This window comes from Bacillus rossius, chromosome 5 (assembly GCF_032445375.1).
Source record: "Bacillus rossius redtenbacheri isolate Brsri chromosome 5, Brsri_v3, whole genome shotgun sequence".
Taxonomy (NCBI): domain Eukaryota; kingdom Metazoa; phylum Arthropoda; class Insecta; order Phasmatodea; family Bacillidae; genus Bacillus; species Bacillus rossius.
In genome coordinates, this window is record NC_086333.1 from 19863232 (window position 1) to 19935320 (window position 72089).

A 72089-nucleotide genomic window follows, 5' to 3' on the forward strand; every position below is an offset into this window, starting at 1 on the left:
AAAGGCTTTGCTAATTTGTCAGTGTTTTTTTGTACTTGTAGTAGTGTATTGAATTTATGTAATAAATTTTTTTTAATAAATTTTTTTTAAAAGAACTTGTGGTGTTTTTATTTTCTCAAACCTAACACTTTTTTAGTATTTTTTTAATAAAAGTTGTTTTGTATCGGCTAGGGATCGAACCAAGGACCTTAGTCGATCCAATCAATCATTATATGGATTACAAATTTATTTAATGAATTTTGGATTTTTTCCCGAATTTCTAGCATTAAAATTATGAATTACCAATATGTTGGTCTTGATGTCTGATAGGATGATGGTTGTAGAGGATTTAGAGTCTCTTTACGTATGTTGAACATGGTTTATTGAAATTATTATTTTTTACATAATATTAAACATTATTGCATCGATCGGGTATCGAACTGAGGACAGGAATCGATCGAATCAATATGTAAGTTAATGAGTGATTTATTTAATGAATTTTGGATTTTTTCCCGCTTTTCTAGCTACATTATTACATGATTTCAAGATGGTGGCCGTATTTCAAGATGGCGGGGGGCACCTCTATAATAAATATTACTGCACTGTAGCGGGTTAGAATAAAATTATCCAGATGGAAATGTACTCTATAATACAAGTACACACACACAATATGGCGTACTCCAGCAGGTGGTAGCTCCTGGTAGCATGTACTGAACATAAAATGTCGAATCCATGATGGTCGACAAGGACAAAGTCAAATTTCAGGGTCAAAGTCAAATATCCAGGTCAAGGTCAAATTTCAAGGTCAAGGTAAAATTTCAAGGACAAGGTCAAAGGTCAAGGTAAAATATCAAGGTCAAGGTCAAAGTTCACGGTCAAGGTCAAATTTCAAGGTCAAGGTTAAAGGTGTGGTGACCGGTTAAGTATACTAACATGGTATCAGCACACTCTAGCGGATGAAAACAAGATGGTGACCTCCAGTTTCTTGATTAAATGATGGTGGCCGTTACGAAAAGTGCAACGGTGGTTATAAGGATTTTTTTATTATTTAATTCGATTAGTTAATTTTTTTAATGATTTTTAAATTTTTCCCGAATCTCTAGCATTAAAATTATGGATTTTCAAGATGGCGGACATGACGTCATACCAACTGACGATATATATGCTTTGAAAAAAAGTGGTAGGAGTCAGTCTGCCTGCATCCACCATTGAGGAAGGAGCCTGTCGCCATTTTTAGTTTTTTTTGCACTCACCGGGTTCGAACCGAGGACGGTAATCGATATAATCAATCAGAATTCGAATAAGTTAATTTTTTGATGAATTTTGGAATTTTTTTTCATTAAAATCGGATAATTATTAAAGATTTTCAAGATGGCGTCCAAATTTAAAGATGGCGACCATAACGATACTTGCAACGGTGACGTCTTTATTCAAAATGACATATTCCATGATGACGTCAGAGGCTTATCAGAGGCTGTAGACATGGATGCTTAAGCCTCTTTAAGTAATTTGGGTTCTTTCTAAGGCAAAACGACTTTTGAGGATTTTCGAAATCCTAATTTTTGAATTGTGGAATTTTTTGAGATTTTTTGGCGGAAGTTTTTTCCATAGAAATGTAAATTTTGACGAATTTTGAGGAATTTTGGGCAATTTTTGCCCAATTTTGGCGAATTTTGAGGGGCAAAGGTCAAGGTCAAACTTGTCCCGTTACGCTATGTCCCGTTACACTCCTCCAAGTTGGCCGCCGTGACGTCACAATCAAATATGGCGGACACCGGCTCCGGCTCCACACCCAGAACCCAGTTTCCGGACGCCCATTCCTATACTACTCTAGACAGCTCATGCATTAGACCGCGCAGTGACAAGAGACAAGTGACAAGTGACACATGCAGTGACAAGAGGACTGCTTACACAAACAGTATCCTTACTAAATATAAAAAATGCAAATATTTAATTAGCAAGCAAACTTATTAACCTACACGCAGCTAGGCCTATACCGAACAAGATTTATACCAAACTTAAAGACGCGGAAGCTACAGAGAAATGAATCAAAATTGTTTACAATAATTAACATCACGTGCCTATGTACAGAAGAGTCGCAAGCGAGAATGAAAACTAATACAGAAGAGTCACGAATTCAAGACACTATATAATGTGTCACAACTCTACAAAAGACAGACATGACTAAAGGCAATCTCGTAACAAGTGCATTAAATAGCAATGGAAAAAGAAAGTACAATTCAGTAGGTACACAAAAACCCAAGCCATTGGCAAAGGCCATTTCGAAACACACTAGTTTCTTCGGTGAACACGTCTGCCATAGAACCATGACCCTTATAGAACGAACGCTGTACAAAGCTGAAGAAATGAAAGAAGTATAAGAAAGAGGCCTCGGGCGCAGAAATATATATAATGAACAGGGCCGCCCACAGACATTTTGTGGGCTGGTACAGAGTTTTGGTTTTTGGCCCCCTCCTCTAAAAAATAGTTTTTGTACGCATCGGCCCAAATTTGCTAATTACACTGTGTTCACCTGAAACTGAAGAAGAGAATCCTGGGACCTTGTTTCTAACTCTCTCTATAGGACTCTACCACCAGAAATGTATGTTGAGTTTAGAAAAAAATATTGGAATTATTATGGTAATTGTTTCAGGACGAATACAAAAAAAAAATTGCCAGTGTTTAAAAAAAATATTTAATAGCACTTACAATTAAAACAATTATTTTAAACTAATCAAATATATTCAAATTGTTGATTGATAGCTCTTAAAATTAAATTATAGTTTAACACAATAATACTATTATATACTAACACTTAACTTTGTCATCAAATTATGTTAAACATTATTTATTCCTTAAGAAATTAAACTTAAATAAACACATACGACACATTTTAGGTTACACACACAAGTAAATTGAAACCTTTTTCTCCTGGCCTTCATTTCAGCAAAGTAATTTATAATCTTGTGAAAATACAGCTTGTCTGCAAGCTCATGATCGATACTTAATAACAGTTTGTGATTGAGTCTATCTTTAGTTCTGGTTGATCGTAAAATGATTTTAATCAATGACAGTTAATTAAAAGCTCTCTCACCAGATACAACGGTTACTGGAGCCACTAAGAGAAGGCGAAGAATCGTACAGACTTCAGGAAAAACAAACTGCAATATTTTTTGTAAATCATGATAAGAATGTCTAGAGCAGATGAAATATGGCCAATCACACAGTTTTGATTCTTTTAGATTTTTGTAAAAAAAAAATCAAATTCATCTTTTAGGTAACCTTTTTAAAAATCTTAAGAATAAGCCATTAAAAGTCAAGCTTGTTCATGGATTTTCTTTTCACTGAAAACATTTTCTGTTGGTGTGTTAGGATTATTATCTTATTTTTGTGCTTGGACAGTACTATAGTGCTTTAATAAATGATATAGTAAGTATTGTTGAAAAAAATTTTGAAAGATTTGACATTATTTCAGCAGAATCATTTAGTTTTGTTAGTAGAATATCCTGCGCTGGGTTGAAAACCTGCACTTGAAGTCTCTCTTCAGGTGACTTGAAAATGTACTCTACAACACCTGTTTCGTCATGAAAACTTATTTTTCCTTTGGAGCATGGTCACTTTTAAATGGAGATCTATTTAAAGTTCCATAGGTTAATTAATGATTCTTTAAGATGCTTAATCCATGAATCTCTTATGAAATGAATGTCGAACGTATGTTCTTTTATGTAGGCCTATTAAATTTTTCAGGAAAGCAAAGCTTAGGACTTTGTAAAATTGGTATTCTGATGCCGATACCATACTGAGTTAAAATTAACAAATTTATAAGAGTTAATCAATTTAAATCAGCTTTACCATCAGCTGGTAGGTCAAGATCTTCTAATGGATTAAGTGCTGACAATACATTGTTATAGTTATTTCTTAGAGGACTCAATGTTTCCAATCTCGTTCTCCATCGTGTTTTTGAAGTTAACGAAGAGAAATTCCAGCTTCGCCTTGAAGAATATTGCATTTTCAGGGCTTGCTTATAATATGTTAAACAGATTTTGAACGTTGGATTTGATCTCAGTACGTGTTTCTTTTGCATCCATTTCACATAGATTTAAGGTATGGATAGAGCAAGGTGTGATAAGCTTGTGTATTTTCTTCCAAAATCCTCATATGGACGCCTTTTAATTTTCCTGAAATGTCAGAAGCGTAGTCATAGTCCTGGCCCTTTACACAAACACAAATCCAACTGAAATTCGCTATACAACTTTTACTACATCCGTTATTTCTGCTCCTGTTTTCTTTTCAAAGTCAGAAAATTTTATAAATATTTCATAAACTTCCCACTTTTCATATAAACACAGGACAAATCGAATGGCAAATGCTAATTGTTGTTTATGAGACACGTCTGATGTCCCATCTATGATTATGCTGTAGTATTGTGCTGATTTTATTTCCTATAATATTAATTTCGTTACTTCATTTGCACACACTTTCGAGAACTCATTCTGGGTTCGCTAAGGAAGATAATGAGCCTGAAGGTTTTTGTCAGATTCTCTGATTTCACTGATATTTTGAAGGTGATGACCATCATAAACATTGTATCTTATAATTAACTACAGGGTCGCTAGGAAAACGTCACTGCCATAATAGTCAATAATTGTGGAATGGGTTCATCTGAATGGCAAATTTATTTTGGCTAAAAAATGCACCACACCAACGACAGTTTTAAATTCTACTTCATGTTTACTGTTCCTGCATAATGATTTGCTGTAAACCATAGTTAATCCCTCCCAGGTCTTGAAATGATAATTATAAACGAAGGTATTTCCAATTGATGTAGTTTTTCAAATAACAAGCATTCGATTCATGGCTATTAATTTTCTCATACAAGTTTTACATTCATCGTTAACACCAGGCTTAGATAAATGTGATGGTAATTTTGTCGATTAAACTAGATCATAAAATTCAAAAAGTGTAAATAGAAAAAAAAAGAAAAAAGACAAGCTTCTTCTTCGCTCCAAATAAGCCAATCCCTTCTTACACTCTCACCGTTAGTCTGACGTTTAAAAAAGATTCCTTTAGGAAAAAGCCTACCTGACTTATCTCGTGCCAAGTTCTCAGGAGTATAATCTGGTACTTTTAAAACAATTAAGTATCGTTGATTTTTATCCAGAGATTTATATTTTTCTGTGTCATTAGATATGATGTTCAAAAAACTTTCATAATTTTCTTCATTTAAACTAATATTATTAAAATTTACACTAATGCTTTCAAAATCATACTTGGAAGTAATTCGTGGGGACACTGATAAAACAACCTCATATTTTTAATCACATTTTTGCCATAGTTCGTACCATCTTTATCAGGAACTTTGAGTTGAATATTCCGCACAGTAGGATCATTTTTACTTTCAATAGATAGTTAACATTCATTAAAATGGTCCATACTATCATCTACGGGTATTTATATTTCTTTTACTGGGGTTTTGATTTCACTATTCAAGTTTCTTAGAAACTCAGATTGTCTTTTAGAAAGTCATGAAGGGTAATTTTCCCTCTTTACTCAACCATTAATTTTTTTCCCCTCTTTCTTTCTGCTGCCTCAGATTCAAACGATCGCTTCATTTTTATATTATATTTTGTTTACCTGAAAACAGCACAAAACCTTTTAAAACCAGTGTAGGTGCCCCGACCCAGGAGGGAGGAATGGGGCTTCTCCTGTCGTCAGGATTAGAACAACTATTGACACTTAAAAAAAAAAAAAAAACAACATAAAATCACACAAAATTTTGGATTTTAAAATAAAAGACAAAACTATTTGATATATTTTGTTACATACAATAAGGTAATTCAATACTCTAGCATCGTAATATTGGGTCTTGCTTTCGTTATACTGTTTTAAATTTAGGCGTACCATATATTACGCCAACCTTCACTAAATTAACGTGTTTTTTTTTTTGTTATTTTGAAAGGTTTTAAATTGTATTTTTTTATAAGTCAACAAAAACTTCAACTGAATGATATTTTAACCTATGCTAGTTAAAGTTTTCCCATGTTTATGAATATTAAGGCATTGACTGTTCAAAAATAATATATTAGCTCAGCACAGTATGGGGAAGAGGAATTCGGTAATAACTAACAAGTAAAAATATCACAAAATATCATATATTTATTATATTTAATAACATATAATTAAACATTTTAATCTGTCTACTCATAGTTATAAAAGTAAAACCATAAATCCACATGTAAACCTACCATAGAATACTTAAGTGAATATCAGAGATTATAACTCTTAAGATTATTTTAAAGTTCAGGGTTCCCAAATTAAAACCGTGTGGTTTTACGCACTTCCCTGTTGTCAAATATTGTCTCGGTCTATTTCAATGAGAGAATGATATTATAGAGAAACTCGTCTTTATTTTTCACAAACAAAGTATAGCAATGCTATGCCGTATATTACTGTACAGCAGTAAACACCGTAATGGCACCTACAATTATAGACTTTGTAGGAGTAGCGGTAGGGTGGAAGGGTGAACGAGGGAATAAGGGTACAGTCCCGCAACAAACCAATAAAGCCTCAACTGCTCTGCTATCATGCCATGGATTTACAGGGACCGGGCTATACCGTACAGTCCAATCTAAGCTTCCCTCTTCCCTCCCAATGGCAAGCCGCTCATACCCTTACAGGCTAGAGATTAAGATTGGTGGTCGCTGGAATGGGCAGTACCTAGGAAATCCTATGAACAAACATTTTTAATAATTTTAACCAACAACTCCATTTTTATGTAGACGAATCCCCGTTACGCAATGTTTAAAAAATTTTAGTTCTATAATCTGTTAGTTTCAGTTACTCAACAGTTTGTCTTTTTTTTACTCTTTAGATGTGACCTCCTTCACAGTAGAGTATTTTGTGGCCCGAGTCAATCTGCCCCTTCTAACTCCACCCGGCCCTTTTGCTGCTCTGATAACGAAAGTGACCACTGGTTGCGCATGCGCGGTGACTCAAGAAAGGGAAAAGTCTCTACAGAACAAATAAAAATCGTGATGTGTGCACGGGCGGGTAGGAGTTGGGAAGGAATGAGATTGGCGTGCCCCCTCAGACTTGGAATACAGAAATCGCTGCTACTCCTAAGGGGTGAAAAACAGGAATGTATATTTTAATTAATAATTGCATATCCTAAATAATCAAGCATGAGAGATGATATTGGTTAAAAATAATAAAAATATGAAATTTATAAACCACTTCGCTTATATTTTTAAAAATTAAACCCCTAAAAATGAAAAAGATACGAGTACTTTTTTAAGAATAATAGTTATATACATGAATTTAATTAAATATATTAAATCATTTTGGTTGCCAATTAAAACATAATAAATTTAACCAACACAAATTTATATTTTCAAAAAATCATCCCTTAAGTGTTAAGAAAGTGGTAAGTATGTTCTTGAGAATACTATTTTAATAAAAGGGAAAAATGTTATTGGGTAGGTACCATATAAATATATGAAAACTACATACAGCAATTTTTTTATTCTGCGAAATTCATTACTTAAGGGGAGAAAAAGTGGGAGAAATCTTTTAAGATTAGCCTAATGTTTAAAGATCCGAATATCATTAAGAGTAGTTAATGATTTTGGGAACCGTTAATAACAAATTAAAAACTAACAACATTTAATTTTTTATTTTGCGAAATTCAACCCCTGAGAGGTGAAAACGTGTTATGAATTTTTTAAAGAAAAATAATTATACAGCTGAATTTATTTATTCATAATATATTATATTGGTACAATTGTAAACCAACAAAAACTACCAAAAACTATTTTGTAATTTTCCTAAATTCCAACACTAGTGGGTGAATAACTGGTAAGGGTGTTTATAAAATTAATAATTATTCTTCCAAATTTAATAAATGTAGAGGAACTTCGGGTATTGTGGACCCATCGGTTAAAGTGGACCCACACTGTCAAACTTGGTGTATGTGCTGCAACCTAGGAAGAATCACAATAAGCAATCTGCCACAGAAGCTCAGTTGCTTAGACTGTTGAAAACGTGCGCGCATATCGATCTCCGCAGGTTACGTTACGATGACGAAAAACCAAGATATAAAAGTTTTTGCAGGTATGTATGTCTTTGTAACGTGTTGAAATACTTAAGGTAAATAAATTATGTATAATATTTAAAAGTAACGATAAAGGAGTCTGTATTAATGGTAGGTGTTGGAAATGGTCAGCACGTAAGTAGTTTCGATCATAATTCCATTCGAATAACAATGGCATAGGTCGGCTAAAGTGGACCTACGAGGTGCGGGTAAAGTGGTACCGGTCCACTTTACCCGCCAAATTTTACGTAACATAGAGATTTTTTTTAAATTAATTTTTTACTTTAGGTAGGATTCACGACACTTCAAATTTCGCTTAGAGTAGCGGCGGAAGTTAGTAAAAGCCAATCAGTGAGAAGCTTTTATTTAAATGCCACTCGCTGATTGGTTAATTTAAAATTCAACGCAACGCTATGTGAAAATTCGCTGTATAGTGAATACCACTTTTTTTTATAACGTATGTAGAAAAGTTTTTTTGGTTTGTTGCAGATGTCAACACAGGCAGAAAAAGTGGGTGTGTCAAGAAATATCAGAATCATGGAGTCAACAGTCCACGATTTCTGCTGTTCATGCTGTTCGTAAAAAAAAGATATGGGCTTGAATAAAGCGCAAAAAATGTTCAATGTGCCTAAAACATCTTTAAGAAGATATGTCAATATGATTGCCAAATCACCTGAAGAATCCATTCTTACAACATCAGGTAGGAAACCAATATTTAGTCCCAGAATGGAACAACAGTTAGTTGAGGATTTGTTGTTTATGGAAGCTAAATTATTAGGTTTAACTATGCAAGACGTAAGGAGGCTTGCCTACCAGTTAGCGGAAAAAAAATAATATTGAACACAGGTTTTCTGAACTCAGGGAGGCTGCTGTAAAGGACTGGTTATGTGGATTTCTAAGGCGACATAAAAATATTATCGTATTGCGAACTCCTTCAGGAACATCAATAGCCAGAGCCAAGGGGTTCAATAAAACTAGTGTTGCAAACCTTTTTTGATATTTTGGAAAGCGAATAAGACAAAACGAACTTCCCTCCAACTAGAATCTACAATGTAGATGAAAGTGGATTGTCTGTGCTATCCAGCAAAATACCTAAAGTGATTTCTTTAAAAGGTAAACGCCAGATTGGATCAATTTCATCAGCCGAACGAGGTTCACTTATCACTGTGATAGTATACATGAGTGCTGGTGGGAGTTATGTACCACCTATGTTAGTGTTCCCAAGAAAAATCTTCAGTCAACATCTTACAAAAGGTGCTCCTCCAGGTTGTGTATTTACCTGCCACCCTTCTGGATGAATCAACAGTGACATTTTCAGTGAATGGTTTGATCACTTTGTGTATAGTACCAAACCTACATGCTCTGATCCTGTTCTCATTTTGGACGGACATTTCAGCCATACCAGGAATCTAGAAGTTATGGACAAAGCCAGAAAGATTTCGCTTCTTCGGAATATTGGGATTACATGGCGGTTCAAGAAGGTACAGTTACAGCGACCCCAAAAAAATCAGGGGGTAATCAGTCACCTTTACGAGATGTAGCAGACACATCTTCATCTGAAGCTCAGAATATACAACCAAACACATCTTCTGCTGCCAATGAAGCTTTTCCACTACTTCGAAATGTCAGCAACACTTCTTCAGTCATAGAAGAGTCTTCAACACTTCTTCAGTGTCCGCGTCCCAAATCTCTACCGGGAGGAACTGCATTTTCAGTAGGCCCTAGTGACATTTCGCCATCTCCAGTAATCGCTAAAGCAGCAACAACAAGAGGTAGGGCAAGAGGAGCGGCATGTGTTGTTGCATCATCTCCTTTCAAAAACAGCCTTCAAGAAAGTCGTAAACGAGCTGCCAAAAAAATCCTGCCTGTTCAGCCTACTGGAAATAGAAGAATAACATAAATTAACAGCTATCTGGGAAGACTATGGATACAAAGCAATCAGTTGAGCGTAATACATTTGACGAAACTGATGCTACTTGTATCTATTGCTCTGGAAAGTTTTCTGATGACAGAGCTGGGGAAAATTGGGTTCAGTGTTTGGAGTGTTTGGACTGGAGTCACGAAGAATGTGCTGACAATGAAACTGCGCATTTCGTATGTGATATTTGCAAAACCTAATTCACCACTTTAGTACATATATATATCTACTGACATAGGGCTACACGTATGTGGTTAGTGCATCCTTATTACTATCATGTAGTCTAGAATGTTTTCAGTGTGCAAATAAGACATTTAGAATAATTTAGTAAATATGTGCACTATTATTCTGCTAAACTTCACTATTAATAACTTTTTGTCTCCGAAACGTCTATCCATTGTATACTTATACAAATTAAAATGCAATCTTTGTTTAAAACTTTTAATAATTTGGGATGGGTAAAGTGGACCCATGGTTCCACTTTACCCACACTGTTCGGGTAAAGTGGACCTTTGCATACTTTTTTATATATCACTATACAAAGCCAACATCCTGAGTGAAATAAGTAGGTTCCATATTTTCGTTACCCTTACATACCAAGCTGTCATATTGAACAGACAGATGTAATTATCTTATACAGATACTGAAATACAACAAAAAAACAAAAGGAGGGTCCACAATACCCGAAGTTCCTCTACTTAATTATATTAGGTACAAATAATAAACACATAAAAAATTACCAAACATAATTTTTAAATTTTGAGAAATGCAATCAGTAAGACGTGAACAATACCAAAATGGTTTGAATATTAGCCTAATAAATATGACTCTGAATAAAAATAAACAGAATTATTTATTTTGATACCAATTATAAACATAAGAAAACTACCAACCACAATTATACGTTTTTTTGTGAAATTCAACCCGTAAGTGGTAAAAAAGTGGTAAAAATGCACTGAAGATAATAATATAATCCCTTAGCTAAACAAGCATCACAAAAGACACAAGGAACCAATAATAAGCATACTAAATCTACAAATAACAATTTTACGATTTTGCGAAATGCAATCACTAAGGGGTGGAAACAGGTAGTAAATATTAATGTTAATAATTATATTTCAAAATAAATTAGGCATAATAAATTATTTCGGGGACCAATAGTAATGATATGAAAATTATCAACTACAATTTTACAAGTTTGTGAAATTGAAATCCTAAGGTTTATAAAAAGGGTAGTTGAGTTTTTAAAATAAAATACTAACACTTAAAATTCAATGCAAAAAGAAGTTTGATACTATAAAAAATTTAATGTAGAATTAAATATAGTGTAATTTTGGCGTTTATTTAATTTCGGCTAAGTCGAATCACTGAAACAAATTATCAGTCGGTAAGTTATGTGGTATTATTTAAAAACTTGCTAAATTTCACTTTATATTTTTAATTCATTAATTTAAAAAAATTAATGGTAAAAGTTTTAAATATAAATTTAACTTAATAAATTAAATTGAATCATCTCATCTAATCACACATTTCTTAAGATATGATAAATTATAAATTAACATATGATCATTTAGCTACCTTCTGTTTTACAACGTTCTCAGACATATGTCCTGTTATTTTTCAGACTGTTAATATTATTCAAAAAGTTATTTTATTCATTAAATCAGATTTAGCAAGATATATTTAAACTAATATAAAAATATATTTTATTTTTAAATTCACATTTACTTTAGAAAGAATGAAAAAATCGTGGTCAATTTAGTTTTTTGGTTAATGGATTTTGCAAAATTTTCTTTATTCTGATATTTTAACATTGGCATTCGTGTGAAAAAAGAGTTGAGGGGTAAAACTTTCAGGGATTTTATTTAAGTAATACTGAGCAAACTTTGAATCATCTATTACGTTGGATAGTAAAATTTATATATGTTCTTTTTACTTCAAATAAATTTGTGATTATATTCCTTAAATAACGGGAGGAATTTTTAATGATGTGGATTTTTTAAAATTTTTCTATGTAAAGCTTTAACCGTAGGAATTAAAAATATTTTTGTATGCGATGGCCTGAATATAGTTAAAATTAAATAATTGCGTTGTTAAAAAAATTATTTACCAGGCAGTGTGAGTTTATCAAGGTAAAATACATACTCTACCACACTAAAACCGAAGTTTTAAAACCAGATAATTGATCTATAGAGAAAATTAAAAATACCTTCGTACATAAAATTAAAAAAATTATTCATAAATGGTTTTGTTATAAAATAAATATTTTATTAACCTGAAAAATTTATTGTTTTTATTATTTTTTAAAAATATTTGTAATTAGTTACATACTTTTCTTTATCGAGTATGGTTTAAGCATTACTCTTTAATAGCGCGAGCGAAACGCGTTTTCAAGTAGGTATTTATATAATACCTTATTTAATTCTTAGTCTGGTAAATGTCACAAATGCATATGTTTTCTATACGTGTGTGTCAAGCTATCATAGTTAAAATCACCGTAAATATAATTTATTTTGTATAAAATATTAATTTGATATATCTAAAAGGGTCATAACAACACTGGTAGGTAATCTAACATTACCTTACCTGTATGAGACCGAGTGTAGTTGGCGCACTCTTGGAACAAACAGCGGAAACAAAGATGACGAACATTACATCATCCAAAATGGTGATATCCACAAAAAAAAACAAAGGTGACAACCGCCAGCAGACGCAAACAATACGGCTGGCGTGAAGTTATAATTTAACATCACGTAATCCAAGATGGCAAAAATTTCTAGAAAACAAAATGGGGGAAACCAAGATGTTGGAATCAAAGGGTGTCAAGGTCAAACCAAAATGTTTGCTTTGATGTCAAAATCGAAATATCAGACGTTACCTGGCCACTTAACAATGAAGCAGGTGCCGGATGTACTGTTATATACTACTTTCAATATTAATTAATTGTTGCATGATGTGTATAACCATGTCATATATCTAATATTAATATCTAAATTATTATTTGATTATGTATGTCGCATATGATCTTGTATTGATTATTGTTATTATCGTTGTATTTTTTTTAACTACATAACCGTGTGGCTACCATTATTTTTTCTGACATTAATTTGATTTTCATACTGCAAATTAAAACAGATAGTGCTAATAGATATTTAAGGTGACTTCTCTATGTTGCATAGTAGAGCGGATCCGTATGGCCAGTTTCCTTCTTGCGTCCTTTCCCCATCCATAGGCGCATGGGGAAGCATACTATATCCATGTGATGCATTTACCGTCTTTTCGATTTAAAGCATGACAACGACACTGTATTGCAGATGGCCAACAATTAGGGCAACGCGAGGTAAAAGCACACGTGTGAAATAACAATTGCACGATTCTATCTCCAGGTAAGTAAACTGAAAATATATTTGGCCAATACATGTTGAAAATAGTAAGGAACATCATGTTTAGTGGCAATCACTCTTGTCTACAGAAAATCGTTACACTAATGTTTGAAAAGGTGAGGGGGGGATAATTCAAGAGTTCTCCGAGCAGGTAACCAGGAAATACGGCGGAAGGTTTCCCGGGCAGCTCCCGGGCGAGCAGTAGCGGCGGGACGCGAGTAATCCCCCTAATGTCTGGTCCAGGGACACGTGGCACAGGCGGACCCAGGGGGACTGGGAGGGCGCCGGTCAGAGGGGCCGAGTGGGCTGGTCCGTGGGTCGGGAGCGCTCTCGACCCACGGGAGAGGATGGGCTCATGCTTTATTCATGAGCGTCCCTCTTGCGAGCCGGCCGCGGCCAAATTTGCCACTCGATCGACTTATTAGGCCCGATGTTAGTCGCTTATAAGTTTGCGACTCGTAGTCTCGAAGTCGGGAAGAGGAGTGACTTTGAACTTGAATGGCAGAACACAGCATTTCTCAGTAGAAACTATTCACCCTTAGAATATATACCTATCTTAGCCTTCTCAGCTTGATATGTTGGAATATAGAATCATGTCAGTGAATGCTGTTAAAATAAGTTTGATCTAAGCTATGTGTTTAGCTAATGAAGTTCACATTCCATTTTTTTTTTACTTTTATAACTTTAAAAAAATCAATTACCTGGGGTTTACTTCTGTTAATTTTCTCCCAAATTATTGTTATGAGGATGCAACTAAATATTACAAACCTGTTCATAGCGCAAAATTCAGTGAATTGGTTGTCCGTCGTACCTTATGTAAGTAACAAGTACGACGTGAATGCAAAACCTATTTAATTTATTTTATCATGATAATTCACGCACAAAGAGTACTGCATTCTATGATTTGTGTGGGGAAAATATATGTCATTCTTGAAAAGTCTTGAAGTTTTTTAGTAGATGGAAATAGCCAGTTCTGGGACAGGCGCAGGATCCAGGATTCATCTAATCCGTATGCTAATCCATGCTAATCCGTATGCTAAAATATGCTAATCCATGCCAATCTATGCAAATCCGTATGCCAATCTATGCTAATCCATGCCAATCTATGCTAATCTGTATGCCAATCTATGCTTATTCGTATGCCAATCTATGCTAATTCGTATGCCAATATATGCTAATCCATATGCCAATCTATGCTAATCCATATGTTAATCCATGCTAATCCATGCTAATCCATCCGCCATTTTGTATTTCTAGAAATTTCCACCAACTTCGAATCGTGACGTCACCGTTGCACTTTTCGTCACGGCCGCCATCTTGGATTCGAATTATTTTTTTTTTCGAACTTCAACTTTTCGAAATTCGATGTAATCAGCCGCCATCTTGTTTCGTCTGCTGGTGGCCGCCATCTTGTTTTAGTCTGCTGGAGGCAGCCATCTTGTGACGTCATATAGTTCTGTTGGTCGCCACCAGATAGCAGCAGGTATTATTTTATTTTTTTCTTTAACTAAAAGATTTTCAGTGCCGAGGCTGGGATTCGATCCATGGGACGTGAAAACGTCCAGGATGTCGTGGTTACGAGGCGGACGCCTTGACCACTAGACCACGAGACCAGTTGGGATATAATGGAATAAATAATCTATATATGCTACGTATTGACGGCAAGTTTATGATAAATGGGGGGGAGGGTGTTTTAGCCTTCCTTAATGCATACCTAAGGCGCCACATTTGAAATTATAATTATCATACAGCCACCATCTTTATTTCCAGCACAGACTACCAGATGGCGCTAAATTCAAAAATTAGTTGCCAGAGGCACCGCCATCTTGGTTCTCAAGTTGGCTGGTAGATGTCGCTAGTATCGCGTGCCAAATTCAAAAATTAGTTGTCAGAGGTGCCGCCATCTTAGTTCTCAAGTTGGCTGGTAGATGTCGCTAGTATCGCGCGCCAAATTCAAAATTAGTTGCCAGAGGTGCCGCCATCTTGGTTCTCAAGTTGGCTGGTAGATGTCGCTAGTATCGCGCGCCAAATTCAAAATTAGTTGCCAGAGGCGCCGCCATCTTGGTTCTCAAGTTGGCTGGTAGATGCCGCTAGTATCGCGCGCCAAATTCAAAATTAGTTGCCAGAGGCGCCGCCATCTTGGTTCTCAAGTTGGCTGGTAGATGGCGCCACCGTCGCCATATTTTAGTTCATATAATCGATACCAGATGACGCCACCATCGCCATCTTTAGTTCCTAGTGTTGCTACCAGAGTGTGCCACCGTCGCCATATTTTAGTTCATATAATCGATACCAGATGACGCCACCGTCGCCATCTTTAGTTCCTAGTGTTGCTACCAGAGTGTGCCACCGTCACCATCTTTAATTATTAAAGTTACCGCCGGAGCGCGCCACCGTCGCCATCTTTAATTCTTAAATTTACTGCCGGATGGCGCCAAGTGTTATGTAGTCAGTCGAGACAGGTCGGGAACGAGTCGAGACAAGTCTAGACAGTCGAGACAAGTCGGGGGACAAGACGAGACAAGTCGGTAGCCTGTATTCACCAAGTTCTCCGTTGCCGTCACAGCCACCCGGGTATCCGACGAGACCTAATTAATATACTCGTACACATCCTACCTCTATGACTTCTACAAACAGACTGACCATACTGCTCCAAAAGGACATGTATATATATTACACCCACATACATACAAAAATAAATTAACCATCGCTGTAAGATACTGTATTTCGTCTATAATTTTATAAATTATGATAGAGTATTTAAAAAATATTGGTGTTGTGTAGAGTCTCTCTCTCTTCTTCTCGTAGTGGTGGAAGACATCTCGAAGGTAGTGTTAGAATTTATGTATTAAAGCAATCACTCTAGCTGAGGAGGTTAATAACTTATAGTTACAAGTTTTTAAAATACTCTGAATTTAAAATAATTTTTAATAAGAGGGACCATTAAACAGTTTGAAATTAAAGCAAACAACTTAAATGTTAAACATATTTATTTAAATCTTATTACAAACAGCAAGGGATAAGAAAAAAAATCACTGATTTAAAAGAATTAAATAATGAGTAATAAAAGTACATAATATTCACACACTGCACATCATAGTGACAAAGTCAACATAACCTATTTACATAAACCAGAGACCCAATTATACATAGTAGTATGGGTGTTCGAATAGCCAGAATTTAAGTAGCTGAATATTACAATGGGCGCAATGGAATTTGCCATACAATTTTATACATTTATTCAGTCGGTTTCCATAAGTCTTTAAAAGTTTGTTGAAGCTAGGACAGTTCCTTTCATTATGTAAATCAACAATGTTGGCACTGCACAGTTCACTAAAGATACTTTTTTTTTGTTTGTCTCCTAGGACGTACACTACATCTCCTTCTTCAGGGTTGACGATGTCACATAACACTGATGAGATTTGGTCTAAGCTCACTTCACCTTCGTTCCACGAGAGTCCATGCACTTCATAAGTCAGTTTACGATTCTCGCTTTGCGACTGTCTGTCTAGTTCGGACCAGTCACATGGCGGTTTGAATATGTATTCGTAGGTCCTCAATACATCACCATCCTCGATAAACATTGCTGCAAGTTGCTTAACCACATACCCCTTTTGTGATGTGAGGCACTGAATGTTGCAGAGAAATAATGACATTTTTTTTTGCCAGTAACCACGATAACTGATGTGTGAAGCTGTGCGTAGTTGATATGGAGAGCTGCCGAGTGCTAGCTCTGCAAGGCTGATGCTAGTTCCACAGGTATGACTGCAAGGCTGTAGTGCTGATGTTGTCTCTAGGATGCTGAATGTCAGACTGGTTGTAACAACCCTTGGTGTCGTAGTACACACAAATTTATTATTCGTCATCATCATCACTATTCCCCAAGCCACTGTCCATTCCTTCATCCACATCTTCGTTTGCCTCTTGCGCCTCCTTTGCGGCCTCGATGCAGGTCATAACAGCCTGATATATATAGGTAATAAATTCCTCTTCCTCAGGGAACTCAGCAAGAATGTTGAGGGCGGAGGATGTAAGGTGGTAATGTATATCATTAAAGTCCATACCTATGTAGCGACGTACTACCTCCATTACAAATTCCCGAACATTGTCCATCGTTACACTGTTTAAATTACAATCGCAAACACTCTCCGCGCAAACACTGGTGGAAGCCATGATGATAGGAGCGCGGTTAGAAGCAGACTACCACGTTAGCGGAGCGAGGCTGTGAGGCCCTAGAACTCAACCTTCAATGCATTCCCGAAAGTTAACAACAGCCTCAACGAACCATTACACATTCCAAACCTTCCCCCCCCTCTCTCAAGAAGCAGACAAAACAGACGTACGCCACAGGAGCTAGAACAACTGAATAGCCAAATATATATTTAGACTGCCCAACTTCATAAATGACATGAGATAATTCCTGTGCGATAATCATACTTTAAATAATGCAATGTATGTATAAACATTAATCATTCCGAAGTACTTGAAATAAAAATGTAAGTGAGGTGTTATTCACCTTTAGCGCTTCTCGATTTCTGTATCTGCTACCCACGAATTAAATTGAGATGGGAAACCCCACCATTTCACAAAAGACCGGCCATTTCTTCGTTTGAGAACTTTCTCCACCAAATATGTGTCCGGATACATCGTAGGCTGGATCTCTTCAGCATAGAAGCCACCACGAATAGGCTTGTGGTCCAAGTCTTCGAGGTAGTAGGTCCTGGGTTCCGATTTACGAACGAGTGTCACACGGAAAAGTTTAGAACTCCAATTCGCCGTGAAACCTTTCTCAAAGACACCTTTCTGCTTGGAGATTCTCACAATGTCACCAACATTAGCTTTATGCTTGCGTGTATCTTTCTTCTTCGTGTTGGTGAATACAGTCCCAAGTAGACGATCATCCTTTACATCTTTAGGCTTCATTTTCGTGGTAGAATGCACTGTGGAATTATATTCACTTATAAGTTTCGGCAAAAGATCCAACCATTTGTAATTACCATTAACTGTGAACTGACGCCACATCCTGGTGCGCAATGTTCTGTTAAACCTTTCTACTACAGAAGCTTTAACATTACTAAATGTGGAGTAGTGATTGATAGCATTCTTTTTCATCAAAGCCTTGAAGGCTGCATTGTAAAATTCCTTGCCAAGATCTGTCTGTAGGTGTGACGGTATGCACCCATCACGTAGAATGTCTGCCATAGCCTTGGTTACATCAGCTGCATTCTTCGATTGTACAGGTCTAGCCCAGGCAAACTTGCTATACACATCGATGACTGTAAGCATGTACTTGAAGCCCTTGTTTATTCGTGAATATGGAATCATCTCAACAAGGTCTGCCTGAAATAAATCATTAAGACCATACACTATAACCTTACGACGTTTGTAGTTCCGTCTTGCAGGAGCATGAAGCTCTCGGGCAATCCCGGCTTTACTCATGATATGTAACCTGCTTCACGCAGTTCTTCCAGAATAGTCAGTATTTCGTTATTGTGGCCAGTATGTCCAGCTGATTGCGAAGCCAGTAACAAGCGAAGTCAAGTAACTAATTTATTAGGATCATCCCAGTAAATATAATCCTTTTTGCGCTTCAAATCAAATGTTTTTTGCACTAGTCCACTACCTTTCTGCTGCGGTCCGATACCTCCAAACATGTGATATATAATGCCGAATTTTGGATGTTCCAATGTCTTATACTGTCCAGTAAAAGCATTATTATTTTTTAAAATATCCATTCGTGATTTCAAGTAAATATCTATACTGTTTTAAAGCCATTTCGGAGTATACAGATGGATCTCGTGTGAATAGTAGTTCGTATAAGCCAGGTGCAGCCCGAACAACTTCATCATTCACACGCACCTCACTTTTGGGGAGAAAGAATATTTCTGAATTTCCTATAAACCATCTGTTTTTGCGACGATATACTTCATATATGACATCATTTACTCTAGGGTTAAAATTACTTAGATATGTTTGTGCTTCGTCGGTATTGGATTCATCTGATGTAGTAGGTTCTGAATTCTGATGTTTCCTATACCATAGATTCAGTGGTAAATCATCATCGCTGCTACTAGATGTAGCCTTAGGTTGAGGGTTTTTAAAAGTAGATTGTAAGGGTTCTTGTTTCACAATGGGCGCAGGTGCTACCTTTTCAAGTCGGGAAGTAATTGGTTGAAAAATAGCTTCATTGATTTCATTACGCTCTTAGCGAGCCCGTTTCGCTAATAAATATTTAGCACGTACATTCTTAATGACGTGGTCTAGCTTATCTGCCTCGAGCGACATAACTGAAGACAAACAAGATAACTGAAGTCTTATATAGCTCTAAACCTGAACAGATAAATGTTAGATCGATCGCACTTGTGTACCCAGATTTACATCCTACGATGTCTAAGGCCTAGTACGGGGAACTATTGGTTTAGGAGTCGCAGGTTTCGGTAGAGATATTGGTTTAGGAGCAGCAGGCTTCGAACCTGTATTGATGAGAGAAAGTAATTTATGGATATCATTCTTCATACTATCGATAGTGCGAACCATTTGTGTAAACCTCTGAGTGTTGCCTGTGCTACTTACACTTATTGACTGCAAAGAATCTGTTAAGTTTGATGTTAGAATATCTTTAACCCCAGTCAAAATCGATTCACGCAACTTTCCTTCAAATTAAGAGAGCTTATTTTCCAACAACGAAGTAAACATGTCACTTAATTTTATTAGCATTTCAGAAAGATTTTTATTCAGTTGATCCACCGAGTGCTGCTTATTCGTTTCCATAGTATGCAAGTAGTTGGTAAGCTCTAATTGTACACTTCTCATGTCAGTGAGTGAGCTATTGAGTGCAGTAAACCGTTGCTTCAACTCATCCGAAATGGTTCTTAAGGCATGAGTTATCAATCCGGAAATACTGTCAACATAGTTTTTATTAAGAGCATCATCAGGATCTCTAGGTATGGCCACACATTTCAAACGTTTACCACCCGCACTACAGTGTCCATCATATGTAGGAATCAAACACGACTCATACTGATGTTTAAGACTTCCACCACCAAACTTGGAGACGCTATAGTTCATTCTTCAATGATGCACAACTATGAAATGGTCGAAACCGCGGCGATACCTGCCTTTTTGTAAAGGAAAATCCTTTACAATGACGAGAAATCCGTGCTTAATGCTCCAGCATAAGGAGCACATATCTTTAAATTTCTGAAATGGCATGTCTGTGTTTACATGATCATCATAAGCGTGACGTAAATTAAGTTTGTCCATGCGGAAAAGTACTATAAAATTCGCGTTATCGTGGAGCAAATGTTTGGGTATACGGCTATATGTCTGACACAGGTATATGCAGTCTACCTTGGCATGTCTGCCCATGGAAAAGTACGCTTTAATTATGCCTTGCTTCTCGCACGCAACATCGTCGAAAATAATCACCGAATTGGCCCTTGCATTGTCAGGAGACACGACATCTGTATTATCGCTAAATGGAAAATACTCCAGTCCATCCACAGATTGTAGAATCGTAGCCAGTCGCTGGTACTTTGGTTGTTGTAGTGATTTCGAGTATAGGTACACGTTTTCGAACCGAAGACTGTTTGGTTCCTCTAGTAAACTCAGTAGTACACACGTTTTTCCACAGTTGGATGGGCCTGCGATTATGCATCGAACAGTTGAGGGTAATAAAGACCCATGTCGCGAGTCACAAGCATCGACTTCATCATCATTAGTGATACGCACTGGTAACGACTCGCTCTGTGCTATGAGCTCCATGACACTAAGTGGGAACCTATAAAACAGACATACTTATAAGGAATACTATCAGTTCGTTGTTATGGCTCGAGCAAGAAGGAAGGTACAGAAAGGCAGAGGGTTAATAAATTCTGTTATTAACAAGCTACTAATTGAACTACACCTGCCAGGATATCAATACTGTGGACCAGGGACGAAATTATCGAAACGACTAGCACGTGGTGACCCAGGCATAAATTCTCTCGACAAAGCTTGCAAGCAGCATGATATTAGCTATTCACAAAGCAATAATCCAAGTGATAGGCACCTAGCCGATGGTATATTAGCAGACACAGCTGCGCAAATTGCAAAGAATTCAGGGACAAAATTTGGGGAGAAAGTTGCGGCTTGGGGTGTAAATAAAATCATGCGTGTTAAACGTAAACTCGGATCGGGTATAAGGCACAAACCCATGAAGAAAAAACAGAATAGGAAAGCCCACACAAAGAAGGGTGGACTGTTGCCCTTTATTTTCCCAGCGCTGGCTGCGCTAGGTAGTTTTATTGGTGGAGCTGCAGGTATAGCCAAGTCTGTTAACACCGCTAAGAACCAGGTGAAATTGCTAAGTCAAAATGCTCAGCATAATGCTACAATGCAGGCACTAGCACGCAATTCAAAAAACGGGTCCGGACTCTTCTTGCAGCCTTACCCAGTTATGGGAGGAGGGGGAAGGCAGGAACCCAGAAGCAAGAAGAAGGGATACCAGAAACAATAATAAATAACTTACCGAAACATCCTCTTACCAATGTAGACTTAAAGGTAGCAATAAAAAAATTAAAAATTCCATACTTTAGAAATGTGTTTATGAGGAACAACTTGCCAAGAAAACCATGGCATAATGAATGTGCTATAATTAATTTAGATTCCTCGGAAGGGCCTGGAAGTCATTGGGTTTCATTTAGCAAGAGGGGACTGAATGTTACATATAACGATAGTTTCGGAGATTTGCCTCCACCATTAGAACTGCTACGATATTTGAAACAATCTAAAATAACCTACAACTATACTAGACAGCAGAGGATAAACTCATGGAACTGTGGTCATTTATGCATAAAGTTTCTGCTCTCTGTATATAAGAAACACAAGTAAGAGTTTAGGCTCACAGTTCAAAAACGAGGGAAAGTTGCACCACGTAGAGAGACGTAATCGTATAACCTGAAATGTCGATCACGTTAATACGAACAGGAAACAGTTCGGAACTATGTTCCACACACTTTCCTCCCCTAGAACTTAGTGGAGGGGAGTGGGAAATGGCTCTTGTTGACTTCCACAGCTATAATAGCATTCCTAATGTTCATGAAACAAACAATATATTTCGATATATCCTAAAGGGTGACGAGCAGCCACGTGAACTGGTTCTACCAACAGGCAGTTATGAAATTGCAGACATTGAGATGTATGTGAAACAAATGCTACCTACTGATATCTCCTTCACATTAAGAGGCAACCCCAACACACTACAGTGTGCAATGTATAGTGATGTAGCAATAGATTTCCATGCTAACGATACTCTACGAAGCATGCTTGGCTTTGAAGCTGGAATCTACAAGGAAGGAATAATACATGAATCAACACTGGCTGTGAATATCCTTCCAGTGAACGTCATACGTATTACAACCAATATCGTCGGCAACAGTTTTCTCAACGGAAAGATAAACAGCACGCTACATGAGTTTGCTCCACTTGTACCACCCGGATATAAAATAACGGAACTACCAAAAAGTCTCATTTATACTCCAGTCACCGTCAAGAGAATACAGGAACTGATTGTGCGGGTTGTTGACCAGGACGGTTACCTAATTAACTTTCGAAACGAACAAATCACTTTACGTCTACATCTGAGGAAATATGGGCGTGAAATACTTTAATCTGTATAAAGGTAGGGGAGTGACGAAACCTAGAGTCAGTAGATCAAGAAACCTCAAGCGACTAACACGTGTAAACCTACGCTTACTTAAGAATTTGGGGTATAAAGTTAATCAAAATGGCCGATAGTATTTTAGAAATTGAACAGCCGATACAATACGATGATGACATTACCAAAAGTGAATACCATTCTTATAGGCCATTCCTACATGGTCCCTATGAAGCAAGCTCTGAGGTAAGAATTTCAATACAAAATGCTGATATCTACACTCTAATCTCCAAGAGCATGCTATGCATACGTGGCACTTTCACCAAGGCAGATGGTACAGCACCGGATAATGCAAAAATTATAAACAATGGAATAATGCACATGATGAGTCGGATAGCATATGAGCTGAATGGTGTTCAGATTGATGAGTGTCGAGATGTGGGGACTGTATCTACCGTGAAAAACTACTTGTCACGCACAATTGATGAAAATGGACTTAGTGAAATGTCAGGGTGGAGTCTCGAAGACAACTACAGCCTTCCTGTTACTGCAGCTGGACAGTTTGAGATTTGTGTGCCACTAAACCATATGCTCGGATTCGCAGAAGACTATAAGCATATTATCATAAATGCAAAGCAAGAGCTAGTGATAGTATTGGCAAATACATTTACTAATGCCATTGTAGATGTAAGTGTCCAAACACAACAAGTGTCACTTACTCTAAATAGCTTCGAATGGCTTGTTCCACAGATCACTGTTTCACCATCCCAAAGAACACGGCTTCTTCGACTGGTGGAGAAGGGAAAAAATATCGACCTAGCTTTTAGATCGTGGAGCATAGAATCATATCCTAGTTTACCACATGCTCAAACAATTTCTTGGAATGTGAAATCGAGTTTTTCCACAGAGAAGCCACGGTATATAATCGTAGCATTTCAAACCGCTAGACATAACACCATTAATGCTGATAAATTGAGATTTGACCACTGCGATGTAAAGAATATCAAAGTATACCTCCCCTACATTGATTTAGAAAACAATTTCACTAATGGATATTACTTACTTGCATATAACATGTATGCAAACTTCCAGTCGAGTTTCTATGGACGGCAATGTGCACCGCTTTTGACTCCTCAAAGTTTCAAAGACAGAGCAACTCTGTTTATGTTTGATGTATCTCGCCAGGATGAAAGGATTGCTTCAAATGTAATAGATTGCAAAATTGAAGTTACAACTTCAAGAAACATCCCTGCTTTAGCTCAAGCCTTTGCGATTATACTACATGATAGACTTGTATCGTATAACCCAAGAGACAAAACTGTTAAAATACTATCCTAGAAAGGATATTGGCTTAGTCTCGTCTCGACCACCATGACGAAATGTGTAAACCTCCAAGGCTTCTCTAGTCAGTATGGGTTTATTATCAAGGAACTTAGCATTGCAGATGAAGAAGGAAATGTAATAACACGTAACTTTCAACCTCCATTTGAATGGCGATATCTCACCAGAAAGCATCAAAAAACAAATGCTTGGCTCACTAGAAATTTTCATGGTTTACATTGGGAACACGGACTCTTTCCTGATGCTTCAATACCCAACATATTGGCAAGTCATCTGACCGGACCTGTATTGGTTGTAGGAATAGAGCAGAAACGGTGGCTAACTAACTATTGTAAGCATCATGTGCTAATATTAAATGTACAAGCAGAATATGACTGTCCATCATTGAAAGAATTAAATAAATTGTACACGTGCAATAATACATGTCCAGGTTCGATCTCAAGACACAATGCGAGCATGCTTAGGGCTTGGATGGTTGATCACCGCGTTGGAATGTTGGAGGCCGTCAGCAAGGCGGTGGGGACAACAACGGAAGCAACGGTACATGTGACTGGACTGTAGGGGGGTCCTAACGGTATAAATTGACGTCAACACCCTAGACACAGCAGTCAACTCATAGTCGAGTAGGTATAGTGCTGCTGCTACAAATTCAAGCAAATGTCGTTCGACCCGTCTGCAAAGAACGCGGAAGTAACGCCGGGATTCCGCTGTGTGAACTACATCACCGAGGATGGATACTTTCAACTAGAGGTCTGCAACTTCGGTCATCACTGGACCAGTGATTGTGACGAAGAGGCTCCGGACATCATCGAGACATCCTGCAACAAGGTAGATTGTGTCGTCCATTATCTAAGACCTGACAGTACATTCCCTACAACATTAGAAGCGCTTAAGGCTGCATCAGCGACTGAAACTATAAGTTCGGAACCAGACTATTCCTCAGTAAGGTGCGAGTTGCGGCGCAACACCGATCCGGAGGCAGTTATTAGTTGGAAGGAACAGTGTGACGGGTTTATTCACAACACCACCTACGTTAACCATCATTGGTACACATCCTGCTGCTTTCTACTGTGTAGACTCTACCGCTTCTTTCCCCACAGTTAAATTTGTAAGCTAAGAAGAAATTTGAAGCTTTGTGCGGTTGTTATTATGTCTTCACGCCATGACATTGATTTCAACAGCTTGTGGTGGAATACGTGTGAATGTATTAGGACCATACCCTTAGAGGACATACCAAGTGAAGCAGAGGATGAGGAAACATTTCTACACAATTGGTTTGAAATCGAGTACTGCAGACAACGTGGGCGACGGTGGTCACGTGAAGAGCCGTGGGGACGATCCCCTGAGCTTGATCGTTCACCAATAGAGTCATCACGTCAAGTTTTTGGAGATGTAACCTCAAATCATCCTGCTCGTGAACCAATGTTACCACCAACCATCGTTAGTAACGATGCTGTCGAACCACTGCCAATTGCATCTCGTCAATCACCTCCTACATCAATCACAGAGAGACCGTCACCTCCATCAATTGTGGGGAGACCAGCACGGACATCGCATCTCATGCTAGGAGCGAATCTTACATCTAACTGTATGAACGAGGGTGAATTAACATCTCATAGAGTATAACATACAACTGAAAATAATTTTAACAATGGACTGTTCTAATAAATGCTCTACTCTATGGAATTGTATAACAGACATATTTATCCAAGTGATACATATATTTTTAAATACGACCCTCGACTCGTGCGATGGCAGTCGAGCTGAAACTGTGGTGGTGTAAGGACCTACAGCAGAAGTAGTTAACCAAGATGTCTAACTTTCAACCGAACAGGATATACTCCAGTGTAACACCTGGGCTAGGCACTGTCGATTATAGTGAGTCTATCGACGGGGTTTTAAAAGATTTTTCGGAGAGTTGTGACGCTGTGTTTCACGTAAAACAGGTTTTAAACCCAGGACCTCAAGATACACCTCTAGAAGTTATCAACTGTCTGGGCTATGGACATTGTTGTGTGAATATGATGAGAGACGATACAGTTCTCCCTGCAATGCCTGAAGAGGTTTTCGCACATGCATTCAACCTACCAACTATTCAGTCACCGCCAGCATCTGCATGTGGTCAGACTTCGTCAGTCCAGACATCATCTAGCTGTACCCAGATGAGTCCCACATCGCCAGCACCTACTACATCAGTAGCAGTCCAGCCTAAACGCCGGCGTCAGCTTCGCCTTCCTACATCTCGCAAGAGTCGAACCCGAGATCTCAGTCATCTAGGTCCGATCAGTGAAGACACCACTCAAGTATGTTCCACAGAAAACACTACTGATGAAAGAACTGTTGAAATTGCTCGTGTAGCAGTGCTTTCATTACTTCTGGAACTATTGAGCAAAGTATAATGTTATTTATATCAATTTTCTCTTCATTATGTATTTCAGAGTATATTTTTACTCTATGTACCTTGTATTTATGATAAAATTTATGTATTGGGTCTCTGGTTTATGTAAATAGGTTATGTTGACTTTGTTACTATGATGTGCAGTGTGTGAATATTATGTACTTTTATTACTCATTATTTAATTCTTTTAAATCAGTGATTTTTTTTCTTATCCCTTGCTGTTTGTAATAAGATTTAAATAAATATGTGTTTAACATTTAAGTTGTTTGCTTTAATTTCAAACTGTTTAATGGTCCCTCTTATTAAAAAATGTTTTAAATTCAGAGTATTTTTAAAAAGTTGTAACTATAAGTTTTTAACCTCCTCAGCTACAGTGATTGCTTTAATACATAAATTCTAACACTACCTTCGAGATGTCTTCCGCCACTACGAGAAGAAGAGAGAGAGACTCTACACAACACCAATATTTTTTAAATACTCTATCATAATTTATAAAATTATAGACGAAATACAGTATCTTACAGCGATGGTTAATTTATTTTTGTATGTTGGTGTAATATATATACATGTCCTTTTGGAGTAGGTATGGTCAGTCTGTTTGTAGAAGTCATAGAGGCAGGATGTGTACGAGTATATTAATTAGGACTCGTCAGATACCCGGGTGGCTGTGACGGCAACGGAGAACTTGGTGAATACAGGCTACCGACTTGTCTCGTCTTGTCCCCCGACTTGTCTCGACTGTCTAGACTTGTCTCGACTCGTTCCCGACCTGTCTCGACTGACTTCATAACACTTGGCGCCATCCGGCAGTAAATTTAAGAATTAAAGATGGCGACGGTGGTGCGCTCCGGTGGTAACTTTAAGAATTAAAGATGGTGACGGTGGCACACTCTGGTAGCAACACTAGGAACTAAAGATGGCGACGGTGGCATCATCTGGAATCGATTATATGAACTAAAATATGGCGACGGTGGCACACTTTGGTAGCAACACTAGGAACTAAAGATGGCGACGGTTGCATCATCTGGTATCGATTATATGAACCAAAATATGGCGACGGTGGCGCCATCTACCAGCCAACTTGAGAACCAAGATGGCGGCGCCTCTGGCAACTAATTTTGAATTTGGCGCGCGATACTAGCGGCATCTACCAGCCAACTTGAGAACCAAGATGGCGGCACCTCTGGCAACTAATTTTGAATTTGGCGCGCGATACTAGCGACATCTACCAGCTAACTTGAGAACCAAGATGGCGGCACCTCTGACAACTAATTTTTGAATTTGGTGCGCGATACTAGCGACATCTACTAGCCAACTTGAGAACCAAGATGGCGGCACCTCTGGTAACTAATTTTTGAATTTAGCGCCATCTGGTAGTCTGTGCTGGAAATAAAGTTGGCGGCTGTATAATAATTATAATTTCAAATGTGGCGCCTTAGGTATGCGTTAAGGAAGGCAAAAACACCCTCCCCCCTATTTATCATAAACTTGCCGTCAATACATAGCATATATAGATTATTTATTCCACTATATCCCAACTGGTCTCGTGGTCTAGTGGTCAAGGCGTCCGCCTCGTAACCACGACATCCTGGACGTTTTCACGTCCCATGGATCGAATCCCAGCCTCGGCACTGATAATATTTTAGTTAAAGAAAAAAAAATAAAATAATACCTGCTGCTATCTGGTGGCGACCAACAGAACTATATGACGTCACAAGATGGCTGCCTCCAGCAGACGAAAACAAGATGGCGGCCACCAGCAGACGAAACAAGAAGGCGGCTGATTAAATCGCATTTCGAAAAGTTGAAGTTCGAAAAAAAAAATATTCGAATCCAAGATGGCGGCCGTGACGAAAAGTGCAACGGTGACGTCACGATTCGAAGTTGGTGGAAATTTCTAGAAATACAAAATGGCGGATGGATTGCCATGGATTAGCATGGATTAACATATGGATTAGCATAGATTGGCATATGGATTAGCATAGATTGGCATATTAATTAGCATAGATTGGCATACAGATTAGCATAGATTGGCATACGGATTAGCATAGATTGGCATGGATTAGCATAGATTGGCATACGGATTAGCATAGATTGGCATGGATTAGCATAGATTAGCATACGGATTAGCATGGATTAGCATACGGATTAGATGGATCCTGGATCCTGCGCCTGTCCCAGAACCGGCTATTTCCATCTACTGTTTTTTTTTAAGTTCAAAATCTTTGCTGAGGGGGTAACCAATTTTTTAGCGTTATGAAGATTCCGAACGCATGAGGAGAAAATGAGAGCTATGTGGTGGAGAAACAGGCAGAGAAGCCGGCACAGTACCTGAGCACACATTGCATACACTTTTGCACACACTTGCACATACTTTTGCACACAAATTTATGCACACACTTGCATACTTTTTGCACACTTTTCCACACACTTTTGCACACACATGCAAACACTTTTGTACACTTGAATTCACTTGCATAAATATTTTTACATTTTTGCAGACATTTAAACAAACACGGACAAACGTTTTCACTCTTTCGCACACACTTACACGCACCTATTACACACTCGCACACAATTATTCACATGTGCTTACACTTGCACACACTTACACACACTTTTGCACACACACTCGCACACACTTTTGCACACAGTTCCACACACTTTTTCACACACTTTCACACACTTTTGCAATCACTTCACACACTTGAGCACACACTTGAGCACAAACATTTGCACTCACTGCACACACTTGACCACACTTGCACACACTTGCACCCACAATTTGCACTCACTGCACACACTTTAAAACACTTGCACCCACATTTGCACAAACTCTCACATAATTTTGCACACAATTTCACACACTTTTGCACATACATGTACGCACTTGCACGCTTTGGCAATCTTTTGCATATGGCACAATTTGCATACTTGCACACGTTTTCACACTTGCAAACTAATGCACTCTTGCCAACTTTCCACTCTTGCACACGTTTGCACACATGCACTGAACCGGATCATTTTACTATGCCTCGCTACGTTATGGGAGCGCCAGTCATCCTTTCTTTCTCACACATCCCACATACCCTCACTTCCCCTGCGATTATTTTTTTCCCCTCTCGCGCTGTCCGCAGATGCGAGGGCGCCACTGATGCCAATATAAGGCCTGAGCAAAGATCCCTCCTTCTTATTTAGCTTCATTCCTTTCATCCAAACAGGAATAACTTTGTGATAGTGGTTACTTGAATAAAACTATATTGAATGCAGTTGGCAGGGTCGTCTCAACTTGGTTGTTCCGGTGGGCACACGTCCGAGAGGCGTGGTTGAGGTCCGTAGGTACGGTGATTGTGTTGTGTGGCTGAGTAGTAGCCGCGCCAGGAACTTTTAACTTTGCAGTTAAAGTTAATTAAATTCGAACGTTTCGGCTAGCCACTTCAAATTTTTCGTTGTGTTTTCTTGTAATGTTTGTATGGCGGAAATGGCAAATCACCGAGCTTACGTTTGTCATTGTGCGCTCCGGCGTGATGCGGCTGCGTGAATGCTTGAAGTGTATTTATCATTCTGCACTTCAGTAATTATGTTTACCGTTCTGTTATTTGCCATGATCCCTGCCTGAAGCAGAGTCGAGTTTAAAGGGTTCTGTTTGACCCGCGTAGGGTGCATATCTAGCGAGTCGTATGCTCTTGCATTGCTCAGCCCGCATGAAACATTCCCCGGGATCGTCCGTGGGCGTTTGCATTGCTACGACTTATGTTGTGGGGACAACTGGGTTCGTAAAGGACAGCCAAATTAATTTTTATTTAACAGTTTTATTTATTACTAATATTTATATAAATTATAAATAATCTTAAATAAAAATGCTTGATAACGAATTACACGCACTTAAAAACTGTTTATTCTCAGCTCACTCTATGTCTGTCAAGTTCCACAGTGCGTACTCCTCACTAAAGCTAGGCTCAAAAGTCGTTTGCCCCTTACCAGGCACCTGACCACACACACAGTCTCGCACCACTCAGTCGCACACTCGATCCCGTCACTCCACGTCGCACCACTCTTACGGGAGGGGTGGTGGAAGGGGGGGGGTCTGTCACCCTCTTCCCCTCACTTACCAAACTCTCTGAACTCCGGAAATGTCAGGAAACTCGCTCGGAATCAGCTCGGAACTGTCACGAAACTCGCTCGGAATCCGCTCGGAACTGTCACAGAACCCGTCGCGGAACTCTCACCACACTGCTCGCGAGATTCTTGCCACACACCTCGTGAAACTTACGATGGAACTAACGCGTTACACCCCGCAAAACTATGTTGCAAAGCTCCGTCGCAGAACTCTCGCCGCATTCACGGCACTCACTGGGTCTCACAGGTCCTCACCGTCGCGAGCCTCTGTCACCCGCAAAAAATATCTCTCGCGGAGGCTAGCGTACCTGCTTAAGTAGTCTCTGGTGCCTTTCTGTAACTGGCGAGAGAAGCTGTGCTGAGTTGCGTCGACCCGACACCCAAAGCGTCGCGAATAGCGTCACACGGTCACGCCACGGCCCACGGAATTCCCAATGCCACTCAGCGATAGGTTACGACGCTGAGGCATGATGATACGTGTGCCACGCAGTGATGAGGGGGTAGCGACGACCCTTGTAATCTGGAAACGCGCGCGTGACATGCCTTACGACAGTGGAGGCCACGTGTCCGTGCAGGGCCGCCAACCAGCTCCGAACCTGTCACCGCAGTCTTGTCTCTCGCGTTCATAAAAGTATTATATTTTTTAATGTGTATTTTTGGGATTGATTATGGCTATGTCTTAGGTTAAATTTTGTATCGTCTAGCCTTGTATTTCATACTTATGATAAAATAATATTGCGGGACAATAGTGGTTTGTTATATATTTATTGTAATTGTGTAACGTCTATTGAGAGAGTTTATTCGTCTTGTATTCTGTTTATGTAAAGATGTTGTTGACGTACTTCGCTCAAGAACTATTCGCGATTTTTGCCTTTTCCTTAAATTCGGATTAGTCTGGGATGATTCCTGTTAAATTAGATGTTTTGAACTTTTCTATAATCTTTACACTGTAGTGAACGAGATTCACGCCCTTGCTTGGAATGTGTTATATTTTTTTCTTAAAATTACTCGTATAAAATTCTTGTTAACCATCTACGGATTTCAAAGCATTATTGTTATCTACTGTAAAATTTGGTTTGTGATGAAATGATATGAATAAATTGGTTACTTTTTTTCCTTTACACTTTGCAGACCTGTGTTACCGATACCGGAATTGGCCCACGCTTCTATCACTGTCAAAGCGCATGTTTGAACACTATCAGCTGCCAGTCCAAGCAGTGATTGATTTCAGCACACTTTTGCGAAAGTTTGCACACTTACACATTTTTTCATATTCGTACTCATTTGAACACTTGCACATACTTATGCACAATTTGACATTTTTGCACACTTGCGCACTTTTGCACACTTTCACACTATTTTACATTTTCACACTTTAGTACTTTTTACACATTTACACACTTTTGCACACATGGATATTCTTCACACTCGTGCACACTTTATAAAGTTTTAAACAGTATTGCATGAACTTGCACACTTGCAAATTGCACACTTGCAAATCGCACACTTGCAAATTGCACACTTGCGCCCTTGTGACCTCGGGCACTCACGCACTTTCGCTTTTGCTCACTTGCGCATAAGATCATTTGTGCCATGGCGTTCTTGCGCACTTGCAAATGCACAGTTGTTTCTTAGGGTGGCGCGTTGAACTATCCCCACTCCGGAGACGTTGGTGTGATCGGTGATCTCTGAAGCAGCCCTGAACGGGATCCATGTGGTGGCGTGCGGCTGTAGACAATGGCTAGTCGCGGTGGTATTTATCCGCCATTACCCGACGCCACTCCGACATAAGGGAGTACTTGGTTAGAGTGAAACACACATGGGTTTGAGCTTATTGTTGTACAGATCATATCTGCATCCTTACTTTTCTCAAATATAATCTTTTTTTTTCAATTAAAATATACTGATAATTGACCTATATCTTTAACTAATAAGCAATATGTTTTACTCCTGTCGCGCGTGGACTCTACGCAAATATTTTTTCATATACGCACATATCAACTACCTATAAAATTATTCAAACATATATTTTCATCGCTTATGCCTGAAAATTAAAATGCTCTTAATTATTAGAGTAAAATCGAAGCATACGCTTTATTTAATTATTAAACTGACAAGCATTCAAAATTGATAATATTACAGATCATAATGTAGTTTCAGGAACAACAGTCTCTGAACTTGAAACTAACCAATGGTTCAATGACAAAAAATGATCTACAAACCATATGATAATGTTTTACATTTTTCATTAACCTTACTGTGATAAATTATTTTGGAAGTAACTGCTGATTACACCTCAAGAGACGCAGAACAATAAATATTTCAAATTTTGGGAAAAGTAAGAAATTCTTAAATGCTAAACATAAATAAAAATTACTAAAATACTTTAATGTTTCCCAGAACTTACATTTATGTCTTTAAAGAAATTACACATACACAATAACCCAAAGTTCTTTCCTAATTTGGTGCACCACGATATGAGTGAAACTACTATCAAGGTTAACATCGTAGTAGAAAAATTATACGCATGTTTTTTCACAACTGTTTGCATGCGTCTTACGTTTAACAAAGCACACAAAGAATTAAAGACGTATTCATAAAATAAAAACATTAAATACGTACGTCTATGAATTTTTCTATATACTTTTAACAACCAAATCATGACTCGGCAGACTCAAAACAATTTTTTATTCAATTTCTCTCTTGCGTGAATTAAATTATGGTTTAAAAAGAAGCTAGACCGTCAATAAAAATTACAGTAAAAATAACAACAATAAATCACTCGGAAAATGAGTTCCTAAATCGTTACAGGGTAAACGGAGCAGGTGCCACTGGGTTTATAATTTCTGCAGCCTAAAATCCGTATTTAAGCAGTTCAGTCCAGCAAGTTGCACCCAGCTGAGGAGGGATTCACAGCAAAGAGTTCTCTCTTACTCCAATACTGCACCAAGCGCAACAGTATATTTTGCAGAAAATGACTTCTTTTTCCTACTGCTGTACATTTAACACACGAAAAATAGCAATCACAATTTTATGCCAGGTCACGAAAGCAAATGGTTAAATGGTAATGCATCATAGACTGGCAAGTGAAAAACATAGTGTATGAAAACTTAATTTATATGTACGAAGTTTCAGCAGTTTTAAAGATGCACATAAAAGAAGTCGAAAAATAGGCTTTGTCCATGCTAGAACAGTTTTAAAGCGATTTAAATACAGAGAGTTGGTAACGATACGTAAAGGTTAGTAATACAAGTCTCATTCCAACTTTTTGGTTTGTCAGTGTACATCCATAATGCAGAATAGTCAAGTGTACTGGGTCACGTATGTGTGACCACGGCACATGCCGGCCTCGTGCGCGCCTTGTCGCTAGGTCTACTCTTCGCCCGTGTCGCCACACGGAAGCCACAGCTGGACTGTGGCCGGCGTTAGGCTGCTCGGGGTGGCACATGCGGCCCGGCTGGGCTTACGGGCGCTGCAATTACCGTCGCCGGTGCGCGGGTTTACGACCTTCTCGCCCGTCTTTAGAGGCTCCGTGGCCAGCGCCGAGGTTACGACCCCCAGCGCCTCCCTGCGAGGACACTAGCCGGGTTACACCCCGCGCGTCGTTATCGAATAAACCCGCTGCTTCTGCCACTATGAGCGACATCGCGCAGCACTTCATCGCCGGTGGAGGTGGGCTTGTGTTCGATCGTTTGCACCTTACTTTAGTAACAGAGAGTTATGCATATATGAGCGCAAAAGAACAGAAACGACTCTGCAAGGTAACAAGTTATTTAGTGATTTATTGGAAAAGTTCACTTTTATATGCGATTGAGGGATTGCAGAAAGACAAGGAAAATAAAACACATCTAAAGATTGGTTAAACATGAACATATAGTTGCTTTTAAGGTATTAAATATAAAAAAAAATGTATAAGGTATAGTACTGCCCACTGGTTCAAACCCCGAATCATAATATTTAGCCACCCCCCCCCCCCCCCCCCCCCCCCGTCAGCAACATTTATTTTCAAACATATAATCTTATAGCCTTGTTTTTGACTAATTTTTGTGTTAAATTATATTCTGAGAGAAGAAACAAGCAAATATTTAAAATTAACCTATAATACATCCTTCAATTTAAATACAAAATATAAATAAAAAGAGAAAATCTAGATACGTCTTCTAAAAGTAAAAAAAATTACAAGTTAAATATTTTAAACATACGTAAAAAGGATATAAAATGAATAACGAATAAATGTTAAAGTTTAAAAAAATGCATAAGGTTTACGCCACAGGAACACAATTCAAATGTGTCATAAAATCAACGTATTAACTTGACCCACGGTTTGCTCGTATATATAAGAGACGCAAGCTGTTTAAAGTCACCTCGATATATTAGCCTAGAAAAATTCTAACCGACTGTAAAACTTACAAATTCTAAAGCTTGACCACATTATTACCCAAAGAGCTACATATCAAAAATAGACCATTTGGGCCAAAGGCACACTTAAAGGTTAAAATAAACATACTCTTCTTCACAACTCTGCAACTAAGGCCGTGTAACCAGAAAAAAATATTTTATTAAGCATGATAAACATGTATTACAAGTAAAATCAAATGATGCGCAATGGCTAACAAGAAGTCGTAATGCTACATCCTTCACCTTATTATTTAACGTGCTGAGATCGATGGAGTATTTGCTCTAATTCTGATCTGAGCCTCCATCATCATAAACCGGGCTCTTTAGAGCAATCAGGAAATGTATACGCCATTTCAAAGCAACCCGGAAGTGTTTGGAGAGGAGCTACAGTGAAAGGCTGAGGTAACCCATCATAGCATTACCGCCACCATTCCCCTTTAACAAATAGGATAATCTATGTTTGACTTAAGGAATGCCCTGTTCCAAGGGCATTTCCCTCAGACAACCCAGAGAGACTGTGGTCCGGCCAAAGTGCATCCAACTTGTATTCGCTTCTCAGGCTAGCACCGGTGTTGTTTCGACATAAAATTCACCTGCTCTTCACAGAACCAGTTCCTTCTCAAAAACTTGCTTCAACTGAAAATATCACCACTTCCAAGTACAGAACCAACACCATTATGATCCTGAGTCGATTAAGAAAATCTTAGAGGGGATCCATTCACATCAAGGATCATACCACACTACTACCAATTTTTAGTGTCACTTTAAAGTTTCAGACTGTTCGTTTCGGTTAGTACTTACTGTCAGTGGCATTGTCAGATACGCTGTAGTACATGAGCATGTCCAGTATCCCACCCCGACCCCTTGTACCTTGGCCCAAATGGTTAGCAGCATATTGAGGCCCCGGTATCCCTGACCTCGCAAACGGTGTTCGCAGTCCTCTCATTTCCTCACTAGACTTAAGCTCTTCAAAGCAAGACAGGCCTTTGGGTCCCAAAGGCCTACAGGGCTCAGTAGTCTAACCCCTCCCCCAAAAATGTTTCAATAGAATTAGCTGTTGCCCACCGATTCAGCCAACCCACAATCTCTGTTGCCTAATGAAGCAAATAAGGATGCCTTAGGTAATGTTTCCCCTGGCTTATTGCTCTTTGGTAAATACCATAGGTGCCAGGAGGGGGCAGATAATCTCCATGAGTGTCGAGAGGATTAAAATTATCATCATACATCCTTTTCGAGAAAATGTTGAATCGTGTCTCGGAAAAGTAGAGACAGCAACTCCTCCGAAACATAGAGAGAATATCACCTTCCCTCGCCGGTGTCTGTACAGAAGGAAATCTTATTGTGTATACAGTCTCAGCAAGGTAAATATCGCTGAATCCTGTCACTAATTTTGAAGGTAATAGTCCAGCAACCCCTGCTGCCAGTTTAAACCCCCAGGCTCAAAGCCCTTAATAGGGTCATCAACATAATGTTCTTGTTAGATTGCATAAACGATTCGGTGGTGTCATTTTATTCTCCATGGATTGCACCTCCTTCTTTGAGTTCAATGTCAAAGCTAGCTTAGCCACAGTGAAGTAGTTGCAATGTAGTAGCAAAGTAGCAGAAATTTTCTGGCATAATACTGACAGGAATGACGAGATGAAACAGAGCCAGAAGACTTGACGAGTGGACTCAGATTCGCAATATGAAAGATCATTTACATATGCGATACAGGACAGTACAACGCACAAAAAAAATCAAACCTACCAGTCATACCTCGACATCCAGGCCACTAATTTATGGGAACCAGACGACGAGTCTTTTAAATGAAGGCCCCTCAATATGCTAGCTGATTTAGTGAGGGGAGTCGGCAGCAAATGTTGAAGGAGTTGGGCAAGGTCTACTCTCGAAGAAACAGCTCCCAGGATGATCATAAAATCGTCCTATTCTGCCTCAGATAATCCACCCAGCTTAGACGAGAGCCATGCAAGGTATATTTCAATAAGGACAACAGTAAGGTATCAGGGAAGGAAAACTATAGCAAAGGGCAAAAAGGAGGTTCTCAACTCAAAAATTTTTAACTGTTTTGCTGGCACTATAAAGAATACAACATATTACTTAACTAAGGACATGCCAAAATAACTTTATAGGGCCCCAAAATTTATCTATTAAAACATGACCAATGATTATGATTGTAAAATTTCAGCCTATGTTAACTGTGGCTGCAGGCAAAACCAAATTTCTACTTATACCTATTCCCCCATGTGGAAGGATTGTTTAACACGCGTAATGTCGTGAAATTTCGTAAAAAAACATCTTGCGCTTTCTTAAAATTTAGAACTATCTCCTGACACAAGGCCTCACTAGAGATTTTCAAATAAAGGTAGTGTGACGAGATACTCCACTGGTTCAACAAGGGGCAGGTTACGTTCCTACCCAGGAAGAGGATAGATGGGGAAAGCCAGTGGTGCTATGCTCATTGTTTTTAAAAACTTATTGTATGAGTTCCATGTCCAAGTCTCACATTGGATATTCTCGATTTAATATTTTGGTGATGCACGACATCAAATTAAAACTTAACCTCTCCATATTATTTTCTATATATTTATAATTTACTCAAAACACATTTGTCGATACGCTGAGTATTGAAATAAACTCGCACTGCTAGGGACGAGGAGTAAGGAATCACCAAAAATCTTTCTCTCATTGTTTGAAAAAGCTTTAACAATTGAAGTACTGTTTATGTTATCAACTGCAAATTAAAAACCAAATTCTAGACACCATCTAAGGCAATAAATGTGAAAGCATTGTCCTCAAAAATTGCATAACATTAGGATCAATTAATTTATATATTCACGGTGGACCAGTGGGCTTCGGAAAAATCTCTCGCATAAAGACACAAACTGCCATGACGGGGTGGCTTGCTCAGCAAGGACAGAGCACAATGACTTTAATATATTTTTACATATACATAAAATTTGGGCAGGCAAAGAAAGCAAATATTTTTTCTTTTATAATTTGGGAATACACAGGTGACACAAACAGTTGGGTACAAGAAACTTTCTGTCTCTGTTTTTTTTTCTGTAGCAAAATAACTTATAATGCTTGCAGAAGGGGACGTCTCTACCCAGATTTACATTACCTTTACAGCAATGCAAAATGGATAATTGGAATTGGAACTTTTAAGATTTTCAAAGACACCAGGATAAAACTCTTTAGCAAGTATGTCAGATTTCGAATATTTACAGCAGTTATTGCAAGGTATTTATCTCAATGAATCATAGGCATAAGTTGTCCGCAACACTATTCCAATTCCCTGCAATGAATGTACATAGAAACGGAAATGGGTGAGCTGCAACACACATTGACCAAACTGGTGGGGGGTTTTAAGAGTCATGTGTTTGAGTTAAGGTTTTAAGGATCCAACTCCGTGTAATAAACCTGTGTTCCTGTAAATATGGTAAATAAAAAAAAAGCTAGAAACGTACGGGCTATGGCATACATCAAGAAGACATTAGAACAGTGAACAGAGGCAGAACACAGATAATAAACAAAGAATTATTTTGTGTTAACACCCCAAATGGTTGGTGGGTGTTAAGGTGGATCGTAATATAAAGAAAAATAAATAAAACACTGAAATCTGGTTACTTCTAGATTATTTTAATAGTTAACATATTTTATTTTGGTAAAGCCAGATTTATCATACTGTGGTAGTTAATACTTTTGGTCACCACTTTGATGACTTACAAACTAATGACAATTAATAGTTTTAAGATAATTGACAGTTTCAGTAAAATCAAAATTTAGTACATTAAATTATAATTGAAATGAGTTATAATACACGCAGGCTGGCTGCGGATACTTTATTAATTACTTTACAGATTACCTTTATATTAAAGCAAGTTGCACAAACAAGGTTTCAGAGTATTAAAATAAAAAAAAACCACTTTCCATTATTTTAATTCACAAGTAATATTCATTACTATATTTCATTTTTTTTCTTTAAATTGTAGTTTAATAGTTCGCAGACTGTTCGTAGAGAATTTGAAACTTTAAGATTTATTACATTGTGTCTTCCAAACATAGACTTAACTGCATGCGAAGGGCTGACATCCCAACGGCGAGGCGTGATGGGGCGGATAGCGGACTAAAGTTGACGACACGATGCCGGGAATTCAGATGGCCGAAATCAGGAACTCAGTGCGAATAGATGTGGTTGTCTACCCATCACTGGGAATGGAAAACCCCACTGTCAAAACAAAAGATCGCACAGTGTTATCATGTGGTTATGGCCAGCGTAAAGGTTCTCGGCCACAAAGGGCTCAAGAAAACAGGAAATAAAAAAGGGCACTAAAATATATATTCACCAAAATGTGGGGTAGGTCGGTGTTACTATCTATCCATGTGATGGTAGACCACCACTAGCGCGGTTGCTCGCACTTAATTCACGAGAAAATGGTAACACTTATATAATGTAGTCTAAACTTTAAAATTGTATCGGGATTTTCCTCTGGTCGTCGCGACTACATCCTACAATCTTTAATGTCCGGCTTCTCAGGAGGAGAGACGCGGTCGCGGTAGAAGTAGCGCGGCAGCTGTAGGATGCTCCCTGTACCACAGTTGATTTACGACTCTCTCTACTTGAGAGAGTCCCTTAGTTGCTGCATGGGCTCAAAACCGAAAAGGGGGGAGGGAAGAAGAGAGAAACAGAGTGGGCGGAGCTAAGAGGGCCATGGGAGGAAAAGGCATGAGGATTGGTCTGGGCTTGTGGGTGTCATAGCACCACAAGAAAAAATCTAAAACTCTATATGGCAGCACCATCTTTAGTTTGCACGGGCGCCATGAGATAGCGCACCGAGTGGTGGTGTTGCTGAATGCGTCTAAGGCAAAGAGGGATTGGATGGTGGTGCTCACTGGCGGGAGAAAGTGACATTAGCGTTCTTAGTTTCGGTTGTGCTCGAGAGATCGCGCACAAGCCTCGTGCGTGGAGCGCAAGCAAAAGTGTGTCTTGTTCGTAAAGGAGAGTAGGGGTTGACGAGGGAAAGGGAATGGTCCGTGCCTTGGTCATGGTTCCTGGAAGCATAGCAAAAAACCCTTAGAGGGCCAGGGGTGGCGAGGAAGTGCTTGTTTTATGCGGAGACCAGAACATCCGCTTTGCTCGCCAGGGCCTCGAACCTGCGAAAGCGAGCTACGTTCGCCTGGCGAGGCAGGTACCCCTTCATGAGAAACAAGGTGGAAGTCACGTTAGGCAGGGGGAGTTATCATGCCTGTTCCTGTATGCAGGCGAGATAAAATTGTCTCGGCTACCCTATTCTGCGTGTAAGCGTCATCATGTCTCTGCTGAGACGTTGAGACTCTCTAAGATCCACTAGTAAAGTTTTAATATGTATAGCCCTGGGTGATATAGCTGAGAAAATAAATTTTGATGAGGTCCTCTAGCTTATGGGAAAGCAAAAATATTATAATAAATAAAAGTTGACAAATTTAGCCAAGTAATTATTGATTGTCGGCTCATCCGCGCTGTCCAGAGAAGTTTAAAGAAATTTCATGCCTAGCTCATATTAATCTTCGATAATGCTCGCATACATCACATGTCATAACCGACAATTTCTCAATATGGTTTTAATCATAGCCTAGCACGATGGACGACGCGTTCACCTAAATTGGAAATATGCTGGTTAAATTCTAGAAGAATATATGGGTTGTGAAGAAAGTTTGTTTCTTAGTAGTATGTTAAAGGGCTATGGGATGAGGCTTCAGGCTGTTGTGTGTGGCTGCTTCTGCTGCCATGGAATCTACATCTCCGACGATGTCACGGCGGCCATCTTGGATGGCCTTGACCTTCAACTTTGACCTATAACTCTAAATATGACCTTGACCTTGAAATTTGACATTAAACATCGAAATTTAAAATTGACTTCGAAATTTGACCATAGCATTGAAATTTGAACTTGAACATGAAATTTGACTTTCACCTTGAACTTTGACCTTGACCTTGAACTTCGTTCTTGACCTCTACATTTGACCTTTACCTCGAAATTTGACCTTCACCTCGAAATTGTACATTTATCTTGAAATTTTTCTTTGATATTGAACCTTCACCTTGAAATTTGACCTTGATTTTGTACCTTGAATTTAGAGTTTGACCTTGATGGCCATCATGGATCCGACATTTTGTGTTCAGTATATGCTACCAGGCGCTACCACCTGCTAGAGGACATTGCCTCTATCTATTTTTCGTCTGCTGAAGGAGGACACCATCTTGTGTCTGTACTCGTCTTATAGAGTGCGTTACCATCAAGCTAGTTTTATTCTAACCTGCTTGAGTGCATTTATCATTTTTATTACTGAGGTGGCCGCCATCTTGAAATTTGGGTGCCATCTTGTAATCGTGTAATTATTTAGCTAGAGCAGTGGTTCCCAAACTTTTTCAGCTGGCGACCCACCTTTCCTTATAGGAATCCCTCCACAGTATCGGTCCATGGTGGAGAAAAAAACCTTTTTTGTATTGTATACCTTCCTTATATATATATTTATATATATATAATTTACCTTCAAATATTGCAAATATATATATATAGGTTTTTTTAAGATACCGATTGGTTATTGATAAACAATCGTGTTCTGATTTGAAAATGGTTGACAAAATATAAGCACTGTGTAGCACAATTTGATTTGTTTCGATTTTTCTTATCTTTTCTGATGGTTTGTTCGATGGTTTCTGATAGTTTTTAGATTGAGTCGCGACCCACCTGTAACCCTTCCGCGACCCACTAGTGGGTCGCGACCCACCGTTTGGGAACCGATGAGCTAGAGAATCGGGAAAAAATCCAAAATTAATCAAAAAATTTACTCAACAAAGTTATGATTTATTCTAATTTTGGTTTGATCCCTGGACGTTATAAAATAGATTTAATATAATAACAATTTAACATAATAGTGACAGGTTCGAGAAATTAAACACTGCAATTTATTTTACAAACGTAATATGTATTACTTAATTTCTATTCTACTTTGGTGTCACCCAGTGAAGGTTAGCAATATTATAAACATTTAGGTATACATAGCCGTGAAATGACTAATTCTTAGCTCCAATCTAATTATACTAGACAGACACCAGCCATAACCTTTACTGACACAGTCCTTCTCTTCTTGACAGAGTTTCTGGACACTATGTTTAACAGTCAGATTCGCGTCAGCAGAACTGTAAATGACTGCAGCCGATGTCTTGAAAAAAAATTCTTCACTTTGTCTTCGAACATATATGACTTTCCATATATAGAGTCCAGACTCTCGTTATATTTTAAAGGAAGGTTTGAAGCTATTTCATCAGTAAGCTGATTTATAATATTCTGCCTGATAGTGTTAAGGAAAATAAAATTAATTTGGCTCCAATAGCTCCAAAGCTCCCACAGATCCAAAGCTCCGAAGCTCCAAAGCTCCAAAAGCTCCAACAGTTCCAACAGCTCCAAAGCTCCAAAGCTCCAAAGCTCCAACAGCTCGATCACTCCAAAGCTCCAACAACTACAACGCTCCAAAGTTCCATCAGCTCCAAAGCTCCAAAACTCCAAAGTTCCAATTGTCATTGGCTCCATCAGTATATGACTCGAAAACTCTTTTGGCACCAAAGCTCCAAAGCTCCAATAGCTCCAAAGCTCCAAAGCTCCAACATTTCCAACATCTCCAAAGCTCCAAAGCTCCTATAGCTCCAACATTTGCAACATCTCTAGAGCTCCAAAGCTCCTACAGCTCCAACATCTCCAACAGCTCCAATAGCACCAAAGCTCCAACAGCACCATCACTCCAAATCTCCATCAGCTCCAAAGCTTTAAAGCTCCAACAGCTTCAAAGCTCCAAAGCTACAAAGTTCCAATAGTCATTGGCTCCACCATTCTATGACTCCAACAGTATTTTGGCTCCAAAGCTACAGTTGCTCCAAGACCTCCCTAATTGTTCGAAGTGCTCCGAAAGCTCCAATTCGCACCATCAGGTCCATATACATTTGGGTCCAATGTTCTAATTGCTCATCAGCACCAAGTGCTCCAAGAGCTCCAACAGCTCCATTTGCTCCAATAAGAAATGTTTACGCAATATACACGGAATGAACGCACACTACACACAGAGCACACAGTGAACACAGTAAACGGAACGAACACGCAATGTTCACGCAAATGACGCGCAATACACACATTTAAGACGCAATGTACGCAAAAACCACACAACGTTCACGCAGTTCAAAATCTAATGAAAAGGAAGCACATTTGGAAGCACAACCACAATCGAAAGTACATTCAACATGAAGGAAGCACATATATCGAAAAGGACACAAATTTTCACAAACATACAACTCATTAGGTTGTGTTCGTTAATTTTATGTTTGAATACAATGCATCCAACAGTAATTTGCTCCAACTGTATTTGACTCCAACAAGCAATGACAACAGAAGTATTTGACTGCAAATAGTCTTATGCCTAGCACTATTTGACTACAAGACTATGAGGCCTGCGAAGATACGAGATTACAGGACTAAATGTCTACATGAGTACTTGACTGTGAAGCTACAAGTCTAAATGGCTCCAATCGCTGCATCTGTCTTTGGCGAAATATTCTCTTTGGATCTAACTGCTCCAGCAGCATTTTGATATAATATTATAAGATTACTTGGTTACGTAGCTACAAATATACACAGCTCCAAGGCATCATGACTAAACGACTACTAACCATGAGGTTACGAGACTACGCGACTACGATTCTACAAAGTTACGCGACTGATAGGCTACGGGACTACGAAATTTCCAGGATACAAGGCTACGTGGTTACGAACTACTTGGCTCTAACTGACTGGGAATCCATTCAGCTGCGAGAGTTAATTTATCTCATGCAAAGAAACTTGTTGTAAGTAGTCCCAATTCTTGTCAACAAATGACACAGGCAGTGTTTCTCATATGTCTCAGAGCTTTTATTTGACTGAGCAATGGACGTTTAATTTTTTTGAATTCTATTTGACAAAAATATTGCAAATGTTGATTTAGTAACATAAATTCACTAATTAAATGGAAGCACACAGAAAACCATCAAAATATTGACATGAATAATGGGGAGCACACGGAGATACCCATCATAATTTTGACAAGAATAATCAGGAGAAAACGGGGAAAACCGTCACACATTTTAATTGATGTCAGAAACATTACAGGAAAAATACTTTAAAAATTATAAAGTAAAATCATAAAAAAAGAAAAAAAGATAAAGTTTACAGAAACAGCTACTGCTAGCTTGTGAATTTCTCATTTGTTGATTAAGGATAGAGTTCTAGCACAAGCCAGAATTATTTGCAATTTTTTATTTGTTTTTTTCTATTAATATTTTTCTTTATTATTTTTAGTGTTTTTCCCTATAATTTTTCTGACATCAAATAAAATGTGACGGTTTTCCCCGTGCTTTATTCCATATTATTCTTGTCAACATTATAATGGGTATCTTCATAATAACATTAAATCACGACGTTGAAAAGATCGGAAAACCAGAATTTTTTTTCTTTTTGGACTTTAATCGTTCTAAGTGTAGGTACTGGGATTGTAAATATTTAACCTGTTTATTGTTTCTGATTCTATTTTAATTATGGCCAATGATTAATGTTAATTTTCTAACTAAAGCAGGCCCATTCTTTAGATAATGTAATTATAAATCAATCTTAATATAATTTTATAATTTTAATATATTTGTCAATTAATTTATCAAAATTATTTTCATTTGAAAGTAATTAAAAGTTAAATAAACATAGAGGTACTTATATCCAAATGAAATCACGAGTTATTTTCTAGCCTTTTGAAACAAAAGATCCACAAGTTACACAAGTCATTAAGAAAAAGTGAAGTGTGACAAAATTATAGCATAGCCTAGGTTTACTGTTTACTCTGTTATTACTGATGTGTAACAATTAAAAAACGAGCGTCAAATTGAGTGTACGATTGTGTGTCCATGATGGAAAATTTGCATTTGAATGAGTGTCGATGATGGTAATTGAGGTCGAATTGAGTTTTGATGATGCATCATGAGCGTCGGTTTACTTTTATCCAGCATCGTGTATGTGTAGATAGGTATTAAAGGTTCAGTGGTTCAGAGACTGCTGGTTATATATAAGTGTAAAATATTATGAATATATTAACTGTCAGACCTGCCCAACTAGCAACCAATTAGTTGTTGAATTCCTGAATTTAAGCACTCGAATATTTTATTATTTGACTTATTTTAGTGACGTGTGGTCTGTGTGTAGTCAGTTAGACAGATGAATATGAATTCGAAACTCACTGTAGAACGAATATGAGGTGATATATTTTGGTGGTCTACTTTATGTGCGTAAATAATGTTGGTGACCTGAGTGTATTTTGGGTTATTTACGGAATTATTTGTCGATGTAAATTATGTGAAGCAGAAACATGTCTCACAAGTATTTTAGGTTTTTTGATTCGGAGGCTTTTTTATAAGTCATAGCAAGGATCGACACTAATGGCCTCGGGATTCGAAAATGTTGGTTACTAATTGTTCGACATAGCTCATGTTCTTGACTGTATGTGTGTGTGTATATATATATATATATATATATATATATATATATATATATATATAAAAAACTTGAATACCTCCTGAGCTCTGGGGGTGACAGGTTTATTTCTTGTCTTTGGTCTGACACTTAAATCCGGTATTCTCGTAAACAATATGGCATCTTTAACATATTTAGTGAGGACCTATATTTTGGGCGACGTCGACTGCAACAGAGATTCCGATGGCAGTGGGGCTAACAGCTGCAGATATTTTTGTGTAACTTCTAGCATCGTTACCAGGGCCCCGATTGCAGTGACATCGACGACACAGTTCCCGATGACAATGACGAGGACAGCTACGAAGTCCTGATGACATCGGAGCCAACAGCACAATATATCCCGATGTTGGTTGTACCTGTTGTCTCGTCTCTGCAAGAGACTTCAGTTCATGCATTACCAATGTCAGAGGTGACCTTGATACCTTAAATTACATCATATTTGGTGAAAAAAAAATTTTGTGAGCAATTTACAGCACCTGCATTGGCCGTCACTAGCTCAGCTTCTTCGTCATCCTGTACATATGTATAACTTGTGGTTGGCCTGTGTCTTTAGTGTACCTTGTCCGTTTAAGGACAAAGAGAAGAAGTGCGCTTTCTAGACCTGGGTTGCTACAATTTATACCTGTGAAGATGTAAAGCAGTAGTACCTAACTTAAACAAGTTATCGAGAAACGCTGCCAAGAAGAAGACTATGTCTGTAAAGGTTCTGGTTGATCTCTATTTTCAATAAACCGACATAAGCTGATAATCAGCCAGTTCATGCCAATTCTGAACTAAATGTTTATTAGATGACTTACATTCACATGTTTTCCTGAAGTAGAGTAAAATTTATGTAACAAGTTTTTTTGTAATCATGTTGTTTTATTTACCGAAACTGTCATTTTTAATAGTATTTACAATTAAATCATATTTTTTGCATCTTTCAGGGATCGATAAGGCGATCTAATCAACCCCTAGTTTAATGAGTGATTTTTGAAAAAAAAAAAAAACGAATTTTTGATTTTTCTCGAATTTATAGGTTAAAAATAACAAATCTCAAAGTTGGCGACCGGATTACCAGATGGCAGACGCCACAGTAATAAATGAATCCTGAAATCTAGCAGGTGAAATTTAAAATAACATGGAAGTAGTGCCAATGCCCAGTAGCAGACAAAAACATTATGTCGGATCCAATATTGTGGCCTCCTGAAGTCTAAAACAAGATCAATGTAATGATGTCAATCTGTTTGGCTTAATTTTTCCTTCACATTATTGGTAAGTGGTCTGTCTGCTGTGTGGTTTTAATGGAGGAATTAGCCATCACAATTTTTATTTTGCCCTAGCCGGGTTTAAACAGAGTAATCCATGTCTTACATGCGTTCTTCAATAAAATTTTATGAATTATATTTTTTTATGAATTTTAAATTTTTTTTCCAATTTTCTATCAAAAAAATTATTAAGATGGCTGCCATTACGAATATGGCAACATATTTAGAATCCAAGATGGCGGAAAGCTCTATTAAAATTTAAATTAAATAATTTTTTAATTTTTTCCGATTTTTAAGGATAAAATATAGCCTACAGATTTTCAAAATGGCTACCATAAACGAAAATGCAATGTTCGAGAATCCAAGACGTCATACACATACAAGATGGTGACCGTAACGCAAACTGTAATGTTTTAGTATAAAATATGGTATGTAAAACGAAAAATGCACCATGATGACCGAGTCCAAGGTCAAGGTCAAATAATATTCCCTCCAGAGGCTTATTGGAGGCTTGTCCTTGAGGAATTTAAGTCTCACTGGGGACTTTAGCGAAATCTTGACTTTTACTGGATTAAAAACGGGGAATTTTCCCAAAAAAACTGGAATTTTACCCTCAAACTCAGCATGTGGGGTCACCTTTTGCAAGAATCGGGTTTACTAGCAAGAAGTTATCTCGCTGCTGATTGGAGCAATTGTAGCCAGTTTTAATTTTTAGACATTTAGCTTCTTAGCCTTGTAGTCTTGTAGCCTTGAAGCATCGTAGCCCTGTCGTATCGTAGCCTCTTGACATGTAGCCGCATTGTATTGTAACTTCATAGCCTCGAAGCTAGTTGGAGCCTTGTATACTCGTAGTCTCATAGACCTTGGCCTCGTAGACTTGTAGACCTGTAGCCTCATAGTCTCATAGCCTCATAATCTTGTAGTCCTATAGCCATGTAGTCTCGTAACATTGCAGTCTCTTAGTCTTGTAGCTTGGTTGCCAATTTATCTTTTAGCAGGATGTTGCTTGAGCTTATAGGCCTAAGACACTTGAAGCAAATGACTTTAGGAGCCAATGACTTTTTGGAGCCTAAGTCTGTTTGTTCCAATGACTTTTGGAGCCAAGGACTGTTGGATCCAATGACTTTTGGACCCAAAGACTGCTTTAGACATTGTAACCTGTTGCATTTTGCAATCAGATCGTATCACTGTGAAGAGATTGTACTATACTTGTTGAATTTTCGTAGAAATGTGCTTCATTTTATTGAACGTGTTTGCAAATTTGCTGCATTTTGTTAGAATGTGCTTTCAACTGTGCTTCTTTAAGGTGCTTCCGAAATTGCTTAGTTTTCTTGAATGTGCTTCCCATTTGTTCTTTCTTTTCTTAAATGTGCTTCCCATTTGTTTTTTATTTTCTTGAATGTTCTTCCGATTGTTCTTCCTTTTTTGATTTGGTTCCGATTGTGCTCCTTTTCTTGAATGTGCTTCTGATACTGCTTCTGTTTTTTGAATGTGCTTTCTACTGTACTTCCTTTTTTGATTGTGCTTCCTTTTCTTGAATGCGATTCCGATTATGATTCCTTATTTTGATTGTGGTTCCGATTTTGCTGCCATTTGTGCTTCCATTTTTTAATTCGTTTCCGATTTTTCTTCCATTTGTGCATCCATTTTTGATTTCTCTTACACATGTGCATTCTTTTTATAATTGTTCATCCCTTTTGATGAATGTGCATCGACAAGTCTGTACTTATGACATGGTTGGCCTCGTGGTTTGGAGACGACTAGTCTATAAGACTGACATAAAACATGAGCTGTTTAAAATGTTGGTCGCGTATCGGTGAATACCACCTCTTGGTTATAAGATGCTGTGCATATACGCCTATAATTGTACATGAACCTTTTTAAAATCTTCACCAAGTATCTTAGGAAAATACCTCTTGGGTACTGCCGTAATGTTACTGAACAAATACTAGATGCGCCTTGCTGCCAACTGGATTTAACTTGCCACCTCCTGGCCATGTATTCCTGACAACTGAAAAGACATGTCTAGTCACCGACTTGACGTACCTTGCCAGCAACTAGACGTGATAGCCTTTCTATCAAACTGGTCGTGCGAGTCTGGACACCCGACTGATGTACATGGCCAACAACTTGACCTGATTATCTTACATCAAGACGTGGCTGGTTGCAGACTGTATGTGTGCGGCCTCTGATTGGACGTGTCTATACAATAACTAGATGTGTCTGGCCAGATACTGGATGTGCCTGGTCACCAATTTGATGTGTCTACCCAACAATTGGTTTTGCGTGGTAGCTGACTGGACATTACGGCTAAAAACTAAATGTACCTGGCCGCCTATCACGTGCCTCGTTCCTGAATACACATGCGGAGCTACCAGCTGGATGCGTCTTGCCTCCTATTTGAAGAGTGTTCCTGGCAACTAAAAATATGTGTATGGCTACCGACTGGGTGTACATTGCCAACTATTTGACCAGTTAGCCTGACCAACCGACTGATGTGTTTGTCCAACCTATTTGATGTTCCTAGGCAACCAACTGGAAGCAATTGGGTAGCGAATGCATGTGCCTGGTTAATCGTCTCTCTTGTAAAACTGCCCCGTAAACACATGTCATGGCAAGTAACAGACTATCTTCGCCTTCTAAAAGCACGTAGGTAAATATCTTGAAAGGTTAGTTCTTTGTTTTTTTATTTTAGTAGATTATAAATTACGAAAGAAATTTATTATTTGTACTTTATTGTTTTATTTTTTGAACGTCACAAGTCTGGTATTTTAATTAAATTACCTTTTTTCGGTTTGATCAAGAATTCTGTTTGAGGGTGGATATCTATCAGACCGAATGATTATATTGATAGGAATATGTTTTTAAGATGTTTATAATATTTTCCGAATTTATTGCTTAGTAATTAGAAACGTTTTAATATGGTGGCCACGATGGATTACAAGATGGCGGACGCCACGGTGATAAATGATACCTGCACCTTAGTGGTCAAAATTTAAACTAACATATTGGAAGCACACTCTAGTGGACGAAAACAATACATTGGATCCAAAATGGTGGCCTCCAGCAAGCGAAAACCAGATGGCTGCCACGACTTCATGCTGTGTGGCATAATAACTACCCTGCTATAAGTGGTGGGAGGTTAGTCTGTCGGGTGGCTTCCGTGGAGGAAGGATCCGTCGCCATATTTGTTTTTTTTCTAACCGGGTTCGAACTGAGGACTCCAAAACGTAAGTACGTTGTTTTATCAATAAAATTGTATTAAGTGACTTTTTTATCATTTTAAAAAATTTCCTATTTAAGTCGGTGAATAAAAATGGCTTTTCAAGACAGCGGCCGTAAAGATTTGCAACGTTTTAGAATACAAGATAGCGGTTGTAACTAAAAGTGCAACGATGACATCACATACGTACAATATGGTGACCGTAACGAAAAAAGTAACATTATAGAATTCTTGGTGGCGGGCGTAACGAAAAGTGCAACCATGACGACCGAGGTTAAGATGGCAGAAGTTTTGTTAGCAATGTTATTAATAATTTGTTATTAATTTTTTCCCGATTTTCTAGCAAAAAATTTAATAATTTTCAATCAGCGGGCGTAACTGAATATGTAACCTTTATAGAATCCAATATGGCGGGTGTGATGTAAGCAAGAACTTTATTAAAATTTGAGTTAAATTGTAATATGACAATATTTATTTTTTGATATAAATAGATTAGAAGATTGCTCTAGCCGGAGATTAAACCAAGGACAAAGATTTATTCGATAGCAAAAAATTTTAAGAAAGCAATTTATATAAATATATATATATTTATATATTTTTCGGTCGAAAATAAAGATTTCAAGTTGAAGGTCAAGGTCAAGTCAAATGTCATGGTCGAAGGTAATGGTCAAAGGTAAAGGACAAAGCTCCTTTCCAAAGGCTTTTATTGGAGGATTGTTGATGGGGAATTGAAGCTTTAATGTGGAAATTTCAAATTTTTTAACTTTTCTGGAATAAAAACGTGATTTTCCTTAACCACGAGGATTTTTCCCTCGAAACAGGGAAATGTATAGAATGTTTGAGGAATTTTGAGTCATTTTAGAGAAGTTTTGGGAATTATAAGTCCAAGATGGCCCCCGTGACGTAAGAGGTCGTTCGGTAATTGACACACCACACACCGCACTCCTACTCCTGGCGCCAGACCGGCTATCCTATACTACTCTTAATTTATTTCATCATTTAAATTTTAACAGTACAGATTTAACTACGATATTGTTTAATTTAACATGATGTCGAATATACTTATGCTAACATTTTTTACTTTGTCTATAGTTTAACGAACGCTGCGCTATCTCTGTATTCAAATGTTAACTAAGGATAGTCGAAAACATTGTTGCGTAATTTTTTAAAATTATCAATACTTATTTATATAAATAAAAATTATATAATAAGGTATTTAAGGATATTTGTACTATCATAGAGTTTTGTTTGGCACATCAAAATATTTGTTTGATTTTTTTCTCCTAATATTTAAAAAAATTGGCGATATACGAATTTAATTTTATACACGAGAGTCCGCCATACTTTTGACAGATTTCCCTTCATCGAAATTTTTCGAATTTTCATGAAAAATACTCCTACCAGATGCCGTTACCAAGAGCTAAGATGTTTACAAATCAAAAGTGTGTCTAGTGGTCGGTTGTTTTAGAATCGTAACCACTATATTCTCGAGTCATGAACATCAACATTGTATTTCTCGTCTCGCATACACAATACGTACACGAGTCCCCAGCAGAGAGGCGTGTACCGTCAGGCAATGAGCTCGCGGGTCCAGGCTGCTCTCCCGGGGGGTGGTGGAGGGAGGAGGCGGGGTCTCGCACGCCACATCGCGTGACACCCCTGTGCGGCGCGCAACACGCACCCTCCAACAACGGTCGCATCAGCCATCACGTCCCTGGCGAGGGGAGTATTGCCGCCCGCGGAAACCGTGCATTATATTAACGTATCTTCCCTTTCCGGCTCCCCTCTCCGCTGTGGGATGGCTGAGTCGACGCGAGTCTCGATACGTCTGGCCCGGGGGCAAGTGCAGTTCAGGCGGGGAGTGGGGCCGCGGGATTATATGGCTGCCCCCGGCCATTAGAATACGAAGGCGATGCGAAGACTGCAAACTGGCTGGACCGGCGCTGCCGGCCTGCGGGCGGAATTTCCCGGCAATCGTCGGCGAGGAAATGGAAACCACCCTCTCGAAACCCTTCCCCTCCCTGCCCAAGCCGCGAGAGCTTTCACAGATACCGCTCTTTGGCGCGGGAAGAGGACGGAAATCGTATTTCAAAAACAAATCTGCCCCAGCGATTACATTTCTGAGATGTCGCCAAAAGAATACAAACAAATACATTTATGATTCAAAAGTGGATAGAGATATAAATTCTATACATTTATGTGGGTTTCTTCACTTGCTAACTTTTTTTGTTATTTTGAAATCATTTTTATAAAAAATTAAACAATATTATTTTTGTAAATAAACCAATTGGAACAAAACAATATTAAATTACCTTGTTCCACACAAACATCATACAAATATAATTAAAATTAAATATAAAAAAAGGGGAATTTAAGTGTAGTCCAAATTTAGTAAATAGTTAAGACAAAGTTTTAAATTATTGATGTAAACCTAGCTTCTAAATAATTTCAATGCAATTTTGCAAAAGTAAATTATAAAGTAGTAAAAAAAATATTCAATAGTTTTTACACGTCCTTTATAATTTTGCGCCCAATAATCACAGAAAATAATATAATTTATAGCTTGTATTTATTAATGTGCGTTTTTGGGTGAAATTTACTATTTCAACAAAATTACCACTATGAATGCGCGCTTTATCAGATTGTCTTAAAATGAAAATATTTTTATACTAGCAGGTGTTTTATTTTCTAACAAATAAGAAAAAAAATTAAAAATATATACCTATATTGTAACATAAAAGCCCATAATATTTTTTATCTAATAGCTTAAAATATTATACCTATTATTGGCAAAACCAGGGAACACAGTTTCTGAAATTATGTTATTTTTAGGTTGGAGTTTTTTGCACAAAAAAATCATTTCCTAATTTCTGTATTTTACTGTGGCAAAAAATATTAGTAATATGGCCAGTGCTGTGCGTCATGCCTGGGATGTAGTCAACTTTCTAGCCCTAAACAAAATAAAGCTGGTACAGAGAAATAAAAGCCTCGCCTATCAAAAAAATGTGTTGCTTGTGTCATGTGACCGGGAAATGGATTTATTACATTTCTGTTTTGAAAAGTTTAAAAAGCTTCTTCCGTATGCTTCTGGGCGACCTGGCCAAGTATATAAAGAACCCCGCGAGCTGTTATAGGAATGTGGAAGTTCCAGCAGAAGTCCTCGGAGAGACTTGCCGATTGAAGACCACTAACTACACTCGCCCTCGCTTCAGAACGAAGCTATGTTCGTCATCATGCTGCCGCTAACGTCTTTAACGAATAGGACTCTTGGTATGTTTACATCTCTATTATAAGTGTGTAGATAGAATTATGTGGTAACAAGACGAGTGGCAATTGAAAATTTTCATCGAACACTGGTGATAGAATATTTTTGGAGTAAAGTGTATTGTCATGATATATATATATTTTTTAATTTGATCTCCAAGTTCAGTGATTAAACACAAACAAGTTAAGGACATAGTTTCCTTTGGCAGAATTACTAGTATTCGATTCTGTTTAGCTGGAGGTGCTGGAGTGTTAGCAACTGAACGCTTTGATTTAACTGGACTTTCAACTGTGGCGCTTGGCAATAATGAGAGACACGTATGCTACGTAAGTAGTATGTAAATTTATGTACGGGTACAGGGTTAAGAGAGTGCTGCTGTGGTTCCTGTCCGCCATATTCGATTATGGAATCACGGCAGCCATTTTGGATCACATTAATCTTGAACTTTGACCTTTACTTTAACCTTGACCTTCAAATTAGCCAAATTTTGCCAAAAATCCACCAAAATCCGCCAAAATGTCCAGGTTTTTGGAAAACAATTTTGGCGGAAAAACTTAAAAATTTGTTATCTGTAAAGTAGGTTTACGGACGATAGTTTAAAGTGACAACGTCATAACAAAACATTGATGAAATGATTGCATACTTTTATGAATAAAATTGAATCATTTTTACTTTAATAATAAAAGAATATATACTTGAAATTTTACTAGTAATCAGATTTTTTAAAATGTATGAATAATAAACCTTTATTGTCGAAATTGTTGTAATAAGCAATGAAAACCACATTAACTTTTCACTTCACTTTATAAACAGTCGACGAAACAGTTCACGTGTAGATGACTTGTAATTAATTTAAAAAAACTTGCGTTTAGCTTTAAAGTTTAAATATAGTTATGAACAAGTTTGTATATAAATAAACTCTAATCAGATATGTAACATAACCTATTATTACTGCACTCGCCGATAGATGCTACTTTTTTTTATTAATAAAAGAATAAATACTTTAAATTATACTAGTAAACAGATTCAATTTCTTACGAACATTTTACGTATTAATTATTTCATATTACACATTTATAAACAAAGCTTTGTATTTTCACTTCTGTCGGTGCGGCACTAGCTTACAATGAGCGTAAAGGGACCCAGCGTAACGGAACAATGAGCGTAACATGACACAGAGTAATGAAACAATGTGCGTAACGGGAAACTTTTTCGTGCGTGCAGCCGGCGTTCATCGATTTATTAGATGTCACGTCAAAAATTTCTACAATTAAAAAATTAGAATTTTAAAAATCCTTAAAAGACTTTTGCCTTAGAAAGAACACAAATTCGTAAAAATGGCTTAGGCATCCATATCTTCAGCCTCCGATAAGCCGTTTCTATGAATCAGAATACCATGACCGCCGTCTTGAATTATGACGGCACCGTTGAAATTTCCCTTACGGCCGCCATCTTGAAAATCTATATTTATAAACGGATTTCATAAAAAAAAATTCTAAAATGTATTAAAAAATTAATCAAGATTTAATTAAATATGATATAAACCATGCAATTTTGACATGGAGTTCGGAGTTCTCGGCTCAAAACCAGCGAGAGCAAAAAAAATATTCATCAGGTCCTTCCTCCACGGAAGCAACCGGCAGACTGACCTCTTACCACTTATGCCAAGGTATATATATCGTCAACTAGTATGATGTCATGTCCGCCATCTTGAAATTTTGTAATTATTAACCGAATTTTAAAAATAATCTAATATTTATTAAAAAATAATTAATCAAAATTGAATAAACTTTTATTAAAAAAACAATGGTGCAGGTTTCGTTAAAGAAGCCATCTTGGATTCTAGAAATGTTGCACATTTCGTTACGCCCACCATCTTGGACTGTATGACATAATCGTTTTACGTTTTGTTACGGATACCTCCTTGGATTCTACATCGTTGCAATTGTCGTTACGGACGCCAAATTAATAATCTTTATTTACAATCTGATTTTAATGAATTTCATTTTATAATTAATAAAAAAATTAATTACTAGAATTTAAATAAAATATGATATAAACATGCACTCACATCCTTGTTATAACCCGGTGAGGTCAAAACTAAAATACGATACATCCCTCCTTCACGGAAGCCACCGGCAGACTGACCTCCCACCAGTAATGCCAGATCTTACTGACATAGTCTTCCTCTTCTTGACAGAATTACTGGACACCATGTTTAACAGTCTGCTTCACATCGTCAGAACTGTAAATTACCGAATATGATGTCTTGAAAGCACACGTGTCCACTTTTTCCGAGAACGAATACGGCTTACTATATACACAATTCAACCACAAGTTATATTTCAAATGTCCAATTGCTGCTACGTCATTTGTAAGCTGATTGATAATGTTCAGCTTAATATCGTCAAGAAAATTACAAATGTCATTAGACTCTCTAAACGTATTTAGATAATAGTAGTCTTTGAATATTCCATGAAATGCAGTCTGTGCCAAGTGTAACCCATTATCATTCACCTGTAATGCACCGAGTACAGTCTCGGGCTAAGTTTCATGTCCACGCATAGGTTGCTGAACATCTGTTTTTGTGCTTGTACGCTCAAAAGTCTCCGACCTAAACCGAGGAGTCGAAAAGTCTACTGGTAGTTGAACAGTAGGCACACGGACTTTACCTTTAAATTTTTTCGCATGATGTCGCGAACTGTCAATACATGTAAACCAAATATGGCACTCATTGCAGCGAAACATTATACGAGTAAGATTCTTCATACATTTGCTCCGCTCATGTCTTTGTGCATCATGGGAAAATGCGAAAGACGTATCACAGTAGCTGCAAAGATACTACGGTGAAGAATACAAGCCCCTTAGACCAGAATCAGATACTATCGTTGGTGCAGTTGTACCAATTCCTGGCATACTCTTATGAACATAAATGCAATGCTTTTGCAGCGAAACCCGTACTTTCTGCCGTACAGCATAACATCTGCATGTCTTCATGTGCGTTTTTATATTATCTTTTCAGGCAAACTGCTTATGTTATCTCTCACAACCAATCAATTTGCGAAGATAATTCTTAGCACATTCTCTCTTCTCATGTCAACGAACATTACTGTTGTTCGAGAAAATCCTTTTGCAGCAATGCCACCGATGCTGGGGAGTCACTGCCACAAACAGCAATATCGGCATTAAAGTATATTCTGCTTGTGGTAACACGAATGTTGAAGTTTCTTTCTAATTTTGACGCTGACGATGACACATATTCCATGAAGTTCTGTGTCGACACCGTTTAGTAGCCATCGACGTCTCTGCCATTAGGTTCTGCACTGCTGCTGGTAAACCGTCCATCAAGGGTGTTGCAATCTTCATTGTTACCATCGAGGTCTCCGTGGATGGTACAACTTCCATCGAGGCTGTCGTTAAGTATGGCAAAAATGCCATCGAGTTAACAATGCTATCGGACTTATGTATCAGACGACTCAAACTGTGTGATTCTTACACCGTCGTAGTCAGTAACAAACTGAAAGTCCTGTCGACTAGGACTCGCTTATGTACCCACAACCAGTCGAAAAATATCCTAGTCAAAACAAGAACCATTTACATTAATACACTAGTAAAAAAAAAAAATTCAAAAAAAGGAAGCACATTTTTGTAGAAAATTTGACAACAGAAATGGACACAATACAATCACTGAACATGCAATATACGCACTGTACACGCAATTTACACGCAATATACACTCAATGACCATGAAATATGCTATGAAGCCTTGACCTTAAACTAAACCTAGGACTGTACTCGGTGCATTACAAGTGAATGATAATGGGTTCTACTTGGCACAGTCTGCATTTCGTGGAACATTGTCAGACTACTATTATCTAAATACGTTTAGTGAGTCGAAAGACATTTGTATTTTTCTTGACGATATCAGGCAGAACATTATCAATTGGCGGCACTATATATATATATATATATATATATATATATATTCATTCAGCTACAGGTTCAAGACTGTTGTGTTGATAGTGTCGACCGCCAACTCGGATGGCATTGACCGTGATTTTTACCCTACGACCTTTAACGTTGGCATTGAAATTTTATCATGACCTTTTAATTTGACTTGGCCATTGACAGAAAATTCCGTTTTTGTTTCCGCCATCTTGAATTTCATCATCCATAAATCGATTACCACACTCACGATATTTGCACTCTTAACACGGAGGCCGTATTCAGCACACCAGTAATATATTTATTCAGCTGGGCAGTGTTCATGTACAAAGACATTTTTCATAGTGAGAAATTTAATTTAATAAATATTTCAAAGTAATATTTTTACATCGATAATATAGTGAATAAAGAACTTAATTCGATGAAATCAATAATTATATTAATAAGTAATTTATTTGAAGGTTTTTTTATGTTTATCTCCAATATTTAGGTTAAATTTAATAATATCAGATTCAAAATTTGGTGGTAATGAAGTCTGACAAGTTTACGTATAAATATATGTCTCAAATCATAATCAAGCTCATGAAAAGTACTTTCCGGAATAATTTCAAAGTGCAAAAAGCGAACAGAGCAGAAAACCAACAGACGAATGTATAACTTGGAATGTATAACTTGGAAACCAAAAAAAAAAAGTATTGCCAATAATATAGGCGTCGAACAAACATACAATACTGTGAAAGGAGACACTGTGAAAATTATAAGAAAAAAAATTACAAAAAGCCACCTGCCAGTAAAATTTTTTTATGTCCACAAAATTGTTGGTAATCAGTTACGAAGGAGTGAGTAATTTGGACGAAGAATCGCTTACAAAGTATTTAGTATCTTACTGATACTGTCCATCCAAACCACTAGTTTATACACTAGTTTGGTTTATTGTTTATCATTATTTTTTTTAATGTCACCACCGTAGTGAACAGTGATATTTGTCATGTTATGGTTTTAAGGTCTTAAATTCCTCAGCGTTCTATTAATTTTATTTCAAGGTGTAATAAATTATTTCACAGAAATAATTCTATCAGATTTGCTCTAGCGCAACGTTGTAACCTATTCCAGCTCTTAGCCAGTTTCATTCCTTACTCTCACAAATATATGCTTAACACTCATGCATAAACAATTACGAAACCCAGTATATTCGCATAACCAATTCTCATTAAAAAAAAACAATTGCCCTTAGAAAATATCCAATTCCCATAAAACAATTAAGAATTCAAATGCCATTCTAGGGCAGAAATGATGTAAGCAAAAACTGCCATTAACATTAATGATAAAAAAATACCCACAAACGAGACAAAATGTGCATTACAGACTTGACCTAATAACAAAATTACTTGTCAACTGTAGTTTATTACATTTCAAAAAGTAGAGAAGTATGTTAAAATAAATTAACTAGGTAATTTTTTGAATACTATAAATTTTTTTAAAAACACATGTAAATACAGTAAAATTTGTCACTTTATATGTATCGTATTTATTTCTCAGTCCATGCTAAAAATATTTCTTTTAAAAAAAAATTTATTTCGTTTTAATATTGTCAAAATACAATTTCGTACAAATCACGAAACGACGGTTAAGTAGCGTTACACTTTAGAGGACCACAGATTTTTATGTTATAAACCAACCTTTACCAACTTTATAATGATTTTTTCATGTATAATTTTTGTGTAACCTGTACACCGCACTTTCACAAAGAAATTTTTCAATGTCCAGAATGCTTCTGCTGCCATGATTTTCAGGGTTTCGTGTACTTCGTCGTCATTCAAAACGTTTACCACAGAAGAAAAACTTATAGAGATATCCATCGCAATTACCATAGATTTCCCGCTGTACAACTTGCAAATGAACTTAGTTTGTTTTAAAGTGCCTAATCAAATTACTTTGGTTCGTAAAATGAACAGCACATGGGTCACATGGAAATGTCACACGATTGGTGTTTCTTTTACAGACATGATTGTCATGTCTTCTTGTATGTTGACGGAATTTAAAAATTGAGTCAAAGTAGCTAGACAGACGACTTTTCGATAGATCCTGAATTTTTAAAGGCTCAGGAAGAATGCTAGACAACACGAGAAAAATATTTGTGTAAAAACCCACTACAAATACAAACGTTTACTGCAACTGCCTAAATAGCTCCAAATACTCTAATTTGTCCGACTATATACAATACCTACAACTGTTACAATAGGTCCAACTGTTCCAATTGCTCCCTCTGACTACAATGTAGGTACCAAACTGGTTACAATAATTACAAGATATCGAATTTTTCGGACAGAATAGAAAAGCTCATACCACTCCAATTGCCCTAACTGGAAACAAAAGATCAAACAGCTCTATATGCTCAAACTACTCCAAAAGAACCAAACTGGCTTTAACAGCTCCAACTGGCTACAATGGCTAAAAAGGCTCAAATTGCTCCATTTGGTCTCAAAAACTTCAACTGCTGCAATTTCCCCAGCTGGCTAATATGTTTCCGAATCCTCAAAATGCTCCCACTGGTTACAAAAGAGCTAACTCCTCCAATTTATCCAAATGCTACAATAGCTCCAACTAGCTTCAATATCTCCAACTGCTCCAATCACTCTAATTGGCTACAAAACAACCGCTTTTATTGTTCAAACTGGCTACAATAGCAAAAATGCTACAAATTCTCAAATTACACCAAGTGGATAAAATATCTCCAACTGCTCCAATCGCTCCAACTACACGTGGTTCCAGCTGCACTTGGTTACAATTGGTTCCAACTGCACTTGGCTGCAATTGGATCTAAATACACTTGGTTTCAACTGCTCCAATCCCTCTAACTGCATTTGGCTTAGAAAAATTTTAGTTTTATTTTACTCAAACTTACCCCAATATCTGGAATGACTTAACTTTACTCTCCAAATAGTTTATCATTGGTGACGATTTCTATATACCTAAAAAATATTATTTGTATTAAGAGAACTCAGTCATAGATTTTTAAACCAGAGAAATAAAAGAAATATTTTTAGAAAGCAAAATAAAATTAACTTTTTTAAGTTTTATGCTCATGCAGGTGAACTAATTCATCATTTAATTTAGCCAACTACCTGAGTTCTTTGAGTACAAAGAATATTTCTATGAAGTGTAAATAGTTTCATGCACTTAGTTATACAAATAGATTTCTTAAGCTGTCAACTAATATGTTAGGGCCTTTCCAAAACGTTTAGTCAATCTCTTGTCCTGCTGTAATCTTCCTAACAGGTTGTTTATTAATATTTTATAATCTCTAAATTTTTCCATTTTAATGCTGACCACGTTGTCTTTAAAGCACCATTATTATAGTGATCTTCATAACCTTGATCAGAACCATCTAATTTTATGCGATGTTTATTACAACCTTTCGGTCTCAGCACTTTACTAAAGACTTCGATATTGTGAACTTCATGTGCTTCATGACAGTCTTCGATCTTGTCAACTTCAGGTGGGTACTTTATTACACTCTTGAATCGTGTCCGATTCAAATCCTTTTAAAAAGTTATCAAGTTAGCACAAACGAATTTAATTATATGTTTTTTTTTAATGAAGATGCTACTTTCTTTATGAGTTTTCATTTCCAAAGCATTAGCAAGAAATGCAATCAATTTTTAGCATCAGATTTTCACTTTATTCGAGATCGTAAGAGTCCTATAATATTTTGTTCTCATTCCAATTCCTAAAAGTTGTAGATTCGTTTTTATGCGAGTTAATTTTTTGTATAGATATTGATAAGTTTATAAAATAAATATGATCGACCAAATGATAAGTTAACTACAACATAATATTTTCTGGCAAGGACCTTTATTTACATGGTTCTCTCATGGTGTTTAGCATTTAATCTTAAGGTTAATTGCTTAATGTATTAATTACAATTGTGACCTTTCGATACAGCTCCATGCAACGATATATTATATATGCTTCACCAAATGTAGTCAAATTCATATTTAGAGTTGTACATATTAACCAATAATTAATTATGAACTGTCTGTTCACTAAATTATTAGAGAAAAACTGGCTACAATTCATTTTACCTGCATATTTAAAAGAATTATAATAGCATTTTATTTTAAGGTTAAAAAATGATAGTTTTATTACTTTTGTTCATAATTTTTTTGACTAAGATATCTAAATACACTTGATTTTTTAAGATGTATATCAATTGTCACCAAATTATAAACAAAATAAAGATTTATATTTAAGTCATTCCAGCAATCGGTGCAAATTCAAGCAAAATTAAATTAAGATCAGTAGGAGCAATATTAAGTTGGAGAAATTGGAGTCGTAGGAGCTTTTTTAGCCTGTTGGAGCACATGTATCAGTTAAATCTATTGGATCAGTTGAAGCTACGTAGTGTAGTGAGTTAGACCAATTGAGCAGTTGATTCGATTAGAGTTTATGGAGCTCTTAGAGAAGTCAGATCTCTTGTAGCCAGTTGGAGCAATTAAAGCAGTTGAAGCAATTAGAGTTTTTGCAGTTCTTGGAGCAGTCAGATCTCCTGTAGCCAGTTGGAGTATTTGGAGCAGTTAAAGGTAACTGAGTAAGTTTCAGCTTTTGTCGTAGCTGGAGCAATTGGAACAGTAGAAGCTGTTATAGCCAGTTGAGTGATCAAGCATTTCGTGTAATTGTAGCAGGTGGAACTTTTGTAGCTAGTTGAGTTGTTGGAGTGGATTTAACTATTTTAGCAAGTTCGTGATTTTGAGCAGTTTGAGAGAATGGAGCATTTGGGACTGTTGTAGCCAGTTCGAGAAAATGGAGCATTTTAAGCCTGTTGGAGCTATTGTAACGAGTTGGAGAAATTGGATAAGTTAAATCAATAGTAGCCGGTTTCAGATATTGTTGCATTTGGAGCGATTAGACCAGATGCAGATACTGTAACAATTTGGAGCAAAATTCTTTTGGAGAATTTGGAGCAGAAGAGCCTTGTGTATTTGAAGATAAATTCAATTGGAGCTAGTTGGAGCCAATTGTAATTGGTGAAATTTTGAAAGGAATCCTATAGTATTATTTCGTATTCAAGCGAATATATAATAGCTATCGTATTATTTTGAATAGCATGTTTATCCAATTGCGCGTCCTTTATATTAAATGTGTGCGCGAAGGGGGCGCGTCGTTTTGCCTAAAATCGTTTTGCCTAATCGTGTTTCCCCACCTTCGTTTTGCCAAAAATTCGTTTTGCCTAAAGTCATTTTGCCTAAAATCGTTGTGCCTAAAGTCGTTTTGACTAAAATTATAATTGCATGCTTAAGTTTTCTTAAAGTCGTTTTGCCTAAAATCGTACTGCCTAAAATTAGTTCTGCCTAAAGTCGTTTTGCCTAATGTCATTTTGCCTTAAGTTGTTTTGCCTAAAGTTTCAGCACTTCGCTTTCTTTAACAGACAGTTAAATTGCCGAGCAGTCGTTTTGCCTAAAATTGTTTTGCCTAAAGTCATTTTGCCTAAAAGTATTTTAGTATATTCTTGCTCCATATAACGTGTGTAAATTCATTACAGCCACTTGTAACTAATCGTGGATTCTGGAACTACTACCGAAACATTGTGAGAGGTTCGACATTCTGCCACAAGAGTGGAGGGTGTTCAGTATCGCCTGCATCTCTCAAGGAGGAAGGGTAGTTCGTTTTCGAGACAACAGGTAGTGTGTCGCTCATCAAGTATTGCCTGCATCTTTCAAGGAATATGGGTAGTTCGTTTACGAGACAAATAGATAGTGTGTCGCTCACCATAAATATATATCGTCTTTTAAGGTGGCTTCTTTCTTAAATATTTGAGCGCAGTTGTTCCAATTACGCAATGCATTCAATGCTGCGAAACGCATCACGCCTATACTAATTACTCGCAAACAAGATCTGTAACAGTGGGGTATTATTACGCGATAAAAGATAAATAATAAATCTACTAATTTCATGTTGTACATTTTGACTGCGAATTAAGTAAACTAAGTAACCAGGCTCTGAATATGCGCTTTTTCGCCATTTTCACAATTTTTTTTCTATTTAAATATATTATACGGAAAATGTAAAACATGACAATTTTCACCTTTCGTGGAAAAAAATCGTATTACCAAAACATTTATTTACGGAGACACGCATAGGTATACGCTTAACTAGGGAAGGCCCTTACGTATAAAGTATTACTGTTTTTGAAGGAATATTATACACTCCTGCGCTATTATTTATAACTTAGGGTAGATATTACAACAGTTTAATTATACTAAAACTGGTAATATTTTTGGAGTCCTAGAAGTATATTTCATGGTTTAATGTTTACAGAGCAAAAATTTAAATAGAATTTCCTGTATGACTGATTTATATATCATTTCTATACTGAGTAATATGTAATAAATACTTTGAAATCAAAGGAATGAAAGCGATATGGTTAGTGAACGAAACGGAAACTTGTTAAAAAAAAAATGTTATTCGGCAACTTAACATTTCATGGAATTATTATTATTTTATATCCACAAGGAGTTGTTTGTGGTAATGTTATTGCCTTTGTATCGCTGTGACACCTTTACGTTGAACTTCCCCTTCTAAAGATACTGCAAGCCTATAACATTTTGGTTTAGTAATTTTTATGAACATAATCTGAAGACGAGTTTATAAATAACACAAACGTATACAATAAAGTTTACTTCTGCTATGTATGTTTCCTATAATCTATAAATTTTTATTGCGTTAGCAACTTGACTTCACCTAAGCCACTGACAAAACCTGATATATGTTTCAGAAACGGAATAGCCCTTATTAGCCTATTTTACTCTAAGAAAAGTAGTATAAACTAATATATCGTCTTTAGTCACGCCGGATATCTGTGTGTATATTTATATTAAAAATATTTGTAAAATAATGATAATCGCTAGAAAATACGCCTACGTTTAACCAAATGCTATGCAGATCAATACCGGACTCTATGTTTTATACGTTAGGAAAGTGAGTGGAACCACCGCTACTAGCACTACCTCTTGATTGCTGGATGCAATATAATTCGAAATAATGCTTTGTTATAGCACTTTAGAGATTTTTAATCACGTTTTTCAGATACTTTTGATAATTTAATGTCCAAATAAGGCTAGAATAATCGTAATTAATAATATTTCTTTTGTGTTACATGTAAATTCACAGTAATTTTAGTACACATTTTCTGAATTCAACTCTCAACTTTTCAATGTAAACGAATACGGCGAAACACCTAACTTCATCCACATCCCGCTAGGATCGCTGTTCAAAGTAGTTTCCGCTACTCTTGCCGAATTTCCGGTATTGCTCTGTATTGTATTTGGTTTACCTCATTCGACAATGAAACGTATGATTTTATGATATGTAGTTTTTCATGATTTATGACGTAATTTCACATAATTTTTATTTTTAGTTTAATCGGAAATTTTTTTACGTCTGTAATTTGGTTACTCTATGTGATTTAAGTATGCCTGGGTTCCAGGTACTAAGCAATTTAAAGTAACGATGATGTATTTTTACAGTATTTTTTATTAAATAATTTGTTCCATGCAATCCCTGTTTTCACACCTTCACAATGATAGCGTAGTACGCCACCTTGGTTGTAATATGGAGCGAAATAAGTAGGCAGCGTTGCGCGACGCCTAAAGCATTTTATTGTGAAATTTAAGTAATTTGAGTACCTACTAGGAATGCGTATCGTCCCAAAACAGTTTTCAGAAATGTGAGCTACATTGTATAGTAAAAGCAAGTAGTTTTTAAATGGTAATCTATAAATTTATATTAAAAGAATAGATGTGGTAAACCACTTTTAATTATTGTAGTTAGCTTTGCTTAAGCCAGCCTGCCTGAAGAGAATCTACGTTGATTTTTTTAAGAGAATTTAATTTCGGTTTATATTGGATTCATATTTGAGAATATTTTTAAATTAATCAGAGGAGGTTGTATTTGTTTTGCTATGATGTTGACGATCCTACCATGTCACAAAAGCTCTGATAGTAATGAGAAGAATTAATTGCTTTAACCTAGCAATATTATAGTCGTCTTTATTTTGATTTAAAAACCTTAGACGTTTATATTACTTCTATAATTACGTCACAGAGATTTTTAATTCTGTTAATTGCTATAATACCTGTAAACGTGTGCTATTCGTTTTCTCTCCGATACATTAAAAAACATTGTAATAAATTAATTGCCATTATATTACATTTATTATTACTGTAAATGGGAGATTTGGTCTTTTCCCTTTAGTATAGCCGTGCGAAGTCAGGTCGGTCAGCTAGTAATATATTAATATAAAGATGGAGGTGTTTCGAGTACTATGGCACTAGTTCCCATTTTGAGAAGTCAATATGTTTAGTAAGTAGGTAAAACTAAACGAAAGACAAAAATTTTACCGTCTGTTAATACAAGTACATATATATTTATTTCAATATGATAAAGAATAACTTAAATTCTTTCAACAGAGCCATACGCCAGCGACCGTATGTTACTGCGAAGCCATTCAGATTTCACTCTAAATTTCTTTTCAACTTTTGAGGCTAAGTTACAATGGAAACTACGTGGTTTTAGTTTATTTAATCTTCGACACATTGACTCTGAGTTCTAATATATTTAATTATTTTGTATAAAACACTACATATTATAACTTAAACAGTGAAAAAATATGTTGTGATTATTATTTTCCTGTTTATATATTATCGCTGTTACATCTCTTTACATTTTGGTTTTATTTAGCAAGAAAATATAAGTATTAGAACTCTGAGTCACAAAAAAGTCAAACAAGTTATGATATTTTCAATCCATCACCTATTATAAGGACCTCGCCAAAATACATTACAATATATTTTTACTATATATGGACCTTTGAAAAATGCGGAATGTCATATAGGAGATGCACACTTTTAGATATTACCGAGCACTTATCTTTAATTCTGCATGGCAACGCTTAAAATTAACATTTAATTACGAAGCAATTATTCTTAAGTTATTTACAAGTAGACTTACCAAATCCTTAAGTACTTCATGTTGAACATATGTATTTCCACCAAGCACCCTGCTTACAAAAATTGAAGACACTAATATTAACGTAAGAATATTGTTTTGGTATTTTCAATATTATCTACAACATGTCCAAAGTAATACCATCCTCGTTGTCCGCATAACTATTTTATTACATGCTCTACTTAGTTTAAATACTAACAAGTGAAAATTTAATATTTCTAGGAAAGAACTGTGTTCTGGTGTAAACAAGCATATTGAAATAGAGCTTACATTTTAATTCATATTATAATTTATTTCTTTAAAGCAAGCATATGCCGCTTTCAAATTATAACATGTTACAAATTATTCTTAAATAAATTAGATAAGAGAAAAATTTGAGCTAAACATTCAGACACATGTTTTTTTGCTAGGCTGAAAGCTATTTTATCTTGTAGAAAATATTGAAGTTGTAACATCTTCACAATTACTTGTTCACAATGAAATGCATAGGCCTACTTTGGTTTCAGAACAGAGTTTAAAAGCTTGGGAGGTAAGTAGCTCGATTAAAATTTGACGTTGTGGCCCACTCAATATTCGGGATAAGCATTTGGCGTTGTAGTTATTATAGACTTCAGCGTTGTTGTCAGTTAAGGATTGGCTGTTGAGGGTAATAAACTCATGACTCGGCGTTGGGGTCACTTCATTATTCGATGTTGAGGTCACTTTATGATTCGGTGTTGAGGTCACTTCGTGATTCGACGTTGATATCACTTCGTGGTTTGGCGTTGTGGCCAATGAGGCATTCGGCGTTGTTGTTGATTACGGTACAACTACGTTTTATGATTAAATTCTTCAAAACCTTATAAAACATTTTATATTATTTATTTATTAACTACCATAAAAAAGTTTTACAATTAAACAGTAATCATTATTAATTATTCCATGGTCCCCTTGTACTGGCACTAGGAGTTGAACAGTAAACCCTACTAGCAAACCATGGGCACCACAGAGCTATAGTAAAACGAAAATAATAATACTTAAAAATACGATGGTAGAAATATGCTTGAAGGTTTGTTATTTTGAAAATGAAAGTGTTTTTCTTAAATCAAAACGTAAATGTCGAATACCATATAACTAATTGCATGCCTGATTTGACGCGAATCGATTATGTAATGTTAAAAACTAGAAACCCGCCCCGGCTCCGCACGGGTAGCAGAGCACATATGCCTACATAAACGGAAGTTACGATCCTGATCCGGAAAGGAATATGCATGCCAAATTTCAAGTCAATCAGACGTATAGTTTTGGAGATCTCGTGATGGGTCAGTGGTATTTCGCTTATATTTATAGATAGAGATACGGAAATTTCGTGCATTCGTTTAGTCGCAAGTTATCATGTAAACCTTCACACTCTCGCTCTTTGTTCACGATTGGACCGCAGTTATTTGGACACGCCCCTCTACGACCGTGAGCCAACTATGCCCAGCCAGGAGTGAAGTAAGCGAATCAGGCAGGGCCAATTGACAAGGACAAAATTGTCCTCGCTAAGAAATCAACCAATTGGAAAGCAAACGCGGGTTGCGCTCACCTATGACTTTGAATTATACCCTGAGTCCAGACGAATCTACGAAATTTCCGGGTCTCTATTTATAAATTATGGCATAGTCTTAATTTTTGAGACGAATGATTACAAAATTAGACGAAAATAAATACATTGGTGTCACAATTAAAGGTGGTTTAACGTAGATAAATAAACGAAACATTATAGTTGGCCGAAAAGTTTAATATAATTGCCTCATATTCTGAAATCTTACAGTGTTGTATTTTGTTGCATTACTTGACTACCAAATTGTCACAAGTAGGCTGTGGAGTTTGCATGTTATGAAGTAAAAGTTTTATATTATATGTTTAAGTATCTTAGAAGCTAGTGAATTAATAAATTTACGTAAATAACAATTTCGTTATAGCACAATAGACTGGTTGTTAAAATGTGTCAAACATTTCAGGAGATTTGATATTAGCGACATAATTTAAAATAGTTAAATTTTGGGGGAAAAAAAAAAATAGTACATTATCTTCTTGTTTCACATAAAGCTATCTTTTCTGTATTATATTTACTTAAAAACCAAATTTGCTTCGAGTATGGCGTATAGCTCCCAATAAATTAAGTAGGTTAAAATTTGTGTAATGGTTCCTGCGATATATATATATATATATATATATGCAGCAACCGAAACGCTGAATAATCAAATACTTACGTATTACTGAAAATGTTTCTAATAACCATATTTTGGAGCCAAACACTTACTTTGGACAGTTATCTGGATTTTTCCCATTGTACAACACAGGTTAGTCATTCGAAATAGCTACCTATCCGGATTTCAGTAATGGGGAAACTAACGCCTTTAAAAATTCTGAAATATGCCTTACCAGAATAAGTTCCCTATACAGATATTTACATCAGTACAATAAAATGCAGACGCCAGGAAAGGACAGCTATCCGATTTGTAAAGGTCACTAATTTAGAGTTTCGTGACTTGGTGCCAAATTAAAATAGCCAAAAAGGACACTTATCTGGATGTTAACTCACACGCCACAGTTTTCGAGAAATTGTTCGCTTTGCTCACATATTGTATTAGGTTATTGCAGACAGTGCCATGTATAAAAAAAGCGAGCTTTTGTTTAACCGTAAGCGGTAGATTACTAATCCCCTCGGTTTTATTAAAGTTGATTTCTAACGCCCCCGAAGTTTTCGTGTTTTGCATTTCCTCGTTCCATGATACATTATCCGGAAACTTTGAGATATATCTTCCAATGTCGACGTTACTAGCAATAAACTTGTGCTTCAATTCCATTTTCAAGATTTTTTTTAATATATTTGGTATTTACGTGGGCTAATAGTTGTGAATTTTATGTTTACCTACTTTTTAAAGATGAATTGTCACCGGAATTTCGTCCTCGTGGTTTGTCCTAGTGGTTCGTGTTTTAAAAACAAAATATATTTATTTAAACAGACTCATGGTTTTCAGAATGACTCGATGTCACAGTGCGGGTTAATGTATCTGGGTACCGTAAAGGCCCTGCTACAATTGACTTGTCCAATGCCATGTCCGTTGGACACAACACCTATTGGTCCACGAAACCCTGTGACGTAATTTTTTGGTCCCTTCGTCCCTTTTCCCTTCGTGATCAAGCAGTTGGTGATCTTTTATAATTTTGTCCCTTATTGAGTTTTCCCATGCAAGAAAAATAAGTTTGAAAACTTGCAAAAAATTAAAAAAACATAAATTATTTAAAATAAAAAAAATGTAAAATGTCTACAGAGGATCACAAACCGCGCGGGAAAAATAGTAGCATACAAACAATAAAAACAAAGTGAATTTTGTGATTTGACCATAATGTACCGAAATTGGAAATAGGTCACGTAACTACTTTGCCATTGAAATGTCAGTTTACCGAGCTACCTTTCAAACAGAATAAGCTTGGCAATATTCACATCATCAATATTTTTAAAGCGATTTTGTGGCCTCTAAGAGATCTACTAGTATTATAATTTTTTTAAGGGATTTGTGACCTCCAACTTTTGCAAATGGCCACAACAAATCAGACAAATGAAGAAGGAAATATTAAAATGTCGCTCAAAACTACTGCATTCTTGTGTTGGTATTTGAAATGTTTACAATTAAACAACTCGGGACATACCTGTTGTGGAAGCATATTTTCGTGAGAGGATGAGACAAAGAGACCAAGAGACATGGCAATTGTAGCAGGGCCTTATTAAAAATAGGCGAAAATTCCAATACTGCATTTATCTGACTGAAATTTCAGAGCAGCGGATTTTTTCCGCGATATTCTTTTGGTTTAAAATAATAAATTATTCGCCCAGACCATTTGCGCAAAATTAATTTCTTCCGATTAATTTTTATAGGATTTAAGGGTTCAAGTTGTATCCGTTTTCTCATAAGAATAATGCCCCCTCTACACATAGCCTGAACGTTCGCGAACGTTTGCAAGTGCCAAGTGTGGCGGGGTCTTTGGCATGTGATGGCTTGTGTTCGTGTTAGTTCGTGGGCACTCGCCTCGGTGTATTTTTTTTTTTTTTGGAACAAGTAAAAGGAAGTTGGGCCAACGCCCGTAATGTATGCATCTACACTTGGCCTGCAAGCAGTAACCTAAGAACATGCATCGAAGTTATCTTGATTTTTATATTTTATTCGTAAACAACACAGAGTAAACTATAGCTGCCTGCAGTGTACCATAGCTAAATAAATACTCTTTATAGCAGACACTTTCAGTTCGTTCGTGTCTGATTCATCTAGTTCGCTTCGGCATTGGGAATCGCGTTTTCAGGCCAAGTGTGGATGCATGGTTCATTGGCATCTGAAAAAACTCGTCTTTGTTCGCATTCGTGTTGGAATTCGAGTTAGCCTGCCAAGTGTAGAGGTAGCATAACATATGCCCGTGTACTTCTGCCTCCTCCTTTTTTTCCCACCGCTTTTTCGACACTCCTTTTAGGCCAGCGGCTGTCCTAAGCGCCTGGGTAGATAAAAAAAATCAGAAAAATCATAAAAAGTGTAAATAAATATAATGAGCTTAAATCTAGCACCAAATTTTGTTATTGATAACGGATGTGGAATTTGGCTCGTCAGCCTCCACTATAACCACAGTTTCTCTTCAGCAATCTCAATTACCAAGAACCATAATCCCATTTCCTACCTCGTTCATTCCTCTCTGTAGTATGGTGATGACAGTAATGCTATTCACTTTAGCAATATATAGACATAGAAAATTTGTGCTTACAGATACACCATTTATGTAATGGGTAGAGATTGGAAAAATTTGCAAGTTCAATTACAGGTAAGCTAGACTTTACCTCACTACGTTCAATGAATGCTCTGCAAGTTTTAAGCTGTTGTTGCTCAACTGCATTTCCCTTTTTACACAATCAATCAAAATGTGATTTTATCTAATTGTCTGATGCGGTATTTGGCATTTGTTCATATGTCTACACATCGTGCGAAAGAACTGAGATACGCCACTACATTTGCAAACTCAACATGTTTGTACATGAGTTGAGAGTAAAGATTGCCCTAAAATTTGGAATTATAAACGCGAAAGTTTGTAAGTATGGATGAATGGATGTTTGTTACTCTTTCACGTAAAAACTACTGAATGTATTTGAATGAAATTTGGCCTACAGCTAGCTTATAACCTGGATTAACACATAGACCCCATATTAATATGAAATTACATCCCTAAGGGAGTGAAAAAGTGATAATTTCATTTTATAATAGAAATATAACAGAAAAAATCATAGGTCATAGATATGCAAATAGTGAGTGAGTGTCATTTCTCTATGTCTGACACACGATCATAAACATAGTAAGGTCTGGCAAATTAATATTTTTCTCCTTGGTGAGACCAGTCCGCTTAGTGTAGCTCGCAGCTGCTAGCAAAATAAAGGTGCTAATAAGAATTTTGTTCTTAACTTCGTCAATAGATAGAGTTGCCTTGAATTTTAAACACACTATCGTTTGATGCGTTTGTCATGTCTTTAATTTTCGTTTGTTTGTGCCGTA